The sequence below is a fragment of the Megalops cyprinoides genome, chromosome 10 (assembly GCF_013368585.1).
Source record: "Megalops cyprinoides isolate fMegCyp1 chromosome 10, fMegCyp1.pri, whole genome shotgun sequence".
NCBI lineage: Eukaryota > Metazoa > Chordata > Actinopteri > Elopiformes > Megalopidae > Megalops > Megalops cyprinoides.
In genome coordinates this window covers 28,908,941-28,978,969 of record NC_050592.1, presented here as the reverse complement: position 1 = coordinate 28,978,969, position 70,029 = coordinate 28,908,941, and the positions used below count along the sequence as shown (strand labels likewise).

The following is a 70,029-nucleotide window of genomic DNA, read 5'->3' as shown; positions in this document are numbered from 1 at the left end:
CTCCACTAACAGCTCCATGTCCCCCCTGCAGTTACACCTACACTTAAACCTGTTTTATTGCCCAAGTGTCGTTCATTACTCAATGGCTGGCCTCCTTTGTGCTCGTGCACACACGAACACACACACACACACACACACACACACACACACACACGCACACGCATGCACATTCTTCACAATGACAATTAACCAGCTTGAAACAGGTTTTTTTTTGTATCATTTCTATGCTGACCCTTTTTGTCGTTTCTGTACGACACACAGGTTTCTGCATGCTGCTCAGCTTGCTTGAAAGACATTTCACAGTGGTTGGTGGACCACCGCCTGAAGCTGAACCTGTCTAAAAGTGAGATGCTTTTCTTCCCATCCGAGTCCTCCCCATTTCAAGAGCTCTCCCTCAGCCTAGACTCTACAAACCTTACATCCAATGGCACTGTCAAAAGCCTTGGTGTAGTGCTTGGTAAGCAACTGTCCTTCTTCTCTCAGGTGGCAGCGGTGAGTTGGGTGTGCAGATTCTTCTTTTACAACATCTGAAGGATCTGCCCCTATCTCACTATGGATTCAACACAGCTCCTAGTTCAGGCCCTGGTCCTCTCATGCCTGGACTACTTTAACTCCCTCTTTGCTTGCTTTCCTGCCTGTGCAATCAAACCTCCTAAACTAATCCAGAATGCAGCTGCACGACTTGTCTACAATATCCATAAACTTAGTCAAGTTACTCCCCTCCTCACCTCACTTCACTGGCTTCCTGTTATTGCTCTCATCAAGTTCGAAACCTTGGTGCTGGCATACAGGACAGTGTATGGGACAGCCCCCTCATACCTACAACTGCTCTTCAAACCCTCACTGTGCTCTGCACCTTGTACTCTACCTCACCTAAAAAAAATGTAACCTGCATTTTTTGAAGCCATGGAGCTATAATTCAATAGGATGTGAATGGGAACAAGGTGTATATGTACCTGTCAGAGTCTTCGATTCGCAGGAAACAGCAATTACATAACACTACAGCATTTAGTTGATGGGCTGATATGATGCTGTCGGCAGGACCGGTTGTGTGCATCCAATCAGACCGCATTTTGTGTGGCGACCAAAAATAAACACGTAAAATGGGTTCTGACAAACGCCAAGAATCTTGCAAAGAAATCTGCGAAAACAGTCCCCATTCACCGTGTGCAAATCAATGAGCAGTCAATAGGGAGGCTTGGCTAATACCGGCAGCCGGGGAAGGTCAAGGTATCGGTGATGCCACTCATTCCTTGGGGCTATTCAGAAATGAATACGCTTTTAAGGGAGGGAGGACAATGGCGCCCCTGCTGTGGGATGAATGGAGCTTGTAATCAGCCTGCCTTTAGGAGTCCCTGCTGTCGCTGTCATGATAATTTGTGCTCACCTCCTCCAGCCTGCCTGTGGGATACGACAATGGAGCAGCCCTCTATCTGAATTGGACATCTTAAATGGATCCGGTCCAAAAAAAAAAAGGAATTAATATGAATAGGTTTCAATCGTTCATCACATTCTTGAGTTTGACCTGGAACTGCTAGTTATTAATATAAACTTTTCTCTGAAGGGGGAATCTTTTGAATTGTGCAGACAGACATAATACAAATGCATTGGCATATCTTTACAATCAGACTTTGTCTGCAGTATTAAATAATTAAATAAAGCTGTTTGATTCAAAAGCAGAAGGTGGAGTGACCATTGTCTGTTCGCATTGAGTGAATTCTGAGGTCAAAGTGGCATCATGGCATTGTGAAAAGAAAAGTCAAAAACACACTTAAGGCCCACTTTACTTTAAGTGGCCCTAATATCTGTGTGTTTGCATCACACCTACGTAGTTACTGCAACGTGCAGACTTTGTGGTTTTACATCAGTGTAATTACACAAGCTGCAAACATGTTTAACAGCACTGAGCAGTGTTTCAATGTGTATATACACTGTACCTAAGCAGGTTAATCTGTAACATTTATAATTACAAGTAATGCTTAAACTTGATGGCTGTATGGGATTGGATTCTTTACATAGCTCTGTGTTATTTGAAACATATGAATATTGGCAAGGAAACATTCACTTGCAATCTCTGTATAGTAATTGCTTCACCCTTCTTGCGGCATGTGGAGACATGATTGATTGTGAAATAAAAATTTCCTAATCAATGTACTTTTGAATTCCACAAGCAGGAAGACCAAAGGAACTGTTTTTAATCATCTAATATGCACACCACTGCTTTGCCTCAAAGAAAAATAACAAGAACACACTGAGCTAAATCATGTTTAGTAATGTCTCGCCTACTGTAACACTTACAAAGAAAGCATTAAGATGCCATATTTCAGGCCACTCCCATCTTTTATGATATAATTTCTGCTGTATATGTGGAAAAGACTGTTGAGCCTGCCCCCCGCCTGCCACAACTTCTTCTGTTGACTCTGATCTGACAAACATGGATGTTATTGCTAGATAGAGAATAATCTTTTCTTAATAGTGTTGACTAACCAGTGTAACTGTCTGCTGTCAGATCAGTATGTAACCCTCAAACTGCTTATTTTTTTTGTACAGACATGGCTGAGAGCTGTTGGTTGGTTATTGTTTAATACAATGTATTCTGCTCTTTGCCAGCAGTGGGCGCAGTGCAATCAGTGCCACACACATCTGGACATCAACCTCACAGTTAATGAACCTTGAAAGGACGACAGCTATGGGCCTTTGCTAAAACATGAAAAATTGACAACTATACTCTTTACTTTTTAAAGAAATCTGTCACAGTGTGCCCCTCTATGGAATAAATGCACTAAAAATGTCATGTCCTGAAACAGCTGGGTGGTACTTTGACATCATTTGTCAGCTGTCTATTATGAATGGGAATATGATGACTCATTTAAACACATCAGTACAGAAAGCCATTGCTTAAAATGGCGCGCTTTTATGACTGCCAATCATTTGTAGAAAAATACATACATTTATGACCTCAAGGTATTAGAGTGCACTCAGTAATAATGACTACTGAATTGATATGTGAACTCATACAGATTTGTGGCCCAGACCAAATCAAAATGCATCCCACACCATTCATTGTTTATCTCCACCAGGGTTTAAAGTTCACAGAGTTCTTTCCATTAAACTATTTTAATGGAAAGGAATTCATTAAAATTTGAAGCACAGAGACCAAATTGCCTTCTCCCTCTGTAGAGCCATGTGTATCCTACTTCAAGAGTTCATGATATTTTCTTCCAGCCATGACTTCTATGGGGTTACCACAATCATACCTGCTATACTCTACAGTGGTGAGAGGACAAACCAATTTAATATTTAATGAAAGCAAGAGCTTTTATAAATCCTTTCTCTACAAACAGCTGCAGTGTTTACCTTTTTGGTTCCCAGACTATCAGTTTGGTGGAACTTTTCATGACTGGTCCTATGTAAGAACTACATAACACCTTGATAATTACTATGTAACCAAATAATAAAATCTTAAAATCATGTGCCATCCTACATAAGACTGTCCCTAAGTGTACACTGTTCCCATTCAGTGGGTATAATTACACCATGTAAGCCACACAGTATGAGTCACTTCACATTCTAACCTTTAACCTTTTTGGAAAAAAAAAAAAAAAAAAACAGCACATCACACTGCTGTTCACATTTCCTTGTCTGAAAAACCACAATACAAAAACAAAAGCAAAACAGATCCACAGCTGTTGAAATATAGCAGAACTCTACAAAACAGCTTCTGACCAGAACGTACTGAAATGTTATTTAGGTTGTGCACTGAGGCGATCAAATTATTTATTTTTAAAAGTGCATATCGGCAAATTATGGGCTCCTGAGTTTTGTAGCTGTTCTGTGAAGTCAAATTTTAGAGTTCATTGGGATGTGACGAAATGTCAGCAAGGCCTTATTAATATTCCCTTTCTACAATTTCTTTTTAGAACATGCCTTTGGGCTTTGAAAGAGAATTATGAAGGGCTTAAAACCATACAACGACAATTGCTTAGGTGAAAAAGAAAATGCTGGTACAGGAGCTGTTTGCATGGTAAACTAAATATCTTTTTTTTTTTTTTCGAGAGGTTGTCTTGTGCAATATATTGAAAATGCAAATCCCTTAAGTTTATTTTTTTCTAAAATAGCAGACATTTTAAAAGCATTTGATATGATTAACTTTTTGCCACTGGAAATTTACTTTCATAACAAAGAAGAAGAAATTTACAATCATAACAAAGCAGAATTGAAATACTTTTTTATGGTAGCAGGGAAATGTGTCATTGTTACAATTTTTATTTACAGAACACATTTAACTGCATCATTTAGAAAGCAAACAACCCCCTACACATATTTACTGCACTAATTACATTTGTTTTCGAAAAGTCCTGCATTTTTATTACCACCTTTTGTTACCTTTTATCCTCAGCCGTATTTATTGTAATGTTTCTCTTACCGAAAAAACTTTTATTTCACTTGTATTAAACTTTTCTCATTTTCCCATAACGACGTAATAGAAGTGAAAATGGAAAACCGATTCTGTTTACCCCACTACCCCAAAGTCACTACCGCTGTTGCACCGCTTTGGAGGCATGTTTGTTATGTGTGTCATATCATTTGAAGTGACTGAAACACGAACGTCGAAAGACTCAATAAATCCTCTCTTTTATTCTCACTGCTATTTTTCACCCAACTCATCTCGCTGTTTCCTGTAATTCCAGATTCAGACGCTCGAGACGTAAACCGAAACCGGTTCAGCAAATCTGCAGCTTTACACAGAGCAACGAATGCTGCAGATACAGAACCGCTCAATTCCGTTGCATGCAGAGGGATAACGCACACAGGCACAGGTATAGTGTGAGCGGGTTACAGGAAATTGTACAGTATGGTTTTGGAGCATTACTAAGTCTGAGAAAACTGCAAAGGTGCTGCAAAGTGATCAAGTTCTCCAAATAAGCTCCACACAGCCCTGCTAAAAGCAGAGTATAGGCAGATTATTCCCAACGGTGATGGACAGACTGATGGACAAAAGATCTCCTTTTGAAACTGTTGTACCAGTGATTTAAAATACGCATCTGTACAAGGGTAACGCTGATGCATTTCATGTATAAGCCTAGATAGGAAGGTTTTTATTTTGTATTAAAAGTGTTCTTCATACAAATATGACATTCTTCCATGTAAAGCCATGGACAGGACAAAACCCTTTGAAACTTACCAGTGTAAGGGGTGAGACTTTCCTCATTTATTGCCTTCTGGTATTGTACTGAAAATAGTCTTAGAGGCTTGGCATACTTTATTTATTCAGCAGGTTCACTATATATGTGAGGAACAGTTATGGGAATTTTCTTCAATGAAACAATACCATTCGGCTATAAAAGCTGCAGAATGCCTTCAGTCAACTCTATTGCATAAGTTATGGAAATATACTGTGAATGGCTGTGATGAAAGTAAAATGATTGCTTCAATTCAGATATACCTAGCACACAACAACACAATTTGCAATCAGCAATACACAGTAAGCAATACGCTTATTCTAAGTATTTGTTTTGCTACCACTTGTTCCTTAGCATATGCCCTTAATCTACTGTCATCTCTAAAGAACCTATGGTGGTAATTATTATATAGTTAGTAAAGCCCCACTGAAGGTAACAGCCACTTCAGTAAGTAAGGACTAAGCTGTTTCGTTGGGGATTCTTATTTATTTCTGTCTACATCAAGGCGGAGAGCAAACTGTATAAAAAATGATGGGCACGTATAATACATTCTGTCTTACATAAATGGCTTAATGGCAAATGCCTTTCTCAAGATCTCTTGATGACAAAGCATGGTATTGGATTTGGGAATTGTATCTGTTTGATACCTGCACAAACAGTTATTTGTCTTCCCTTATATTTCACAGCTTTTTAAATTTTTTTTCTTTAACCTTTATTTGACCAGGTAAGTCCCTTGAGATAAAACGTTCTTTTCCAAAGGAGACCTGGCCAAGAAGACAACAGCACATAGAGTTCCAGACAAAAAACAAGACCACTCAACACAAAACATTACCAGGCAATATAATATACCACTAAAAGCCTTCAAGAAACAGCATACCCAAAAAAGAGAGCTATACCTGTGTGCGGACTATATACTAATGAAACTACAACACAACTTCTTTTCAAAAACAAGTTCATAGGCACTAAAGAGCATGTGGGTCAATTTTCTTTCTTTTTTCATCATTTTGTTGAGCACCTAGGCATAAAGGAATATGTGTAGGTTCATCTCTCATTGGCTTCAGTTTATTTAATTAAACACTAGAATAAGAAAAGCAGCTGGGTTTTTAAGCACTGCAAAAGTTATGTTTACTCTAATTATTATTCAAAGTATACGCTGTTTATCTTGGCAGTGTAACCACTGGGGTCACAGGCACAGAACAACAAAATCCTCACAGATTTGTTTAAGGTCCTGTAGGCATATACAGTAGCATGTACTGACAAGGACAGTGATGAGTGTCCAAACTTCATCTCACCACCATGGGCTGTGTGGTGTGCGGTTCCTGCAGTCATCTTTTCTTTTCTTTGACACGGTAGCTTCGATGGCTGCTTATAGCCCAAAGCTGATCTAACCAGCACTACTGCAGACGGCCTCATACCAAATTCTGGCATCTGCCCAGACAGAAAAACTAGACCCAATGTTACCTCTGTCTAGCTTAGGTTTGTTGTTGTGATCAACAATTTTGGCATGCTCTGGTGTCCTTACATTCTTTTAGCACCAAGCTGTCTCTTCAGCAGCTTGCTGACTCCCCCCATTGCTTGCTTGCAAGTTCTACCTATACCAGTAACACTCACAGGCTGAGCTGGCTTAATTCAGCAAGACTGCAAGGTTAAAAGAAACTGAATTAGCCGCCCAACCCACCTCACATTATAAAGGTTTGTAGCAAGTGAGATCTGGAGTATCATGCAAATAATGTTTATTTTGAAAAGTATAGGATTGAATAAGTGTGTCTGCTAAACAACAATAATAATGTAATGAATAAAGTTTCACAGTAATGGCAGATCTTTTACATAAAAAGAAATTGTTACACACAACACTGCACTGCACTGCACTGGACCACAGTCCTACATTGAAACTCCTTCAGAACTGATCCTCTGCACCTTCTCACACCAGTTTTATACCATGAGTAACCTGGTAGCATTAGCTGTATAACAGTAATCCAATTAATGCTGTCTGTTCTAAATTACTGACAGTGAGAAACAATTATTATTTCAGTTAAAGTGGATATGATGATTTGCTAGTAATTTTGCAGTTTTGAGTTGCATGTAAGTAAGCGGTAAGATATACACACATACACCGAAGTAAAAGTACAAGACGTTGCATTCATTCGGAAGATCAGTCCATTTCCACGAATATGGGGACTGAATGTTCTTGTAACTCTCCTCTTTCAATAGCTTGCAGAACATAAACAACCTGAGAACAGTAACTAAGCAGGCCAGCCAAGTTCCATTTCCACCATTGAAGAGGGGTATTGTTAATCCACAGAGGTTACAGAGTTGTCAGTGGTTTATCATTACACCTCACAAATGTAGATATAAAATGTAAATGTAGGTATCTAAACGGATGATTACCATCAATCAGAACTTTTCAGTGTTCTGAGCTTGTGTCAGTGGTCTGACATTGTGTTATATGTTCAACAGCACTGGCTGCTTATAACCTAACAAGAAGTCACATGCATTTTATGTGGATGGTACGGTACCACTTTAGCGTATCAAACAATAATATGAAATGTGAATGAATGAATGAAGTTCCACCTACAGGGAATCAGGTTTAAATGAACCTGTCACAATATTCTCCATTCTTTTTCAATTTTATTTAACCCAACACTAAAACAGTAGAATGCATTTTCTGCCCAAGTAAAAGAGGGGAATGTGATCAAACTAACTTTTAAGGTTGACTCAATGAAACAAACCCTTGGTGTTCCATGTACTAGTCATCCATTTGTATACCACATTTCACCTGACTGTGAGGGTCACATTATTTTCCTCAGTCTGACCCCTGTTTGCAACCCTTTAGCAAAGACTGAAAGTGTGAAGGCTTATATTTCTGTTATCTGGCTTTAAACAAGACATGTTTCTGTGCAATTTGGTATTTAAGAAAGATTAAAAATGTTTGATTTGGTTCTTTTTGAATGTGTGTAATCCAATCAAATCTTTCCTTGATTTTTTGCCTTAAATGTTGTAAGCTATGCATCTTGGGTTCATTGAGTGTTACAGTAGAACTGCAGCAGTTCTCCACTGCCTATCATAGAAGGGGCAGGCTTTCCCTACTTACACCTGTGTGGATGCAATACATCTGGAGGGTGAAGACGAGAGTCAGTTTAAATGTGAAATCTTATTCATTTGCACTATATCAAAGCAAGCTCCGGAAAAAAATATACCTGTTCAATTAAAAGTGTCAGCCATCTGTCAGCCTCACTCAGTCAGCCATCTCGATGTTTTCCCACGAAGGGGTTCATATCACTGTTGCCCTTTGCTCTCGGAACATGAGAGCACTCTCTTTAAGCGTTCACTTCAAATGTCAGGCACTTCATCTGCAGTGTTCCCGTCTCTCTCGCTCACGAGGAGGCCCTCTTTAATCGCAACCCTTTCCATTTCGCCATCTTGTTATTTCCCTCTGACGCCTCCACTCTGAGGCCGCCTTCACCTGCCGCTCTCGCAGACCGCCGAGGCCGCCCGTCCCCTCTGTTTCATCACCTGCTTCTGGTTTCGGTCACGCTCGGGTCGAGCGTGCAGCTAAGTCCTGACCACGCAGAGGTGGCAGATGACTTGCCCTCTGACCTTGGCAAGCGGGCAACAAAGATTCATGCTACCGCAAATACACACATCAGAGCTATGAAACAGGGAACTGGGACTTGACCATTAGTAAAATCCTAGAGGGAAAAAAAGAGATTCTTATTCCAGCAGAAGTTTAAACTTTACTCAGACCTACCTAGGCCCTGTCCTAGCTTCACAGATGTTTCAGCTGTCTGGGCCTGTCCAATGCCACCCTATTCCCCAGCACAGCAGGTGTCCCACCAGGCTATAGAACAACAAAGAACAGGCTATGTGTTCCAAACGTGATAGCTGGGGAGGTTGTTGATACATCTGTTCCTTCATGAACACATGCATTATGAAAGTGCTTCCACAGTGAGTTTACCCCTCTGTGGCAAGAGTCCAAATTGCATCATGCATGTGGTAAATATAAATAGTTCAATAAAACATCAAAGGCAAGGTGAAAGCCAAAAGGTGCATTAACTTCTGTCTCATTTGTGGGTTAACTCCCCACAAAGGCCAGATTTTTATGCATGTTTCTCTGCAATTTACAGGCAAATTCTCTCATTATATAACACAAGTATAGTTTGATATTTGATTAAGCACACCAGTCAGATTCTCCCCTTTCATATCAAATTTTGTAATGATGGCATATAAAGCCTTGAGTTCTCATTGAGTAGGGACCATGCAGCTGACAGAGGTAGATTCTCACGAGGATAAATTAGCATGCGACTGTATTTTCAACCGGAATTGACTGTTCTGAAAATGAATTTCACTTGTTCTTGTTTGTTTTTATTACATAAAATCATGACAACAGGTATAATTTGTCATAATTTGGGTGAGGGGGCATGGTTAAAAATTGGGTTTGCCAAAATTCCCCTACGTGTACAGTTTCCAGGTTAGATCAAAGGCTTGTTTTGACAAGGTATTATTATCATGATGAAAAAAAAAGAGGTCCAGGGAGGAAAGCATCAGACTCAGAAGCATCAGAAAAATGAGCCAATGGTACATGCAATGCAGTGACTTCACAAGAAGCGCGTGAAGTGCACACACCCGGCAGGGTAACAATAGGCGAGAGGAAACCACATGTTGCAGGCGTGCAAACAAACATAGAGGTGGTTGCCGGCTCATAGGCTGCATCTTTTGTGATTAAAGGTCGGATAAGCCAGAACGCCGCCTTTCTTTTTATGCCACCGTCTGCCTTTCAAACGTATTCTTTTACGAAGAAGACAAAAGAGCCCTATAGCCGGCACACTCGTCATGAGATGGAACTGCTGAGGTTGGCGATTGTTCTTCTAGCTGCAGTCCTCTGTCAAGGTAATGAGGAACCCCGCTCACCTTCACCTGTCACATCCAACGTGTATAAGGAGTGGTTGGATGCTTCTGTTCATGCTTGCTAAATTTCCATGTATAAAGAGAAATGCTAATTACTTTCACCGACTCATCTTACCTGAATGTGTACTTGGTGATGACCTCGGGGTCTGTCTTCCTGAAGGTAGGAAAATCAGCATTTCCTTTACAGTAACTACTTTACAAGTAATTATGTAGGTCTCCAGCCCTTCTGGTCGGACCAGGAATCTCTTGGAATGGGCACTGATCTACAGGGGACTATTGAAAGTATTCAAGCTAACTTAGCTAACCAGTTAAACTGGATGCAAATTTATGTTAATAATTTGCTGTTCAAACACAATAGTACCAGACTGCCCTGTCTAACTGCCCTGTGCTTTCCTTGACACAATTATGACAAATCTTTTAAATTGTAGCACTTCCAATGAGTTAATATGTAATGTCTGACTTTGTTAACATTCACTGTTTCGCCCCGATTACACAATTTCTCCTCTTCGGCTTTGACCCGTTTCATTGATAGCGCTGTATACAATGGGAATCCATATACACTGCTGCATCCAAAGCAATGCTAGACGTGTCCTTCTGATTATACACTGTGGTTACACTGTAACAATCCTCATTCATTTGTGTTTCAGGACTTTTAAATAACCAATCATTTTAAAGTGAGAAAGAGTGACAAAATACAGTGTAAAAAAATCATTCAGAAAAACTGGGCCTTGCTTACGTATGGAGTAAATGATCGACTGTTTTGAGCATGATCATGTTTGCTATCTTGTAAAATATTGTAGTCAAGAATATTCCTACAGTTGACAATGGAGCATAACAACCCAAGGTAAAATAGAACAGCACAGAGGTCACCTTTGAAGACTTGATATGAAGAGGTGAAAAGTGATTCTAAAATCTACCCATTGACCTTTTCTTTAATTCGCCTCTTTAAAGTTAACCTGAAGTTGGTTATTTCCTTCTAAACCTTAAACTTCCAACTCATTAAATTTTACTTCAATGAAATGATGAATGAGTTTTATTTATTAAAAGAAATAAATTTTGCAGTTCCTTCACATATATTGATTATACATTTTCACCAGAGCACTTGCAATTAAATAAATAAAAAGCTTTGATATTTAATGGCCCTGACAATGTTTCATGCATCTCTCAAATCACAAATAAACAATGCACACACTGGAGCAGCTGCATTGGAAAATATCAACCACTGAGGCTTTAGAAACTCATCAAATGATAATAAACCTATAGTATGGGGACATGCGCTGTTTTCACCTAAAATATTTTTATGAAAGCAAAAATATTGAGTACACCTAAATTATGGCAATGTTTGTCACTTTAAACTTTGATAAAATATAAAGAAAAACAGAACAAACCTTTCACTTCACACAAACAAATTGCAATGATCACATCGTGTCCAGAATTATTATATTTTGAGTGAGTGAGTACGTTCTGCTATTTCCCAGTTTTGCATAAAAGGTACATTGCGATCGACCCTATGTTTTGAAAGTGCTTGAACCTGAATGCTGACACTAACGGTTCCACCCGTTTGACTCTCGCCAAGACAGTGGTCTGTTTAATGTAAAAATGAATGTTGAATTAAACAGTAAGAAATTCATTTAATGTTGAGGGCTACAGAAAGATCAAGATGACACATTATTACAAAGGGTCGGCATAGATGGCAAAGCGAACGCTTGCTGAGTTTTCCGATGGCACTGAAATCACAAAAAAATAGCGATCAAAATGTGAGTGATAGACCAGAAAATAATATCGTCAGTTCCTGCCTCATAAAAAGTGCTACACACAGCACTCAGTGCTACAAAACATTGCATTTTCCCAGCTGGTGGCTGCCTGTGATCCAGAACATGCTGAAATATCAATCAAACTGCCCAAGGGGGTACATCACAAGACATTTTCCTGACAAATGGATGAGCTGGAATTAAAGATCTCCTTAAATTAAAGTGCTTGGACCATGAATTTCAGCTGATATTCATGTCATGTCTATTGTCATGCCTATTTTATGGTGAGACAGCTGTGCTTTTTAAAATTATATATGAGGGATGAGGGTCTACGGAGGCCATCTAAAGTTGCTGTAATGCTTCAAGATGTATGACACTAGCCAAGGAGGTATACATGCTACATTCCAAAAAGCATTGGTCCAAAATCAGGATGGGTGTGGTGCCGTAACTTCCTTTTCCCAGAGTGGATGAAACCTTGGGGGGAGTAGTACGTCAACAGTGCAAATTAGGTTACAATGACTTTATTCAACACTGTGGTAGCCATAATCCATAATTTCAAACAATAATAAAATAAAATAAATGAAACCTGAAAAGCATATTGCTCCTAAACTGCACAATGGATGTAATTTTACAGCAGACATTATGAAGCGGGGCCAGTGCCAGGTCAGGTTTAGCTGCAATATTAAACTGTGTTTTAGCAGCGCTTCTACGGGCGTCCACATACTTGGGCCAAACCTCATCAAACTCTAACCATGTTTGACCGATTCTCATTATAACGCTACTCAAATTAACACTACCTATAGCAGTATCACAATACTAACTCAAATAAATGCAACAAAAAGTATTTTGGAACTTTTGTTTTAAAAATGTTTTTTTTTTCTTTCTAGTACATGGTCAAAGTCAAACAGTTGATGTTGTCTTGGTTTGGTAACTGAGGACATGTCTGAGAGAAAACTCTTTTCTTTTGTGCCAAAAGCCAAAGAAACCAAGTTTGTACTTTCAAATGATTGAATTTTTTTCCTAAAATGTTAAATTGTTATTCTTGTTAGAGTCACATGGTTAAATTATTTTATATTGACTCAACGTACATAACCTGTGTGGAGTTTATCAGATAGCATTACAAGGGGATGCTTTTTTACCAGCTCAAAAGGAGAGAAAACAAAATACTAAATGGAAACTTTTTAAATTATCTCATGGACTGGAGCCAGATTGGTTCTCTGGGTTTTTATTCTGAATGTTTCTCTTACCCACGATTCTGGTCTCAGTTTAATCACGAAGCTGTCTGTGTTGATGCTTGCAGCTATTTATATTAATGAAAGTACAACACTTACAGTTTTAATTGTCTGTCCACGCATCTCACTAAAGATATAATTAGTCTGAAATGTAAATACATGTTAAAATTTAATGTGCTAAAACGATGCCAAACTCACACTAGTTGTAGAACATATAACTAATACAAACAAATAACAAGCACATCAACATGGCAACAGACAAAGTAATTGGCATAATCTGTCATTATCAAATACATGTGGACCAACTTGGAGGAGTCTTAATAAGCTGTTTACTGGCCAGTTTCCTTAGTGAGATCATACAGTATATCTGTCATACCGTAGTAAACAGTCTTTAGCCATAAAGACTTTCCCTATCAGCTGAACATAGAATGGCCACAATAAAGCCCCGCGTCAAAGCTATTGCCGATTTGATGAGACTTAGGTAGGGGATGGTATTGAGTTTGCCAACCTGTTGTGTAAATAAACCTTACACAACAGATGGACTGACAATTGTGTTTCATGAATTATCAGTCTTTAAAAGGGAAATTAACTCTCGAGCCATTTCAAACCGCGAGAGGGTACCCTTATGTATCTCCTCTTTTTTGAAGGGAAGTGTCTCATTAAACGTAACTGAGCATTAAGACAAATTCAGACTATATGGCCTTTGGAATGTGGCAGAACGAGCTTTTACTGCAGTCATTATGCCAGCTTATCTCCTGGCATTTTCATCTTGCCTTTGTTCTTATCTACAGGCCTTTGAAGCCGAATACAATTTTAAAAGAAAAGATTTCCTTTGCAGTGTCTGGAAAAATCACTTACGTTCATATTAGAATTCATTTTAGATATCAGATTGAATCTATTCACGCTCTCTTTTGGTTGGTAGCCATTATCACTCACTGTTTTCATTTTCTAAGGTTTTTCACAATGCTGTTTTTAAGCTCAAAGTGGCTCAGGTCATTCGGAAGGCACAACGATTGCACTGCAGACTTCAGACAGCTTTGTACTAGGTCAGGTTCACAGCTAATTAGACCATCTAATTATCCTTCTAAAATATTTCAAATGCATGAGCCAAGATTTTTAAACTTTTTTTTTTTTTACATAAAGCCTATCCTAAGTAGTTCTTGCATCCATAATAATGGCAAAGCCATCACATCTGTCCTTTGGTACTTTTAAAATGGGAAGGAAGGAGAAAATATGTTTAGAATGAAAGGGCCTAGTAAATATCTTGCATTCTGCCTTGAAGTATTTCAAATGTTATTTCAAAACCTGAGGCGACCTTTCAGTTCTATTCAATATAGATGGGTATTATCTTGCTTTATTTTTTTAGAAAATCTGGTGGTTGGTGTATTACACTTATTCAAGGTTCTTGCTGATTTTTATTGCTGGTATGCTTTAAAAGTGCAAAGCAGGGCTGTGCTTAAAAGGTTAAACAGAAACACAAAAGCCACTTAGCAACATGTTTTCTCTAATCTGAATGCTCCATAGTTTCTGATCCACAGTGACAGACAGAAACCTCAGAACGGCAGTGACTGAGTGATGTACATAATTATCCTATGGTTGAAACAAGGACAGCCAGAGAGCACTACTGAGCCAACCTGAGTAACACAGTACAAAAGCGAGAGAATGATAGTGCTGCTTCAATCTCCCTCCTACAGGCAGTCCTTCACAATTCCTCTAAAAGCCAGAACAGGGATGAGGAGATAGGAATCTACATCACCGAAACCTACGGTGTGTTCAAGTCACTGCGGCACACAATAGCTTGCTTGTGATCTCCTCCTGTGTCCCTCTTTTCAGAGGCATTTTAAGTGATGCCATCTGAACGTGAGTGACTGAAAATAAGATGGCTAAAACAGGTTGGGCCAACTCAGACATTGAGGCAAACTATCAGCTGCAATCTATTGGCTTAGTCATAGGAAGTCTGGGAGCTTCATGAACGCAGTGTCCAACAGCAATGTCCCACCAGGGTCAAAAACGTGTTTGGGAAGATGTTATCCTGCTCAGGTCTGATGTGTTTGCTCTAATGCTGTACTCTTCACCTCACAGCGTTTTCAGACATCACCCCGTCTTCGCCCAGGAACTCCTCAGAGCCGGGACAGACCGGCGGGCCGAATCACGGTGAGCCGACTTGTCGTTAAACTCCTGTTTAAATGCGCCACGCCTCGGCCATTGAACACTGCGGCACATCCGCGCTCGGCTCTGTTTGAACAAAAGCACTCGGCAATCATCTCCTCGCCGGGGCTTGGGGCACGCCGCAGAAATGAGAAAGGGCCCGGGGCCTAATCACAGCACTGGCAAGCTTAAGGTCTCATTAGGGCACTGATTGTGTGGAATTCATTATCTGGAGAGGGAAAAAGAGAAACGAAATGCAAATGTGTTTTTTTTACATCAGCTTTGGATGGCAGCGGTTCAAGTGAGCAGTAATTACATCTTAAGTGTTGCGGGTGTGATGAAGTGTGGAACGGTGCTGTTGAGGTACGTTAGACACATGTCTATGATTATGAATATTATCGCCACTCTTGAAGTCCTGTAACAGGAGAAAACTTGTATTCGCCCACCGTTCCCTAACGGAATAGTGTCTAATTGAATGCCCTAGAAAGAAGCAAAGGTTTCTTGCCGTCATGAACCAACTACTTTTCTTTACACGGTGCTGGTATCACGGGTCAGCCAGTCACTTTAAATTACCCGGCAATTTGAAGTAACCTTCCCGCGGTGAGAGGCAACCAGCCAGAGCTGTGACTGGCACAGAGAGGCTCACGGTTGTGAACCGCACTGGTATTTGGTGCAGGAGTTTCTAAAAAGGGCTCCTTAGCCCCGGGACCTCCACAGGCTGAGGCACGTTCTGACATTTCCACAGGAAATGAGTCACAGGATGTGGCAGCCCCGCAGTCTGCATCACTAAACTGGGCTTGCTGAACTCCTGCAAGACAAAAACACTACTACACAGGGCTTTCTCTGCGCGTTTCCCTAAACCCCCAGCAGACGAGAGGGTGCCTCTTATTTTAACTCCTTGTGTTCATCCCTCCTCTACAGCTCCTCCTCTCATACCACAGCTGTCTGGAAACTGTTCCGGGACTCTGGGGCTTCTGAACACATTGTGGACTCCAGTGCTGCTTACCCCTGAATCCACAGAGGGAGTGGCAACGCAAATCTGCAGACATCTGGGATGTGGAGAAGTGTTCTGGTTTGGCAACAGTACAGTTCACAACAGCTCCTGTCTCACAGACTGTATCTACAGTGACTTCAGCCTGAAGAACTGCACGAAGGAAGTACAGAATAATTGCACCAATGCAACAGAGATAGTTTGTGGTAAGTCTTCACTGAAAAGCAGCAGTGAGCACAACCCTCTGTTTTTGCCATGGAATATTCAGACACAGAGTTTGCTTCTTACTCTCAGTGTGGTGAATCCTGTGAGGTCTTGAGCTTATACCGTCTCATTGACTGAGGAATCTGTTACTCAGGGCACCAGGCCATTCGATTGGCCGGCAGCTTGGACCCCTGCGAGGGGCGGGTGGAGCTGTGGCAGGACGGGAGGTGGGGCACGGTGTGCGATGATGAGTGGGACCTGCAAGATGCAGACGTGGTCTGTGCTCAGGTTGGCTGTGGCTCCGCCCGCCGTGTGATGGGACAGGGCGGGGCCTTTGGAAAGGGGAGTGGCCCCATCTTCCTCGATGATGTGAATTGCACTGGCACGGAGAGGAACCTGTGGGACTGCCCTGCCATGAAAAACAGCTCGGACTGCGGACACAAGGAGGATGCAGGGGTCATATGTTCAGGTACCTCTAACATTCATTAGCTCCTTTTGAGCTGAGGGATTCTGGGGAGTTGTTCTTTCCATTTCTGGGGTATAATTCACTGGCACTCAAAGTCCTTGAACTAACATTAACTCAGAGAGCTTGACTTACAAACCATTTGTCAGTCAAGCTTTTAAGGTCCATCAGTGCAGCAGAGTGTCTGTTTGTATTTGCAACTCTCCTTGAGTTTAATTTCCAAAGTACTTTTTGGCTTGTTGCTAAGGTGTACTCTGAGCTCCAGAATACCAGACAAAGGCAAATACATTAAAAGGCACCCAGCAAAATTCAATGAAAAAATAAAATTCAGGGAATAGTGTTTGGTAAGCCATACTAAGGATGTACAAATCTACCAAAAACAGTCAATTTACTTGGGCTGTGCTCTATATGGTCAAAATGTTGTGCAGCATTTCCCAGACAGGCTCATGGGAGATGAAGTCCAAATGCAGGCCAAAGGAGGCTTCAGCTCCCATCAGCACAGCTACGAGACATAACACCATGTTCATGTGCTGAGCTCACCATCGGTCAGTACTTGGATGGTGGTTTATTTTGGAAAACAATTTGCAATTTTCCAGAAACATTCAAACACATTTCAAGCTCCAACATAGATGTACTGTATGTGTTATGGGCACAGTTAGGCAAACAACTGTGACCTTTAAACACAATCAGTTGTGGGGGTGCAGAGATCATATCAAGCAAACACCACTCTGCAAGGACTCTGATGTGCATAATCTCATGCAAGGGCTTTATCTTTGCCATCTTAAACCCTGTGTGCCAGTTTGTGCAAGCAATTATTTTTTGTGGTAATGGAGACTACAGCAATACCTCTGCCCATGTGTTGCCATTGTGTTTGATTGATGAACAGTTTACTGAGTATTAACTTAAGATTTCAGTTAAACCTGTAAAAGACATTTGCCTCTTGTGCTTGTTCCTCATGCAGGCGCACGTAGACAAGAAGAAACAACTGTCATAGCTGTGACCTCAGGTAAATACCACCCTCTTGGCAGATACGCTTATGAGTACATCACTCATTCATTGGCAAGATTATAAGTTATTTCTCTGCTTTGTGGATGCCAGAACTTACTATAGATCATTAGAGGAGTAAACAACACTTAAGGGTCCAACATCAGTGGCCTGATGCAAGACTGGAACCCACAAATCTCAGCTGCAGAGTTCCACATTTTAACATGGTGACTACGCATGCCTCTTTGCATTCCAGGGCCAATGAGCACCGCTGTCAGGGTCGAAGTTGTCCCCTCTGTCCTGTCCCCGGAGGGGGTGGGGTGCATCCTTCTGTCCTTGCTCCTCCTGACAGTGCTGATCACAAACGCCCTGTTCTGCTGGCATTTCAAGAAAAGAAGGAGTTGCTGTAAGACCTTGCACATAACCCCATGCTCTCTGCGTACGTCTCCTTAATGGCTGTAGGTCAAGGCCTGGCAAAAGCTTTCACAGACTCCACTGAGCGTCAGAACAGTGCCTCTTAACTGCACACAGCACAGGATTCGTGAATTATTCACCACAAACCATTCATTCGTATTAGCTCGTTATTTGCCTTTTACACAATGGGATGCACATCAGCTTAAAAGGAAAATGGTTTGTGCACCTAAATTGTACGAAAAAGCAGCTAGCTCGAACGTGCTATGAACACGGCTGCCCTTAAGTTCCCCACAAGAGAACAATTTGAAGGAAAAATAAAAATACAGCACAGAAAAACAAGGCCAGTAAGGACAAAAAGAACAGAACATTCCGGTCCGGTCTGAAAGCACCCAACGGGCAGAGATGAGCGGAGCATTGAGCTCTCCTGCGGCCTCCTCTCAGCTCAGCCGACACCGCTGGATCACGGCCTCGGTGCTCAACAAAGAGCCGCGAGTCCTCGCGATGTGCATATTTGTTTTATGAAGCCGTACCTGGTATTAACAGTAAGCGACTTTGTGTGTGATAATGAGTGGCCCTGCCAAGGTTATCATCTCCGCCGGATGTTTATACAAATCACCCTCCCGCTCTGCAGAAGGAGCGAGGCTTTGTCACCAAGAGCAACCTCTTTGAACTGCACAGCCATCTATTCATTCGTAGCTGTTCGCACTCTTCTCCTCACTTTGTGATGTCTTAAACTCTTCTTGTGAAATTGTGTCGTCCCTCCCTCTAAGAGAACAGGCAGGTTTAATGGCAGTTTGTTTAAGGTGGTCTGAGGTGTTTCCTGATTCTCTCCCCAGTCTCCGTAAATCTGGAGCAGAGTAAGGAAGAACTGGCAACACCTGCAGAACAAGGCAACGACTACCGGGATAAAGATAATGCCCCCAAGGTCCCCACCGACACCGTGGGAAACAACGGTCAGTGTGTGCCCCTTGTATCTGTGCCCCTATTTCTCTTCTGTGATCTTTTCAATCTCTTTTATAAACCATTTAGAATAGTGTGTACCTGACTGCAGAGAAACAGAGGGAAAAGTAGTCCTCCTTTTCTCAAGAGAGCGTACCACTGTTCTACCTTTCTTCACAGCCCCAAGTAACCCCAGACAACTGTGCGCCCAGTTGAGCACTGACGATGACTCGGACTACGAACACTACAACTTTGGCCTGGAGCCTGCTGCTGCCATGGCCACCTTTCAGAGTGGGTTGATGTCACTCGTCTGTCTTTGATTATGATTGACACTGTTTTTTTTATTTATTTAAACATTTTACTTACCAATCCAAGATATGTGAGGAACAGGTGTATCTAAACATCTATCTTAATTTAACATGATATAATATTACTGGATCAGCATCAGTTGGTAATACCTATCTGCCTATCTGAAACCAAATGGCCTCCATTTCCCCAGATTCCCTCCGGACCAGAGGAGAGAACAGTAGCCCCATGCTGAAGCCTTCAGCCCTGTCCTGTCTTCCTGAAGAAGGTGAGTCAACCATCTTCCTTAAAGAGCCCAAAGGGCCAGCTTCCTTCACACACAGTCTCACACACACACACTCACACACAAGCTCTAGACATACACAGCAATAGTTTACTGTAAAGTTTACTGTAAAGATAAATTACCCATTACTGATGATACACCATGCAAATTTCAGGCAACGCTCCAGTTGACATGGCAGCTTTGCCTGGCTCTCCTGAGAATGCGGGCAGCTTCAGAACGCTTCCTGGGGCAAACTTCGTCAATGGCTTCTGTGAGCGAGGCAACACTGCACCCCAAGCTAGTATGTGTCTCTCAAATCTCTTTTCTGGCTGTATGACCACAACCTTCAATGATGCATGAATTTGGGGACAGAGAGTTCAATAGTGATAACTGGGGGACACTACTTTGATCAGAGTGAAAGTCTAATTGTGTGCGCTACTCCTCCAGCAGACTCGGTCGAGACTTCCAGCACATCTTCCGGAGAATTCTATGAAAACACAGGAACGGACATAGAGCTGCAAATGCAAGGTCTGTGGCATCCTCAACGCGCTCCTCAAACTCAGCGGCAACGGTGGCCCTCGCTGAACACCGACAAAAGCTAAACACCAGTACCTGCCGTTTAGAATTAACCACATGTGCACGGCATGCGTATCAGCACAACCCCACCTGCCCCTGTCCTCAAGTGTTTTTTTGTGCTTCTCATGTTCGTCTTCAAGGTGTTGCGCTTCCTCCAGAAGAGGCAGGAAAAGATGAGACCGTCCAGCTGCAGACAGTACACTGTGAGCCCCCCCACAAAAGCTACCTCCCACCAGATCCTCAAGATCAGGGTAATATGCCGTTTCATTTTATCATTTCTTCCTGGCTGTACGTTTTGTATCTGCTTTGAAAGCGAATTAGAAAAAGGTATATATCTCCCTGCATCTTGATTGTTAAGTCAAAACAAGCCCTTGTACATGCTTATACAGACGCCACCTTGTAGTTTTGTGTACTGACCATTAGGAGGCTGGAGAGAGCCCCTCAGAGAGACATGGTGAGGCTGATGAATGTGAGAATCTAACTGCATGCGTCTCCTTTCAGAAGACTCGTTTGACTCCTCCAGCACATCCTCCGGAGAATGCTACGAAAACACAGGAAAAGAGGTGGAGCTGCAGATGCAAGGTCTGTGGCATCCTCAACACACTCCTTGAACTGGGCAGTATCAGTCGCCGTCACTGAACACCAACAAATCCAAACACCGGTACCAACGCTTTAGAGAGGGTCGGCTTGACTGTTCAGTGTGGGGAGCTGACCAAATCTGCCGGTTCAGCCTCTCTCGCTCCTGTTCCCGTAAGTGCCGTGACTTTTTTGTTCTTCTCACGATTGTCTGAAAGGTGAAGCACCTCCTGTGGAGATGACGGGAGCAGATGACTGTGACCAGCCACAGACTGAACACTGTGGCAACCCCTATCGCAGCTATCTACCACCAGCCTCTCACAACCAGGGTAATTCACTGGCTTGGCTTTTACCTCTCATTTCAGCCTCTGCATTTACATAGTGCGGAGCCCTGAGAGCAGCAGTGCAAAGCAAATGACACATTTTCTTTGTTTTCACTTGTGAATGCAAATGTCTGCACTGCCATCTATACAGATTTTAGTAGTGCTTGTCCACCGTTAAGACTTATGAAATACTTTTCTTAAGACAAAAAAGCACCTAAAGTACTTAAAACAGGAAATAGGATGGAAGCTGATGAGATAATCTTTGTTTTCTCTCTCGACTCTTCACAAGAATGGGTGTCGTGTGTGGGCTAATGGAAATTGTGTCACAATAGACAGAGAGTGACAGGTTTTTTTGTGCCCTCATCTGTTCCCCGAGTGACTTCGCCCTCCTCCGGCGGGATGTACGGAGGAATGTCACCTTAAAACTTCAATTAAAACTGTGTCAGATTTACAACAGATTTGTTCAACATGGTTTGGCTAGACTTGAAACGGACAGACCCACTTTTATTCCTTCACAAATAAGGAGAAACACTAGGCTTTTCACATTTGTAATAGATTTCCCAAAAGCCGGGTGTCACACTAAATAAGTATGAGACAAGACAAGACTTTTTTTCCATATAAATGGAAAACTCCTATTCATTTTTGTTGTTTTTTTTCACCACAATTCATTATTCATACCCCTATAGCTACAAAAATATATGAGAAAGTGGCCTGTACTATCTGGAAACAAGGGCTTACACACAAGGTTAAATTTGTCCTAACTGTGAGAAACCAAGCATGCCATTATCACCCGCGCGCTGATGAGCCCAGAGCGCCCGGGAGGAAATTGCCTGCTTTTTTCCACGGCAAATTCGCATTTACCTCTGGGGAATTAGACTGTGAAATGACAATGCTGCGACAAGCATTTGCACAAGACCAATAAATCAGCGCGCAGCCACGGCCCTGGCAGGTTTCCCACCGCTATGCAAAGTAATGCGTTACGGGTGTGCGAGCGCGCAGGTGAGACGGGTGGTCTGTTTTCCAGGGGACTCGTCCAGCACGTCGTCGGGAGAGTGGTACGCCAGCCCGCCGGCCGAGCACGAGCCCCTCTACTCGGCTCCCAAGGAGGACTCTGGCCAGTCGTCTTCAGACAGCGACTACGACGACGTCGCAAACTACATACAGTGAGGAGAACGGACGGGCCACCAAAGGCGATCAAGCGGGTTTCCCCTTATCATCCTGCTATGCAAGGCCTCACTGCTGTTACCACCAGGTGTGAGTGGTTCCCATCTCTGAATGTCTACGAATGTCTATGAATAGAAATTGATTAACTGAGAAAAAAAGGAGAGATGGTTTTAGACGGAGGTCCATCCTCTGTTATTACTTGTAGTCTGAAAGTATTCTCTCTGTCTCACACACACGCAAACACACAACAAAAAAAAAATGCCAGCATGTGAATAATTTATTTGATGCAATTTATACATGATGGTCTTTACAAGCCTGCTGATGTTTTGTAAATAAATATTGTACATTTTAAACACTGACATGGTTATTAATCAACACCTGATACAAACTCCTACTAAATGTCCTCTACTAATATACAATACAATTTACAGATACATTTAAAAAGGACATTTTACACATTTTCATCTGCAAATGGCAATCCATTCTGACTTAAGAGGAAAGAGTCATTCTCACCACTTTGTTCTGTGATTTAAAAACAATGAGGAATAGTCTGATGTTTTGCTGGAATACAAATATCTTTCACTCATCCCACCCCTGCTTTTCCACTATTGGTAAGCACAGATTTATGCTTGTAATGGAATGTCTGCAATATGTGCAACTGAAAAGAATTATTCAGCGTAACAGATTGGTTAACCTTCAGACAGAGGGACTCAGTGAGTCAGGACACAGTGTGGGATTCACAATGGGACAGGCTGATCGCTGTAGGGTAACGCTAGCAGAGCGAGCTATGCTCTGACCGATGGGGCAGCAGCGGGGATGGGATAAGAGAAAGGAGGAAGGTACTAGGTGAGTTGGTGGATCGATAAAAGTGCGTGCAGCAGATGGAAGCGATGTGCACTTACTGCATGCGGTGCCTGTCATCCGAGGAACCCGCAAGGCAGTGCTCAACACACATTCACTGCACTGGAGGAGTAAAAATTCCCCTTAGCTATACAGACTAGAGGATGACAACACAGCCAGGTTGAGAATACGGCATGTAAGCTGTGAAGACTGTATAGTGAAGAGCCAACAGACTGTCTGTCATTTACCTTCAGAACCCCAAAGAAAAGGCAGTCCCTTTCACATTAATCAACAGCACTTGTCTGCCACAGTATGAAGTCACTTCATTTCAGGTTGGCTCCCACTCCAGTCACATGTCTGCTGGATCTGTCCTGTTTAAGTACTGGGTCAAAGGTACCATGGGACTCTCACTAACAACACTGAGCCAGGATTTTGATTTCGCCTCTCTTTAACAAGCCACCTGTGTGCTAAGTGATAACTGGATGGTTTGGCTTCTGCCTGAACCAATGACACTCCCGTGATTCATTTCATCAGCGACGCCGATGCACAGCTCATCCAGCTGTGGCCAGTGATTTGATTTAAACACCAAAACCCACCGCCACCTGCTCCACGCTGCCACTGCATTTTCAGCGAAGGAAACACTGATTTGACATCCAGACGAAAAATGCAGGAGTGCTTTTGCTGAACGTGGGCGGTGTCACCAATGGTGAACGTACATCAGTATTTTAACCAAAGTGACATGATTTGTGATGTATACAAACACATTGGTGTTTCTGAGGTACTGAAAAAAAAAAAAAATCCTACAGACCCTCTAAATACGGTATGAAACTGTCAGGCCTCATGCTTAGCGCAGACCCACTTGAGGTCCTGGCGGTCTCGCAGGTCTGTGAGGGTGACGGCCGAGTACCAGCTGCACTGGCAGGCGTAGGCGCGGGAGCCCCTCTTCCTCTTCAGCTTGGCCTGCAGCCTCTCCCGGTCGGGCATGTTGTTCCTGCAGAACGAATCGGCAAGGAGTCGTTCATAACCCCCGCTGGACCGCACGGCTAACCCCCCCCCCCCACAAACAAAGGAATGCTCTGCCAGCTTTCCTGTATCTCCCAGGAGCACAGGAGCAGCGCCCTGGGAAAAACAGAGTTTATCTCCAACCCAAGGCCAAGTCATGACAAACGAATGTTCCATTACAGGCAGGTGGGTGGGGATGAAGAGGACTGCAGCATCGGTGCTCCAAATGCCAGTCCTCGGCCCCCGTCTTTTTATAGTCTTTGTCTGCACATTGTGAATTACCGAGGGCTAGCCGCTGTCACGGAGAGAGAGCGGACCCCCTTTCAGTGTCAGTGAGCGTTCCGAGGAAAGGGAAAAGAACAACAGTAATTATGAGGGACTAATTACATGGTACGCTTCAGCTCAATAAGCTGCCAACCTGTGCGATGTTACCCTCGTCTATGACAAGCTTGCCTCTCTCTCTAAGATCAAGGTAACGGCACATAATTGCAAACAGCAATCGAGATTTTCCTGGGAAGGCATTTTGTTTTATGAAATGGCTGAAAGACATTGTTACATTTCAGCACAGGTCAGATGAAAGTATTAATTGTGCAGATTGCTTGGGGTCACAAAAACTCTCAACATCCGCAGTATGAAGTTTTATGGTATACCGCCTCCGTTATTACTGATGCATATCAGCATAGCATTTATAGGAATGGTATGTATTATTTTTACTGATTAAAGGACTAAAGGACTAAACACGTGAAAGGGTTTTTCCCCCAAATGTTAACTTATATAAATACAAATTATACGTGGGCACACAAACTATTCAGTTATTGTGCACTATAGTTAGTAAACATTTTACATATGTATTCAGTCAGGGCTGTTGCTAATGTGAAAGGGTGAAATCATGCAAACTAATGAAAAATACTGAACGAATTTCTTTTGCCTTCATAGTTTGTATGCTGATGATTATGCAACTTCACAATGCTTTTCTATCATTAGATTTAATATACTACTGACCAAATTGGCTTTTCCAATTTTTTCCAATTCCAAATGCAAATTATACATACTCACTAATAAATGATTTTATTCAACCAATGTGTAACATCATTAGTAAAGTTTTTAATTTTCATTAGAACGATTTTACTTATGTGTTCAGCACAAATAGTTAAAAGAAATACTCTTCTAGCCTTTTAGGTTTATGTGCTGGAGGTAAGACAGCATAAAATACTTCTTGTCAGACCTAACATAAACAGAAAACAATGTTTTAAACTGTTAACACACAGAAGCAGCCTATTGCTTCACTAATGCCTCTGGGAGATGATGTAGTCCTGACAAGAGATATGACAGCACATTGTGATTTATACACAAAATGATCTAGAAGAAGGGTAACTCAGTGACAGAATAAATTGCAATACAACTTTCCCAAACAATAACTTGTCATCTGCAGATAGGAAATGACCTCCAAAATGGCGGCACTGTGGGGCAAACTTTCTCCTTGACACTTCTGCGCAGACTGTGACTAACATGTCCCACAGGTCAGTTCAACAAGTGTGCTCCAATTACTTTTCTTACTTTCGACACGCTAGCTGTACTGAAGGCTAACTCTGCACAGTTGCACTTTTTTTGGCTGTCTGCCTTGTGACTGACAGGTAGCACAAACTCTGCTCCAATAAGCCACCTGATAGGTGTTACCACAGGGACCCCCCCGGGGGGGAACAGAAAGGTCCGCACAGGCCAGCTCTGTGCTGACAGCTCCAAAAAGGCCTTCTGCCACGGTGACAGAATGATTGCCGTTCTGCAGTTAAACCTCCGCTGGTTGTCTCCGTATCCTCTGACCTGGCCAGCACGTTACATGTCTCAACGCACTAAATCATTTGCTTAAGAGCTACCATATCGCTGACTCTACAACGAAAAAAATTTTAAATAAAAAAAATAAATAAGGGTTCTACATTTCAGAAATCCGCCTTCTTCTGAGAACCATAACTGTACGGCAAACAGACGGAGCAGAACGGATTTGCTGAAAGGTAGCAATGAGCTTTTGACGATTTGCATCTGGTTCTTATTTTTGGATTCCCCATTCGGCTCCTGAACATGAGCAAACACTGCCCCCAGGTGGTGGAACACAAAACAGCTGGGAAAAGTTATACCTTCAACATTTTTCAATAGCACACAGAAAGCACACAGGTCATTGCTACATGAGCTGACCTGAAAAAGAGGTAATCACAGGAAGGGTCCCACTCTTGATCGTCGAACGTGGCCACGCAGAAGTCACAGGAAGTGCACCTCAGACGACTGCAAGCCCTGGAGGAAAAGACACATAGCATTGTATCCGCTGCAGAATTCCACAGACTTCACATTGAGTTTAAATGTACATAAAAAGTACCTTAAATTATCTGTACATTAAAACATACAGAAATAAAAAACCCACTGCATTCCTACTTAACCAAAGAAAATAATGTGAATATATGTGTGTATGTATGTATGTATAGTCAAAGCAAGGTAAAAAGAGCTTTATAGACTCCTGTCACAAGCTGCTTTAGACACAGAAAGAAACATGACTGCTTTAAAAAGTCTTGAAACAAATATCAGGAGCAGGGGACATGCATCAAAAGCAGAGCAGTGTGGGTAATTTAGAGCGGTGACCTCGCGCACATCGTGGAGGCGCGCTAAATGAAGCGGACTTTTCGCCCGCTGACACTTCCCCTGTGCGTGTACGTAAATACCGGGCCTCCCTTTATAACGGCCCTGCTGCTGCTTCTCGCTTCCTAAAATAACAGACCGCTCCTGACAGAAAGAGAGTGAGATTGTGAAAAGATAAACACAGGCGACCCCGCTTTGCGGGGACAGATATAATTCACATGTACGAGCCGGGGGGTGGGGGGTAGTGGTGGTGGGTGTGTGTGTATGTGTGTGTTAAACTTTGCAGAGTGAGTTTTCTGACTGCTCTCCTGTCCTACGAGTACTCTGTGCAGATGTGTTCAAATGTGGCACTCAGCTTGATTACCGAGCCTGGAAACGTCAGTCACAGTGCCTACAGATACAGTTACACCAGTCCGGGGGGTTAAACACGCCATGAAGCTTTCCGCAGGGTTAAAGCAGTGGTCCATCAGGTTAATGCCTGTTGGTGAAATCAGCTCTCAGATCCATAAAATTTGCTGTGCAGCTTATCAAAATTTGTTGATTCAGTAGCACCTTGTTTGATTAGTTCAAGCTACAAATCTTAAGTGTTGTTGATTTAACTGCAATCCGCTGCATAGCTGAGCTTCATGTCATATGCAATGGCGGTAATTCAGCTGCACTCCGCTCCATTTCTGAAAGGTCTTCAGCTCAACCACGCCCTGCTCCATAGCTTGAGCTGCGCATCCTACGGAATGTTGTTACTTCAACTGTGCTCTGCTCCGTTAGTTTGGCTGACTCAATGACAATTTTTTAGGCCGCTCCGATGACAGCCTGCAGATGTTTAATTGGCTATAGCTTGCATTTTAAAAGGCTGACGTCAAACACGCCGTCCACAGCCGCTGAGTGGGGATCGGGTGTGGGTCAGCGCCCGGTGCGGATGGGGTGTTTACTTAGCCAAAAAAACCTGGCGTGACATCAGCCAGGTGACAACACGCTGATATACAGCACTGCAGGGGAGTCTGTTACAGCCTCGGCCCTAGCGCTGGCCCTTTTTAATGGCCAACATCAATCCCCACGTTATCGGCAATCCAACCTCTGAGAACACACGCGTGTTGGGGGGGGGGGGGGGGGGGGGGGTGGTCGGTTCGACAGGCGTGGGCCGGCACTGTATAGGATTACCGGTGATGCAATTTATTATTGCGCCGTTTCATTTATTTTCTCTCCGCCTTCTCGGCTTTCCTTTAGCGCTCCGGACTCCCGAAGCCGAGGGGGCTGCTCCTTAATTATCATCACGGAGCAGCCAGGTGAAGAGGGCTCTTAGGTGAGACCCGAATGACACAGCTGAGCGCGCATGCGGTTCAAAGCCGCGGAAAGGTGGCTTGACCACATAATTAATGAGGGCAGGCGTGCCAAGGCAGCCAGCCGTCCCAGAGCCGGGCTTCATTCCTTGGTCCTAATTGGCGCTAACCCTGTGTGGCGCCCCGTGAGAAGACAATATAAAGTAGAGGGAAAACAAAAGCCTGGATGGGTTCCACGGTTCAGATGTTGACATCAACCAGTGCCAACAAGGTGTCCAGTCTCACACTGATGATATGCTTTTGCCTTTATAAGAAACAGAAAAAAAATTAAACAAATAACCCAGCGGCTTTTCCTCAGCGTCTAATATTCTCATATTCCTCAGCAGATATTTAATTGCTCTGGTGTGTGATGCTGGGGTTTCCAGATGTGTTCAGACATACAAGAATAGTGTCACTTCAGCATAATAACAGCTGTGTCAATAGCTCATATATGGAGCCAAAAGTGCAGTCTGCTGCATCGAGTCCCTGCAGTGTTATTGTAGCCTTTCCTTTTACTTGGCAACAAGTACAGTACCACAAGCACTTTTCATTAAAAACTGAACAAATACATATAAAGCAAAAATCAACACAGGGCAAATGTACACCACATATAATAATATCAGAAAAAAAACATATTTCATATTTTTAGTGAGGCCCCTTAAAATGATTTCGTCTAAAGGCAGTATGCATGCGCCCTGCAGAGAAGAAATGAAAGGCCAAAAAGCCAATATATTATCATTTTTTAAAATTACTGTTGTTATTATTATTGCAATGCTTGGCCTTATGAGACCATACACTGCATCATAGCATATGCTAATGTACTACTACCTAACCTACTGCGATACAAATGTGCAATAAGCGTTACATTTGGATCCTACAGTAACAGTGACTTCCACACAGCAATCATTTCACTATTTCACTGTACTTACCTTTGCGACGTACTTGTTCCAACACCAGTTGCTACAGAGCTCCCACCGAGAAAAACTGGAAAACATCTGTAAAGGTACAATAACATTAACTCATTTGTTGGATGATATTGAAAACACAGTTCCTATTTCTTTTATAAACCAATATTTGCATTTATATTATATTTAGCAGAGTGGAGAGGTGCCAAGGGGCCAGAGGATTACAAGTTTGAATCTGAGGATGCGGTTACCTTGAGGAAGGTACTTCAGTTGAAATGCTTTAGTGTATCCAGTTACATGAATTACTACAGAGTAAAATGTATGAGGCCCTTGACAGAGTTGTCTGCTGAGCAAATATATCATGTAACGTGAAATGTCAACTTACCTTCTACTTGCTGGTTGTGGCAATGAATTCTTAATGTGAGTCTGAGTGGCTTTGGGCATCTGTACACACAAGTTGACAATTATGAAATAGTAGAAATGAACAGATTTATGACACACAAACTTTTCTTCAGTATAACCCAGTTAATAAATTTCCTATATGACATACAGCTTTAAAAGGCTCATGGTTATGGTCTGTCCTTACGTTTTAAAAAAGATTTGGTTTACTGTTGTCGTCACTGTTTGTTACACAAGATACAACAGGATCAATCCATTTGGCTGTGCCATTACTTTGAAGAGACATAAATGAAACAAAACGAGAAATATTATACAATGTAAAATGTATAACACATGAGACAGTTAAATCAACGCTTACATTAATGTCGACAGAATCATGCTCATCGTCAAATATGTCCTCAAGAAGAGCATCAATATCTTCGTCCTCGGGGTTTTTATGTGGTTCTTGGCCAGCAGAACTGAAAAGAACAGGATGTTCAGATCACGCTCAATTAAATGCGCTCTGAAAAGTGTAAATCAAAAGGCAATTGTAAAGTTTCTTACAGTTCGTTAACTAACAGTCAATATCAGAGGTCACTGCTATTGTTGCAAAATATGAGGTTTAATGAAGTATAAATGTTAATATTTAAAAGCACAGCTCACTAAATCGCTGTAATACAGTTACATTGCAACTCAAGTCTCAGTAAGAGTATGGCCATATTGTAATGACAGCATGCTGTCTATGTATCTAACCATACCTATGTTATCTCTTAGACGGACATCTTGGGGTAAAAGCGAGAAAGCACTTGGCAAATGGCATTAGGCTTTGTGGAGTTTATTTCACTGGCTGGTTAACTAAGTACAATTCACCCCTTATTATTCTTTAACATAACTATTATGTTACATACAATGTCGGCACCACAGGGTCTGGTATGGTCGTAACCAATCTGACTGGCTAACTAGGCTAATTTAGCTCTACTGTCGTGTGGATTATTGATAGACGCTGGGAGAGCCAACATTAGCTAATTTACTTGCTTGAAGTCAGCAAGTCACCTATCTACCTAGCCACGGTTCCAACTTTGATTACGTTAAGTTAACATTAGAGAAGTTGCAGCGCTTGAAAAGTTCGCTGTTTAGCGAATAAAACCAAGTGCAGCTACCAGGAGCAGCCAGTGAGCTAACATTTACAAAATCAGGTTACTAGCTAGCAAGCTATGTTAGATAGCAAATGTAGCTAGAACAACCCATGGGCCAATAGCATTTTCTTGCTAACTATAGCTGATGAAGTTGAATTAGCGTTGGCTAATACCGGATAGCTTGCTTGACCTCAGCTTCTTTTGTATGATCATGTGAAATAAGAGCGTGCAAGCCTGCAAAATACCCGCGTGTCCCGCCTTTCCCCTCTGCTTTTCTTTTGGTCTGTGGCAACTGGCTTCCATCCTCTTTACAAGTGGAATGAGATGGTGATGACAGTGAAACACTGCGGCAGAACTTTGATTCCACCTCATCCAGCAGTTCATCCAAATCATCCGCCATATTGAAGCGGGTTCTTGTTGCTATCCCCACCGTTGCCAGGACTCAGCATGCACGCGCACGTCCTTTACGCACGGATCGTGCACGGTTGGCATTTTCGCATTTTCACTAAAATCTAAGGAAAGACCATCATGCGGTCTCGAGGCTTTGTTGAAAATACAATTTTTTTGTTTCAGTTTCGGAAGCAAACAAACACATTGACAAGCACATGGGAAACGTGTAGCTAGCTATGGTTCTAGTCTAAAATCTTAGTGTAGATTTAGGCAAAATTTTATCTTGGACGAGAACTTTAGCGGTAAATTTCATATTAAGATTACGTAGGTGAAGAGGGTAGCACGTTGTGTTTTTATTTATATGGTATTTCACATTACTTACAGTTTTATCATTGGCTAAACTTAATTAAAAACGTAGTCGGCAGGATTCGAACCTGCGCGGGGAGACCCCAATGGATTTCTAGTCCATCGCCTTAACCACTCGGCCACGACTACTTGTGAAAGCGTCGTATTCAACTTTTGGAGTCGTGTTTCAGAATAAAAGCTATTGTTACTCAGACTTTTGTAATCATTGATATAAAAGTCTTCGTTATTTTTGATGAAATATAAACATGTCTTAAATATACTTCCAGACATAACGACATGTCACTATAAAACTAGCCAGAAAATTATTAGTTGGGGATAACAATTAAATGTAATGTCAAAAGTGCGAGGAATCAATGTAATCCAGCACGTCATCCTCTGACAATAGAGATGCATTTTGTGACGGTGATGGTTTTTACTTGACGTACATTTTGAAAAAGTTTATAACTTCAACAAATCCATTACAAACTGAACGATTACTGGAGCTGTATGCATGCTAGATTCCGAACAGAGTACAAAACCAGATTAAAAAGGTTTAATGAAAGAACGCAACAGCGTTCTAGTAAATTGAATCGTCTCCAGGTATAATCGAGTATTATTGAGTTTTAAGATAGTTCTGTTCTATCGTAAATCAAACACTTAATGTGGCAGTAGGTTTCACAACCCGAGTTTCAATTCCTGCTCTGTTCAGAGACGCTTGGTAGCCTAATTCATCTTCGGGCACTGTCCCATCAACATCATATTAAGGCCTTGCATTTACACCAATAACTGCTAATTTAAATGAGCCCAATAATATTAAATCATGATACAAGATAAAGATTTGGTTATGACGAAATAATAATAAAAAAACAAAAAAGATTTTAAGGGAGCCCAAAACTTCAGTAATAATTGCATTAATTTCATCTCATATAAATTTCCTTGACTGCATCCTCAATTCTTCTCAAGTTCTCAAACAAAGCTAAATGTGTTCTGTAAGAGGCAATCACACGTGAAATAGCCAACATATTTATATACACATTGCGAAATGTGCCCTGGGATGATGGCAGGGAAAACAATGTACACAGAGGTGCTCTCTAAAAAGCGCCTCAAGGTCACGTATGTGTCACGAGTTTCTGCATTCTTTCCTTTTATTTACTTTCTTTGGTATTCGTATATGTATGTTACGCTCTGTGAAATTCACTTTGAATTCCTTGGCTAAATTTATGAGACATGCAACATGGGGTTACAACGCATTGGAGCCTCTGCTCTCGGGCCTTTGCCATTTTCTCACAAAAAAAAAAAAAAGTTGGCACGGGCCCGACTGCGGCCTGAAATGTTTTAAATGTATTTACACCCTGTCGTGCCCGCTGGGAACTGTTTTCCATAAGCTAATGAGGCACCAGTGCAAACTCTGCTCTGTTATTCCTGGCATGGCCCGGTCAGTCATAGGCATGCTTTTCCCGCTTTTTTTTCTTCAGTAGCCTAGTGCAAATAACAAATAAGGGGAAATACATCATCCCTTTTAATTTCGGAGCCAAGCCAGGGTCTGCCAAAGTTAACACAAAGCAATCTTAGGTAATGATCAGCAAATGTGTATAAAGTTTCATAGAGCATGACTGCACATTATTCTTGTTTAGCTCATGTTGGCTGCGCCCGAGCCCCGCTACAGCTACAGCTCGGCCTGTGTGCACGGAGGAGCAGGCAGCTGCATGTTTTTTTTAGGCTTCGGTAATGTCACATTACAGGCAAGTGCAGCTTTAATTTATCGATTCTGTTATTAGTAATTTAGTGCTTTTGTGGGATCCACGCACACTCTGGCCTTTGTATGGGTGCCATTGATGAGGACTGTAGCGCCTTCCGAGAATCAGTTTTGGCTCTCAGGGGGGTCAATGGATACGCCATTGCACAGCCATGGAGAGTAGGAGTTTCCATTGTTTTATTGTGTGCATGTGAGGGTTTTTGTTCTGTCTGAACTTAATTGATCTAATGATTTGCTCCATCTGCAATTTTCATTGGCTGATTTTTAAAGCGCAGTACCTACAGCACTAGGCCGACTGGTTGGAAAGCCCTCAAAGTCCCTGCATAACAAACAGGGAGTTATAAAAACCAGACGGCGTGTATACATTTGTTGGTATGCCGGAGCACTTTCCATCTTTCTCCAAGCCTCAGGTTAATTTGCTGCTCGGCGTTTGAAGTTTGTGTTCATTTATATTTCCGGACAGATTAGCCGCAGCTTTAGCTGCATGCAGACCAGCAGCCGGGTGGATGCCCGGTACGTAAGCATGTGAGCACGTCGATGATGGAAAACACAAGCAGGGAGGATTGCACTTCACAGTGATAAACAGAGGCCCTGTCTGCTCCAGGCTCTGCCACAGGGGATTATGGCACACCCGGGCTGCAGAATGGTTTCAGTTAAGAATTTCAGTAATCACTTTTAGGAGCGTAATATATAGCTGACCTTTGGCAGCGACACACGACCCCGCTCCCCGTCGATTTGATCAAAGGAAGTGGTGGTGACTGTGCAAACAGCACTATCAGTGGATTCAGTGGATTTACTGCCTGCTTCTCCTCTCTTGTCTGTGCTGGGTCGTGTGCTGATACCGCTCAGAGGAGGTGTCGTCTTACAGAATCCCCCCCTCCTCATTGATTTATGGCCTGCGGCGCAAGCAGGGGTGGTTCTGCTGGGCCCTCGTCGTGTGAATCTGCAACAGTGTCTAAAGGCTGAGGGCTTAGGTTCGTTTGGAACTCCTGTGTGCCAATCAAAAACCAGGGGTGGGAGCCTTCTGCCCTCAGAAACTGATCCTGGATCAGTGTTACGATTTGACACTGAATTGTTACTGTTTGGATTTGGGGGTGGGATGTGTTGTCAAGGACAAAAAACACCTGGATTGAGCAGCCACAAATACACAGCTCCCATCTGGGGGGTCAGCAAGGCAAGGCTGAAAAGTGTCTGAAAACTCAAAGTCCCCATATGCAAAACTGTAGTGTTAAACTGCTCCAACTGTGCAGCCACTAACATTACCATTTGCGGGACTGGAAGCATGTTTTGAGCCATATGCTATCCTGAATGTAATTTATGATCACATTGTCAGGAATGGTGTATTTTTACTGATCCTGGAACAAATGGAGTTTAAAAGGTCACAAATCAATTCAGAAATGCAGTTAAAACAGGAGTTAAAGAATCACTCATGTGTTCAATGAAACATTTTACATAAATGTGATCAGCGCCCCTCATTTGATTAGGGCTAACAAACTGGACAGTGCAGCAGGTATTCAATGAAAGCAGACAAGAAAAAGCAAGTTGTGTTTAGATACAGTCTTCTCAGTATACCTGAATGCAACTCCAGAATCCTCTGATATCCTCATTCGTGGGCCCTCTGATAGACACAAATTTACAGGAAACTGTCAGAACAATGCTTTATCCCTCCTTATCCACAAATACACATTTGAAGGGAAACTTAGGGCTTTCACAAAACTACATAATTCCGCTGCTTTGTATTAAATCCTGGGTGTAGCAATTGGCCTCTACAAAACACTATTGATAAGTGAACTTTTTTTCCCTGCTTCAACAGGAATTGCATTCAAGTGTTGAATAAAACTGAAAGTTATTTGAAATATGTATAAATAACTTTAGTAATTAGTAATCTTTCTTTCTGAAAGATTACTAACCACATTAGCATATTTTATATTAGATTTATCATACATTCATATCTGGAGACAAACGCTGTGCTCAAGCTACAAACAGAAATTTCCGGTAATAGTGCATGCATAGTGTGCTGTGACTTCGCATTTTGATGAAATGTAACCATAAGGCAGAACAGAAAGTTCTTTCCTACAATTCATATTGTCTCATTAAATGTATTCCATGTTTTGTGGGCTAGTTTATTGTCATATTCCTATAAAAGCAACTTGACATTTGAACTAATTATAAATGGGCAATTAAACGTTGCTCAACGAGGACCAGGCATATTATTGCAATTCGCTGCTGACAATGAATGACTTTTTTTTCGTCTCGCTTTGGAAATGTTTTATTACAATTCTGAATATTTGGCAGGGGTCTCTGAGATCTCTCTAGGGTGTATGTGACTTTGTTTATACTGTTCTTTGTTTGCAGTCTGCAGTTTTTGAATTTTAATGGTGCTGTCTGCCTGATGTCTGAATGTTATTAGATTCAGCAGTAGTCTGTAGCCAATGAATAGTAGATTTTATTGAAATCATCCACAAAGAAGTTATTTCACAATTGTCACAACACATACCTTTCAGTTTCAATGGATGTATGGCATGTCACCCATAACAAGATACTCTTCAATCTGTGCTGCAGTTGCAGGCTTCCCCCACCTGATGGTGCTGTATGACAGTTTACAGGAAGAAAGGAGTTTTATGAACATGCAGCGTGCGAGTACCCTCACCCTTGTCCAGGCAACATCCTCAATCTTCCCCAGTAGATCATTTATTTTGGAAGACGAGACCAGCAGCACCTCCATTTGGCGTGTGACTCTGACAGAATCGGTAACCCGCAGTAAGGCCGCTTTATTGGATGGCATGACTAAGAGTGTTTATTTGACTCATTTGATTAGAATTTGCACTGTGTCATTAAATGGCCACAGGATGTCCTGTGCTTTTTACGAGGTTCTCAGGCCAGCTACAAAAAACACTTCCTGATTCTATGTGAGAACGACCACAAAGTGAAGCAAAACAACCAACGAACTACTCACAGTCACATTACAAACAGCAAAAGAGTGCAAATGTGTTCTTGCACATATGCTTTCATTATAGAATCATTTCAGCATGTGGTGTAGTGAGTAAGTGAATAAACTGTCTGCCTGAATTCATTGTAAAGCCAAACTGTACGTATTGGATTGTACTTTTAGACACTACATGCAAGCTCATAGTAATGACCAGGTTTTGAAATAAGTTATTTCAGTTTTTGTATGAGGTAATCCACTATTGTTAGAGATCTCGTGACAGGACATTTTAAACATGTACATAATTTTATGCTGTTCAGAAGAACAATTATCTTTATACCCATTGCACTTTTTAATGTGCTCGTGGGACACCTTTTTTTTGTTACAATTCAAAGCTGAACAACAGTCGCGTCAGGTGGGTTACTTAAAGCCTGCCCTAGAAAATTTGTATTAAAGGTTAAATTCTTTCCTCCTGAAATATTCCCAGTTCTACAGAACAGCTGATAAGCCCTCGTGTTCAGTTTGTAAACAGGAGAACATGTATCTGCAATAAATGCCTCACTCTCCAGTACGTATGAGCAAGCCTATAAAATTCATTAGATAAACTCCAGTTCTGCCCATATGCTTTGTCATTACAGTAACTCACCTGGCAGAGTGGCGTCTGGTGCCAGGTCAGAGATAAGAATTATTTATCTTCAACTTCCTGCAAAAGGACTTTGTTTTCTTACTGTTGCAGTTGTGTTGGAGGGGACACCTGTGAGAACATATGAGAAAGAGGGGCTTATTGTGCAGAGTTTACATTTCCTTACCCATGAACATGGATTGTGAGATTATTTTCTACTTCTGCAGAAAAGACAAGGAGGGAAATGGTCAATATCCAGGCACCAGCAAAAGGGGATGATTAGGTGGCTGGATTCGAGCTTCGGGCTACTTGATCTGTGGGGAATCTGTGGCTCCCCGCTGCAATGTAGCCTGGCTTTTCAACAGGTCAGTTGAGAAGTCCATTCACTTCAACGGCCACAGGGTAACTGATGTCTCTGCAAATGATGTCACTGACATATGTAGCTCTAAGAGAGTCATGCATCATACACAAGGATTCCTCAATGCCGGTATTTGTGAAATGTGCAATGTCAGTTCAGCTGAGGATAAATGTGGATTGACACGATGCCTAAAATGCTAAACCTCAGAGAGGGGTAAAAACAGTGAGGAGATGCCTTTTAGTGAAGCTGTATAGACCGTGGCTCAGGTGACTGATTGGAGAACACTGATTTGGCAAGCTTCAGTCTCAGTGACCATGCAGCCAGGCACGTGCTTGGCTTGACCCCACCGAACACCTGTCTGTCTTGACTGCCACCATTGCCGTCATCTTCAACACCACCATTGCTGCGGCCCTGATCCCCCCCTTTTAGTGAAGGCCCCCGTGCCGAGCAGCGGCCCCTGCGTCTGTCCCACCCAGTGCCTGAATCAGCTGAGTCTCATGTGGCTGGCCTGGCCCTGCTCCGCGCGACCCGCCAGGGCTCAGTCATTAGCCGCCTCGACCCGACACACATTCCTGCTTTATTCCGAAGTCCGCCTCTCAGGCATGCAAATGAGGCCAAAATGTATTACAGTTACCCCGCCCCCCCACCTCCAAACCCCCCGCCTCCTCACCAGCCCCTAGACCCTGATGCACACACACACATACACACACGCACACATTCATACACATACACTCACACACACCCTTTTCCTCCAGGCTCCAGCCCGCCGTTAGAACAATCTGAGCACAGCTGTCAAAACTCTGGCACTTCCCTTGCGATGACAGTGAGAACAAGAGAGAGAGTGAGAGAGAGAGAGAGAGAGAGAGAGAGAGAGAGAGGGAGTGGGAAAAGGCCGGCGGCGCGTCGGGAGGAGCGGGGTGTCTCGTCTGACTCGCGAAATGACACCCTCGACCCTTCAGCCTGTCTGGGGCGACCGCGTGGGGCTGGGTCTGGGACCGCCGACTTTCCCCATCCCTCCGCTGAGCCGTATTCCCTCCGCTCTCACATTAGCTCCTCCATGTGGGGAACGGCTCGCCGAACCTCCCCCAGCTCAGAGGCTCCGAGGCTGGGGCACACTCCTGCCGGGGCACACCGGACCTAAATCACATCACATCAAATCACATCAAACCACAGAATTCTCTACAGTACTCAATACAGACAGGTATGAACAAAATTAGTATCATTTATTCATTTTTAAATTTCCATGACCAAACAAAAAACTGATGAGGAATGCTGATTAAATATTAAAAATGATGAGATAACATCAACAGAAACAGCAGTGGAATAGCACAAGCATCTCTGAACCATAAGATCATAAACCAATGTTGAGATAAGGATGATTGCATTGCAAACTGGAAGTCAGGAGAAATAACTGGATAATACAAAAACGGAATGGTGCAAACAGCATAAGGTGATGAAACAGTGATGAAATACATAACAGTGATGAAATAAGACAAAAACAATTCTGATTCTGAAATGCAGTGCAACATTGTGTGAATTGCCTCAGACAACCCTTATGAACTTGTTCAGTTTTATCCAGGCTGGTGTCTTGTACAGGCAGGTTCAGTCAGTCCATATTCAGCCTCACATGCTTTTGTCACCAGTGTTCACTTACTTTAAAAGACATTTTCACTCCTTTACTGTTAATATGGTCATCAGCATTGCACCTGCAACCAATATAAGACTGCCAACTGGACTGATTTCTGTTGCAACACTTCTCAATCTCTGTCATACCTGTGTAGAAGTTAATCAGTATCCAACTCACAGACCCCCTCTATAGATTTCCCACACTATAGAATGAATTTTCACCAGCAGACTGTGATTTAGGAAATGTGTCTGTCCCTGTTTGAATGGGGACAGTCCAAGTAGATGGGAGATGATGTTTTGGTGACAAACACAATCAACTACAGTGATTAATCCCTAGCAAGGATGTATAAAAAAACAGAATAAGACACATGAGGAAAGAGAATTGGTGGCTTATATATAGAGCCCAAACTGCCACTACTCACTAAGTGCACAGCAGTGGGTAACCGCAGCAGTACATTGACTATGGAACCAAATGACACTTTGGGTACTGGTCAGGAGACTGAAGCCCACAGTCAAGAAACTGTCCAAGATGTCTTGGACCAGCAATAGCAGATTATCCACGCATGGCAGCCAGCCACCAATGGCAGGGACAGCACGTGCCACCCCAGAATCACAAGACATCGCCCCCCCACCGCCAGTTCTAGGGTTAGGCTAGGAAACAACCAAGGCAACAGTGAACAGACCACCAGCATCTCAAGGTTTCAGGGACATGGCACTATCTCCAAACAGATCATAGTCGTGTACAGTTTGTGGAACTCATATGAACAACTGTATATTTCTCTGCTTCCACTCGGAAACAATTTTTTTTAGCCCTGAGTATTGCTGTGAACATGCAGAGACCACAGATTGTGCAAAACAAACTCATAGTGGTTTCAGCTCATAGCATGTCACCTTTTTAGGGGTTGCTGACACAAGAGAAGAAAGAAATAGCTATTTACAACGTATTTACAAAGCTCAATGGACCATGGGAACAATGGCTGTTTACCTTCAGGTGACACCATATTGAGTTCAAATCTCTTCTTCCCGTGAGTGTTTTGCAAATGGTACTGTGCTGTTTGCAGAAGAGAGATTTGTCATAAGACAATGGTGACATGGAGCTGTTTTAGGTATGACTGGAAGCAGACACCTATTTCAGAGCAATTCTTTGAAAATGGTCATGTATTTTACAGGGAGTGAATGGAGCAATATTAGACTAATCAATAATGTGACCTAGAAGTTTGAGGTTAGTCAGCCTCTGTGCTATAATTTAGAGAAACATTTTAATATACCTGTGGCCTTCAGTGGGCAGTCAGGGAAGCAATACAAGAGCATGTTTAGTACAGTGCGGCCAAAGTTTTGGGCCTCAGTCTTTCCTGCAGCACTTTGGACTAACGTGTCTGGGTTACAGGAAGTTACACTCCGTACATTAATGTTGATAAGTAAAAAGTACTCACAGCACTAGCAATGGACGGGTATGTGGGCTTACTATGTGTTCCTCATTAGACTCTCACTATGAGACCAATTTAGTCATTGGTGAATCAGTACTGATAAGAGTTGGACTTCTGGCCAATCAATGAGAATTGTCCAGGAATTTAAAGGAAGCATGAGACACTGAGATACTGGTGTTTATTGACATACAACAGGTTGTAAAACACCTGAATTCTTAGATTTTGGCTGTTCTGGGCATATCTTATCAAGATAAGGGTCCAGGAAGTTGATGAGGAATCTGTTTACCTGAGAAAAGATCCTTAAATCCCCTTTTGGGAATTTCTGTTGTGTAAGAATTCAGGTCAGAGCTGTCTATCCTGGTTCACAGCAGGTTATTGTAATGAGGTGCATGCAATGGGTTGGGCATCACACTTAGTGTCCATGATACTATACATATACTTGGAAGTGGAAGTCAAAACTGGAATTTCGAGAGAGCAGGCAGATCAGTTGAAGGTGAAAGGGTATGACAGCAACAAGGCAAATGACATCACCGCAACATTACGTTCAGTGACCCCTCAAGCTCAAATCATACACAAAATCATTTTTATATCTCATTTCCTAAAGTGTCATGAGGCGACATAAAGCAGTCACAAAAAGACACAATGCTGTTGCCGGGCAATGGTGCACAATAGGTTCATCGGCCCTGAAGCCGCCGGGTTGCCTCTGGGACAGCTGGCACGGTGATGTTACACGCCAATTATTTGCGAAAGTGCACATTTCGTTACCCTGCTCAGGGAATCAAAAACAGTGTGGTTTCACAATTTCAGGATTATTATTGAAAACTTAAGTTCCCCCGCCACATTAAGTGGTTGTGGTGCACACACAAACCCAGAGAGACCATAGAAACACATACAGCGGTTTAGTGTTGGTCCCCGGCCAAGACAAATGACTGCTCCAGGTGAAAACAAACCCTGGCGTGGGCTTTTTCCATCCATAGGGCTTGTAGCAGGCCACGCATATGCTCAGCCTCAGCTCTTCGAGCATGAAGTGTTTGCCGGACGAGTGAATTAATCGAAATGAAGAATTAAGGTTGAGACGCTGCCCCACGGAATGAAACTGGACTTACAGGTGTTTCAGAGCTCTAGGAGAATGATCTCTTAAAGTCATTTACAGCCTCCCCAATGCAGATACATGGTACATAAAAGCTTTTTTCAAACCAGGAAAAAACTGAGGATTTGTCAACCATAAAGTGCGACTCAAAAAGAAGTGGAAACTTTCACACATTTCCTCTCCTCTGGCGTTCAGCTCGGCCTGATCGTAACTGGCGTAAGACCACAATAAAAGTATTGGTCATACTCTGAGCGACAGTAAATCTTTGAGAAGAAACTTAACCCCGGTTATTTCACGGGGTCACTTCCCAGTACGTCCTTTCACGTTCAAATATTTACGTTTATGAGTAGGCAATGCACATTACAGCATATTACGGTTACAGCGAACAAGATAAGGCCCTTATCATCTGTCAGTGTCTCAGCTGAGTGGTAGAGATGCGTTTTTTTTTTTTTTTTTTGCGTCACTCTGAGTACACACAAGAAAATAGTTTCATTTTAATTGCTACCCGTGTGTGTCAATCCAGTAAGGTCCTTTAGGTTATTGCTACATCTCCTGATTCTCTTCCATCCTGCCTAATTCCAGCACTCGGGGGCATGCGTTCAGCCGGTTTTATAGGAGTCTTTAAATCGTCACCTGCATTGCACCTGGGGGGGAAAGGGTTAATGGCTCCAATTAAGAGAACAATTGGTCTAATCACACCATTATGGGCTCAATGCGATTGAACGTGAAAAGACCCTGGAGTGGAACAGCTGAGGGTCTCTGGGATCCAGTTGGTCTACCTGCAGGCCCAATGATTATTAGGGCATCTCTATCATTCATTCATCATATCATATAATCTATTCCTGAACCACACAGAGCCAGGTGGACGTGACACAGAAGGGACACATCGCAGACGGATGGGGGACACACAGGGATTACTTCAGATTTTCAGGAACTTTGGGCCAAATTGTATTGCAATGTGAAAATGTGTTCGTAAATAACACGGGTACTTTCATATGAGAGTGGCAGAGGAGATTTGTTTTTGTCTGGGTTTTAAATGAGAGGGTAATTGTGGTGTTCTTTTTTCACCAGTGGAGGAGGTTATGACTGTTATAAGCTTTGTGTTGAACCCAACACATTCAGATTCAGTTGACACTGACCGCCTCCGCAGAAGCTCAGATCTTTAGCTCACAGAAAGCCTTCAGTGAATTTTCATAATCGTTTAAGATATGTATACAGTTTGTTGTGAGATTAACTGATGAATTAATGGTTCGATCCCCTTATGTAGCACAATCTCTGTCACATGCCAAAGAATCTCTTAGCCGACCAACCACACAGTGACATTCCACACGACCCTAGATTCTTGTGCTGTTAATTGCTATAGCTATGATCCATTTTTTAAAATACACAGCTCCTCAATTGCCTTGCACTCCATTGACAACAGTGCTGTTTTATGAGGGGAATAGAGCTGTAAATGAATTGCAGGTGGTCTTAATAACGGTTTCACCAAGTGCATTTTCCACATAATTAAATTGTTACAGAAGAAGAAAACAGTAACTAACATTAGCACACAAATACAGTGTGGAGATTTAAAAGCACGTTTCACTGCTCTCCAATGAGCTATAGAAATCAAAATACCATATTAATGCTACAATTTGTGCCAAAGTTATTTCACAGGAGATAAATGTATAACTTTTATATGCATTCTTCCATTCCCTTTAAAGATGCAAAATCAATTAGTATTCAAAACTTGCTTAGCCACAGAAGTAGCAGACACTAAGAAGAGATCTGGGGCTGTGCACTAAATGGTCGCAGTACCAATAGGCATGGTTTTGGCCAGGCTAATTACACCTACCACTATGTCGTGACGTACCAACCGATCAGCTGGAAAGACTGAAGGGGACCCTTTATTTCGTGGCGTCATCGCTGAGCTCAGGTCAGAGAACAGTATGTGCCCAGTGCTCTTGGAGACGGAGGCATGGAGGCATGGAGGCATACGGCGACCATGTGACGATACTCTGCTGGTCGTGCCATGCGACACCCTGCTCTAATGGGACACTGTCCCTTATTGGTCGCGGCATGGGCTTAACACCAATCACATATCCTACACACACCAACAAGGCTGGGAAAGTAAGTTCGTTTTCCTTAAGAATCCATGTTGGGAGTGCCAGTTAAGGGGACGCATCTTCATTACCCAATCCCTGTGTGGGGGCGGGCTCTTTTTTTTTTTTCCACTCTCACATGACAAGAAATAGTTTATGGCATCTGATACAGTTTACACTTATGTCCTCTCTGGAGTGCTTTTAGCTTGCTGTGGACATTATGGGTTTTTCAGGAAAGCCAATACAAATCAAGCTGTGTGTGACATCTATTGTTTTCAGCAGCAGCGCACAGGAACTGTAATGGTGTTGGGTTTCATTTCCCCCAAGTGCGCTCTCCGTAACTAACGGCTGCGGCCCGATCGACTCTGATGGGTTTTTTTACACGCCGCACGTGTTGTTCTGTGGCCTCGGCTCCTCTGCATCGTCCGTCTTTTCAACACGTGTTCTTTGGCCCCGCTTCCTCTCGGCCCCTCTCGAGGACGTTAGACAACTTTAAAAAAAAAAAAAAATCTGGCTCAGGCTCTCGCTGTGCATTTCACACGTTCTCTCCCACATTGTTTTTGCCTCATTTATGGATTAGGGTCTGAATAATTTCAAGAGAGGGACCAGAGATCATAAATGTGCTTCTGGTAGGGAAAAAAAACAACGAGAGAAAGAGTACATTTAAATCAAGATAATCTCGAAATGAATTTATATTCTGTTAGGGCAACACAGCACGTCTTTATTGCCTCATCATGCAGACAGGCAGATAGTACTAGGTTTTGGCTGGCACACATACCTGGAGCTGCCTAGGAGCACAGGGACTGCATTAGGCCCAAGAGCTCAGCTAGACCTTTAGGAACCAACAGATTGACATACTTGCAATGGTGAGGACATTGGAATAGCACTTAGGAAAATGTACAATTTCAAAACAACACAAATGACTTGAATTTTATATCGTAGGTCACTGTGGAGACTTAGAGAATGATACAAATTGAAGAATTCAAAAGAACAATTGGTAGTTCATGGTGCATTCGCAGGGTTCAAAAACAACCAAGGGCCAGTAAAGCATGGAGTGACAGGCACCAGCATGGTAAGCTCTGGTGCTCGTTTCTCCCTCGTATCTCTACGAGCATCGGCAGGGCGGCTTGAGCTGAGGGGAGCTGTGGCTCCCTCAGGGGACATTTGTTGGGGATTAACCCCGGTGCGCCCGCCGGTCTCGTGCGTCCTGGAGATAAGCCCGCCCAGGGGAAGCCGGGCCCCTCTTGGGCCTGCTAGCTCTTCGCACTCCATCACTGAGAGGCAAGGCTGCGGGAGGCCCCCAGCCAACAACAGGAGGACCTGACTGTAGAGGGCAGTGTTTGTTCTCCACACTGGCTCCCTCGACTCAGGTGAGGGACAGACAAAGGAGCCCAGCTCACTGCCTGCAGCATCACTCGCATAGTTTCCACTCTTTAATGTGGCACTTTACCGACAGGCAAGCTGTTAACCCCCTCCAATGAAGTCCCAGTTAAGATATTACATCGGAAGCCTGTAAAGTGCATAGAAATTCAGAACTGCGGTGCAAGGGGTAGACACTAATGCAGGGGCTAAGTCCCAGTATAAACAGCATTTTTCACATGAAAGGTCAGCCTGTGCCATTTAGCAGACTTGAAGAGGTGGTACTCATGATTCCATGCTCTAATGGGTACTTTTTATTTTGTTGTTTAAACTTTCGGACTCGCGTTATCCTAACATAACAATTGACATCGCTGCATTTAAATGGAAGTGTTTTTTTCCCCTCCTGCCATACCAGCTGTTAAAATATGCTCTGCTCTGTTGTGAAATACCAGGCAGTGCGAGCGCTTTAAGCATGTAATTTACAACCACCCAGAGACTACTGCTGGCTTCAGGTTTGACTCAGTCAAAATTATTAATCACAGAGAAATTCTGGCCCACCATCAAACCAGAGAAAGTGGTGGTAGTCAGTTCCTCTGTTGTCCATACACTGAAACTGAACCCTGTCAACATTACAAGTCTATCGAGAAAGAGGCCATCGTGCTTTCAACCCTCTGTGTTTAAACAGAGAACAAAAGGTAAACATAAAAGTTAAGCAATTTATATTGGGAAAACTATGGAGCAGAAAACTGAGTGCACTGCTGAATAATTCATTTCTTATTGGCTTTGAAATTATTAATCCTCTCCATAGGAAATGAAACATGGAAAACAGCTTGTTTCACAATTTTGTTTCTGCAAGATAAATTGTGTTTGAAATTGTCATAGCCAATTAGAATCTAATGTTGCCTTTAATGTCTGGGTTCGATCAGTAAACTGTGCAATGGCCAAGCCAGAGTCAATGGGCAATGGGCTGTGCTCCTGGCTCTGAATTGGCGATCTGTCTTTTCAACGTGCTGATCAGCCTCCTGGAAGACGGAAAGCAGATAGATTAGAGCCTCGGCTGTTGTCAAGGCAACCTCCCAGGCCATGTTAATCACACATCGTGGAGAAACATGAGATAATGAGGCAGTTGCCATTTTTTAATTGGCTGTCAAGGTTGGGGTCTTTTCCACATCGATGGCGGCGTAGTTAAGGGTTGTTGCACAGTCAAGACCACGGCTGAAGACCTCATTTTATTTACCCTCCCCCCACCAAAAGTTGCCCCTCTGATCCTTTTACATAGGTACCCTTCAACTCTCACATTCGCGGCTGCTTCCATTACATTATGTGCATTTAGCAGACATTCTTATCCAAAGCATGCAGCACAAGAGAACAGAAGTGTATCCATCCAAGCTACATGAGAAACAGTGCCAGACCTGGTTATCAACACTCCCAGACCATCAAGCATCATCACAACCACAACATAAACGTCCTAAAACCAACACAGCCACTGCTACTTTCATTACATTCATACATAATTAATTCCATTGGTAGATTGTAATCTGGTAATTTGTTCAACAAAACCTTTTCAAGTTACTTTTCCAACAATGAAAAAAACAGATTAAAACAAACACTTAAATCTGCCCAGTCTTTGTTTCAACTGTAATGCCGTGGTATTCCTCAATTAAAGTAATCATATAGGACCATTTTTTGGCACGGAATGAAGGGTGGGCATGAGGGGAGCTGCTTGTGGCATTTGTGAGTGAGTGACACAATACTACATAGGATTTACATGAACCATTCAATCAGTTAGGTTAAATCCCCCAGTACCACTCTGTGACCTCTACTGTGGGCAGTCAAATCAGGGATTAAAGGTGAACACAAGGGCAAATCAGTTATCGGGTCAGAAACACTGATCATCAGCTTTGAGCCTTTGCTGTTTGCCTCCTCTGCCCTACCCTCCGGGGTCATGGCACGGCCATGAGCTGGGCGAGAGAGGGTGCATGACTTTTAAAACTATTGCAGTTTTTTAGACTGTGTATGCCTTTCTTTCCCAAGGACTTTTGTCAGATGCCGAGTCGTATGCTTTTGCCCTCGAGTTGGTTTCATGAGAAACGAATGAGATTGCACTCCCAGAAATCTGTGCTGCATGGGTGGGCCTTGGCGGACTAACCTGCAGAGACGTTGTCATTGGAGGAAAACCTATAACACATTGTCTTCTGATTAATAAAGGTGTTATAGTTGCAGCTGCTTCTCTGTGGTAAAGCTGCTCTCATTTAAAATGTAATTTATATCCACATTATACATGTAATTTGTTAACAAAGGCTGTTGTGCATTTGTAAGTTGCTATATTACAACACTTTGGTGAACTCGTGGCTAGCGTGGATGGCGTGTGCTGTCACAGTTTTGAAAAACAACATTTTTTGGTACCTGAGGAAACCCTTTAGATGGCCAGTTAACATACTAATCTCTGGCTGTCTCCATTAAAACCATGTCATAAGTGCTAAACGTGTGAGGGGGAGCGTTCATGCTAATAATCTGTTTGCACGATGATGCAAAGTAAAGGAACTACCCACTCTGAAAACCCCTTCCAAAAGCACAACAGGAAGCAGTGCATTTTCAGATGATAAGTTCAGCTTGGCCTCAACAGAAGTTGAAGTCTTTGAAGTCTTGTGGCAAGGAATGAATGAGAGCGCAGAATATTTCTAGAATTTTTGATTTGGTTTCAACATGCCCCTATTTACTGTCTCTACGAAATATGGCCCTTTAAACTGGACTATAAAACTTTTACGGCTATATTACCTGAACCCTCGCTGTGACAATGTTGCATTTATTTGCCAAATGAAGCACTTTGGAATATTTCCTAAGCTTGCTGACTCAGAAAAATACATTGTATTAATCAAAACGAATACAAGAGCTATTGGGCCTTGTTAGTGTTTTCCTGTGAACGGGTGGGATGATATTTGTATGTTGTAAACAGGCATGTTGTTTATGAACAGGCATGCAGGAGAGCTCTTTTATGCAAGTGGGGGGGGGGGGGGCCTGTGTGCTTGTGTGTGTGTTGGGAGGGTCACCATATTTCAGGATTTAGAATGAGAAGGCACGGTGTTAATGTGAAGACTTCTGAACAGCACAGATACATCAAAGATCAGATCAGAACCACCAGTCATCTCTAAACCACTTTGTTCAACAACAACACAGCAACACTTCAGCAGCTATAAATAATGGTGACGTTAATAAATGAAATGATTTACAACCATGCATGTGCTCAAGAATTCAAATGTAGTTGGGAGTATCACCTTAACCAAGTATATCTTGCAAATTACTTAAAGGTACTAAAAGCACTTTGGTTCTAAAGGTACTTACAGACGCTACAGTAATTTTTATGACACGGAATAAGCTGAGAAGCTGCTGGGGTGAGACCTGCGTGGGGAGCACCATGTCCCCTGTGAAAGAGCAGCAGAAGGGGAGGGAACAGGATCTCAGCCCAGGTGATTAAACGGATTGTGTTGCGCTGGCCGGGCCAGCGGTGACAAGGCCGGGCGTCCTGGCCGCGGGGGGACAGACCGGTGCGCCTGACCTGAAAAGGAATCTCCCCTTTGCGAAAGGGCAGCCGGGGAGCAATAAGATCCGGTTGTCGCCGGAGGGGGAAATTCACACGTCTGCTAACAGACGCTCCAGGTACCCTTTGACGCCCGGCGCCCGCTGTAGCCTGTGCTGGGTTGGGGTGGGGGAGGGTAAGGAACACATTTAACTCCCTCGGAATCAGGGATATGTGAATAGTGGAGACATGGCCTACAGAGTGTAATGCATAGAAGGGTACGATCATTGCATTTTACTTTGAACCACACTGTGCCTAAACTAGTGTTAATGACTGATAGACAGACAGAGAAATAGACAGACAGACAGATCACAGACAGATCATTTAAATGAAGAATTCACTTTGGCGAGTCTTTTGACTGGTTCACCCAAGCTGGTGATTCACCTGTTCAGCCCATCCAAGCCCATTGCTATAGGGAGGTTACTGAACATTTTTGCACTAGTTTATGCTACAACAAATAGGATTGCTCTGACCAGCTCATAGTAGAATTAAGTACTGTATCATAGTCCCATTCTGTATAGCAGTGGTGGTCCACCACTGACTTCACCACTTTTTCACTTGTGTACAAAAATTGCAGGCATCAACAATTCTTTCCTATATCAGACCACGCTACCTATGCGCTATTCATCAATTTACTCACTGCTCACAAACCCAGTCTAATGCATTTGTGGATAACTTTACTGTGTAGTTAAATTTGGCAGATATGCTGTTTTCATAGTTATTCCTGGTAGGTTTCTTCCCATATTGTGAAAAATTGTCTTAGTTCTCCGATTTGAGAGACAAAGAATCCCCCCCAAAAAAAGAGTCAGCAGTATCTGTGGAAGGCAGTCACAATGACAATCAAACGCTGGCAGAAAAATCATGCCTCCTCTTCTAAAAATTGTTTGTGACCCTCTGGCCACCATCCAAATCTAGGCCCTGGGAGCAGGGAGCACATGCTAACAGCTCTTAATAAACCAAATCGATGAAACTGTAACTACCTCAGTTTAACCTTTAACACTGACAGAGAGGGAATCTGGCTGAAGACCCAAATTCAGGGAAACTGGATTACCAGCTATTAGTGTCACTGTTTCCTCTACTGTGAAAACAGTGGCTGTGTTATACAGATCTAATCAAGCATTAGCCACACTTATTATACCGGTAACTCTTCCAAAAGCTTTGCGATGGTGAGTTTGGAGGGGGGGGGGGTGAACTGCTTTATTGAGAAGAGGATGGGAAGGGAGGCAAGAGAGAGGAGCCTGACATGACTGTGGCTAGTCTGTAAGCTTTGTGACAAATTCACTTTTGCCCCCTGCTTTTCTGTCTGACGGATATCTCTAGCATTGTTTGTAAACACTCATGAACTGCTCCCCAAGCCTCCCCCCCCCCCACCATCACCCCCACCTCCAAAACAATGGGCTTCCTCCTGCTAATCCCGGCTACCGCGCCGAGCGTTCCCCCACCGGCCCAGCGAAGATGGGACGATGTGATAAGCCGGAGTGGAATTCCAGTCTGGGTGTTCTCTGTGTGACCTGGGTGGCAGTGAGAGTCAATGAACATCACTCAACACTTGACTCAATAATGCACCCACTCAGTTTTTTTTTTCTTTCTCTCCCCTTTCAGTTTTTTTGTTTTGTAGGATACAGACAAAAAAAGAGAAAGAGCCAGACAGAAAAAAAACTGAACTTTTTACCTCCCGCGATAGACGTCGTTGGAACAGGTTACCCAGCCATAACATGCCTAATTCGGTGCTAATCAAGGACTAAGATTAGAATTAAAATGGCATAAAATGTAAGAGAAGAATGTGATCTCAGACATAAATCCTATTTCTTGGAAACATTAAAAGTGATTATCTTGCGTTTGGTTTTTCTTCATATTTCGGCTCTATACAAAATGCTTAATTGTTATGAATGAGACATTTTTCCCCATATTACTTGGCGAAGAATCCTAATCGTTTTATTTGTGTTGCAAGTGTGGTTGATTTCAGAGCAAGGGATAAACAAACAGTCTTTTAAAATTGGTCATTGACCAAGTACGGCTTTTCACGGCGTGTTTGGCTTTGAAGACACTGGGGATGTGGAGGATTCCCTGAGACTCACTCTGAGTGGGAGAGAATGGGACAATTTAGAGTGAGTGTGGTGTATTGTCAAGCAGAGTTTTGTGCCCCGGGAGAAGTTAATTAGGAAGTGAAACCTTGACCACATGACAGCGAGCTTTGTTGGGAGCTAGTGCTCTCAGACAAATGCCATTGAAAGGTACTTCACTTTCCTCTGTAAACAGAGAGGCCAGGAATTCTCACAAAAATGGATTTGTGAAGCTTTGTCTTTCAGCAGACATTGGCCCCCTGGTGAACACCAAAAATGATTTGTTTTAATGAAATATGCCACCATGACATCTGGAAAAAAGAAGGATTCTGGGTATGATTGCTACAAATACTTAGAAGAATCAATTCTTTTTAGTTGCTTTTTACTGAATAGTACTCCTAAAACTGTTAAACTGTTTTATGTATGTGTAATTTTATTACTGAAATTTTATTTTTCAACCCAGGTAGACAGATACATTTATACAGAAATATTAATAGTGGGAACAGATGTATTCAAATAATGTACCACACTATATGTTGGAAAATGTGTTCAATTTCTATTTGATTTATGATGAACATTACTTAAACTATGTATTAGCCATTTATTCATTTTCACTTTTTTTGCATTTACAGAGCAGGTACATTCAACTGCTGAGAGAAGAAAGGAGGAATGAAACAGACCATTGCAGTATTCTTAATGGACTGCTGATTACAGTGTTGCTGGATTCTTTAACACAACCAGACCCTAACTTTCTTTTTTTTGAGTATTAAGATTGTGAGAAAAGAAAAATCCCATAGATTTGTACTGTGATTCCACATTTTGAAATAAAATCTGTTGAATCACAATACATATCTATGGGATTTTTCTTCTGTGGAGACAGCTAAGGAGTTCAGTTATGAGAACTTGCTAAGCAATTAGGACAATTACAATTTTCTCACAAGAGCAAAAGCAACAGTGATGACATGTCGGACTACTCCTCTGGCACTAGATCCAAAAGGGTTTAAGAAGAGTCTCACTTTCTGAGTATAAAAAAACAGCATCACTGTTTGCGCAGAATGGGTGAGGCGATGAGATGTTTTTCTTATTACAAGCGCGGACGATTACTGAAACTTGGGTTTGAGTCACCGGGTTGCGTATTCCCGCTAACGCCGTAAGCCCCTGCTTAATGTTGTGAAGCAGCTGACAGCTTTAATGAACTTACACAAACTGCAGCTGCATCCGCCAGCCCATAATCAAGCATAAGTGTTTCGGTTCACACGTTGGCCCCGCGGACGGGCTAATAACGGCGCGGCGTGCCGGCTCTCGGCCTCGGCCCCCGCCACAAACGTGCTGGGAGAAGTGTGAATCGCCACCGCTGGGGTAACAAACGCCGCAAGTCACATAAACCCAGAGTTATGGCTGCAGTTACAAGCGCGCACATGTGTTGGGAGACAATTAAGTTTGCAGAGTTCTACTGCGAGGGAACAATGCGGAGGAAACTGTGGACCAACAAAATTCACACAGTGCCAGAGGGACTGTGTGAGAGGAGGCGGCTTCTTTGCAGAATGGTTCGGATCGGTCTGCCAGCTCAGAGCAGAGGTCCACTGGACATCCAAGGAGAGATGGTTCACGGGGTCAGCGCTTATCCTGGGCTTGAAATTGGCTGACATGCCAGTATGCCCCCTGGACAGGACACCATTAACCCAATTTGTTTCCGCAAGACAGGCAGCAGACTCCACTTTTTAAAAACCTGTGGTCTGAATTTAGGGATTAAACCAACAACCTTTTGGTGTTAGGGCCGTGCATCCTGGACACAAGGCCACTGCTATGGCGGCACACTCTGAGAGTGCCTGTGGGCTTTGCTACGAAGCTGCTGTTGGGCTTGCTGTGCGTTTGTGCGTGGGTGATTCTCCTCTGACCGCCGTTAAAGCTGTCTAATCCATCAAAGTTGGCCTCAGAGACCGGCTCCACTCCCCCTGCTTCAGCTGCCCAACCCTGTCTCTCCAGAGGATTCCGCTCTGCTGTTGCGTGTCATTATTTCACCATTATCAGTTGTATTGCTTGCGATCCCCACCCTGCAGGCTAATGCTCACATCAGCGCTGACCACTGAGGTTTGTGTTATGGCCTAAGCCTCCCTAGTGGCCTTAACATCCCTGAAGTACACAATGATGAAAGATGCTATACAACAACATTGAATTGTCCATAGTGATATTTAACATGATGGTTTTGTTCTTGCCGAACAGCACAGCAAATGTGGAAATGTGACATTTACAGAATCTGTGCGAACAGCGACATGTGTGTGTACGTGCACGTGTTTCTGTGTGTGTGTGTGTGTGTGTGTGAGAGAGAGAGAGAGTCCTGGTGATGAGCGAAAGCGTGCAGAGAGATCTAGCAAAGACAAAGCCCTCTGATTAGGCCTCGTATAACCTGAGTGCGCCACCACAACAAACGCATTTTTTTCTGCATTAGCCTCGCAGCCAGTCTATAAAGAGCCGGCCGGGAAGCACAGACGCCCTGCTCTGCCAGACCTCACTTTTCCCTCTGTTGTCTCTCATTAGAAAGAGGTCACTTAGGTCTGCTGCGTAGCGCCGGCATTTTCTCCTGCAAAACGTGCCTCACCCCCCCCCCCCCCCCCCCACCCCAACTTGCATTACTCACATAAACACAGTGGCACGCTCAGATGTGCCACTTTCATACATTTACACTGATGGTATACAGTCTGACCTGTCTATTTGTTAGTTTAGTGTATGGTGCATGTAGCTCCTGAATGTCACCGTACACCACTCTTTGGTGGTTCAGGTCTCATGAAGCCTACAGTGGCTGCTGAGTTTACTCTGTTAATGGGAAGGCTTTCAAGAAGATATTGGGTTGTTTGGGGAAAAAATGAAATGGATGCTCAAAGAAAAAAACCGTAACAAAGGAGAGCTTGGTTTGTAGTGCCCCCAGCTAAAAGGACTTTGACAAAAACTTAAGTGTGACTGATAGTGAAGCTCTTCTCTAATGTCTTTACCATACAGACACTGTGCACCACTCTAAATACCAGTTTAAAAAGTTTCTAGTGTGGCAAAACAAATGCCAGAAAGTTCTCGGATCGCAAATTTGTACATACACATGCACTCACCCCACAAATGCGTACATGTTGTTCCAAGCATAAGATGTCCCTAAAACAGCCAGCCCTACCCCCTCCACACCCCTTGCCCATTCTCAAAAATTAAGAGAACAACAGCATGAAGAGACACCAGAGGGGATTATGTCCCTCAAGAAGAAGGTATATAAGATTTCCAATTGTGAGTCCTCTCACTCCTAAAGTAGTGTCTTCCCTTACTCTGTGTCAACATATCACTTTGAGTCAGGGCCAGTGACAGGCCCTCGACACCATTCATCCCGAGAGTGTACGTTTGACGAGGCCTTTGATAACGAGAGGCAGGGGCTGGTCGCACGGACCTGCCTTCCTGGCACACAGCCACAATAATGACACTTGCAGCACCACGACAGGCCTGGGGGCCGGCCCGCTGAAACCACCCCATTATAGGAGACAGGAAATGCCCCCCCCCCCCCCCCCCGCCCCCAAAACATGCCGGGGTTTATGACAAGCGCAGCGTTCACCAATGTGCCATTATCTTTTCTCTCCTCCGCCTCCTCCTCCTCCTCCCCCCTTCTCTTTTTCATTCCTTCTCTCATATTCTCCTCCTATGACACATTCACTCATTCATTCAATGGCCCTGTAATGACCGCGGAGGCCCGGGTGCAAGGTGAGACACAGACCGCATTCATACCTGCAATTTAAGGAAACCTACCTGTTTTCAGCATATCCCCCCTCCTTCCCTGTGACAGACATTTTCTGGGCCTTGTGACTGTATTGAGACACTGAAACTGTCTGACATGTTAAACTGATCTCAGCAAAATCTGTAAGCTCCAAGTATTTTTTTTACTTCAAGTTGTTTAAGTCAAAACAAATAGATTTGGTCGCCCTGATTGTTTCCTCTTTCCTTAGCCTCCACTTTGCAGGTACCGCCGAGGGAGGTTCTAAATAAACAGCCAATTAATGCCCTCACATTTCAACGAGGAGTCCCCCGGCAGCTCCCTGTGTGGAACCCGCATTAGTCGTGGATGCTTTGTAGCCTAAATATTTTGGAGAGTGGAGTGAAAAACGTCAGCGGGCGCGTGAGGTAATGATGGATTTCTTACTCCAATATTACATCACCAAAGGATAGGTGAAAGACAACATGTTTGCTGCCAGGTTCTGCCCTGCCTTATACCAGAGAGGTCTCCAATTGCAAAAGCTCTTATATGTTTCCATATGCGCACTTACACACGCGCTGCCGGGAGATTTCGGGACCTAATTTCTACATCTTGTTATCCCGGGGCCCTCCATTCCAGCCCCCCCCCCCTCTTCAGTGGGTCGCTGGACCACCCCCTTCTAGGGGTATGTGCCATAGCTGAACAGGAGGCTGATGTTTGATTATGAAGTCATTGGTTTAAGTAAACTCCAGATGGCTGAACAGAAACTAAAACAGTACCATCTGCTTTAATTCAACTATTAAAACCTTTTTTTGTTGTTTTGATTTTGGCAGCGCTTGAGGCAAAGTACTCAGGCCCCTTAATGTCATTAGCGACTTTTTTTCAAAAGTCATCGCCAAGTGCAGTGCATTTTCCTTACACATCACTAACCTCAGGTTTTTTTTAACAGCACTGTATTTCCAGGGTTGCAGGACTGGTAAAGAGTATTACTATAATTATTGTTTTATTAATCCAATATATAGCATAATCCTTGTAACACTACACAGCTGCAACTTCAAACATGTTAGGTTACAGTGTTCACATGATCCTCAACAGCAGCAGAGGATAAATTTATTGTAAAATAAAATAAAATGCAGGATACCCTCACCATTTACAGATTTGCCACCTGCAGTCTTGAATGTTCATGCCAGGCAGCACTACCTCTGCCTGGCTTCACTCTCTGATCCAAAGCTGCACAAACACCTCGTATTTATCACACCTATTTATTTCACCTCTTACACACTTATTGTATTACTGCATAAATATATGTATTAATCACTGAAACAATGGTGAGCGACCACTCTACGTGTAAATCAAAGATAGTACATAATGAATAGACAGCTAAATTAAAGAAAGCTTATTCTCTCTGGAACAAACTAAACAGACCACCTGGAGATGTAGCTGTCACAGTTCAACATGGAGTTCAACATGGGAGTAATAGTCAAGTCTAATTGGATCTAACCATTGTGCTGAAGCTGTACAACAGGCAAACAACATGCTGAAATAAAAAAATTGATCACAAATTTCAGGACACAATTTGGAATTGTGTCCACTACTGTGGGACACACACACACACACACATGTATATATATATACATATGTTTTTTTTTATTTTATTTAAAAGACCATATCAGATGTGTACATGTGTTAGTGTGATCCTACTGTTTTCTGGAAAGAAGTACATTTTCTCTGTGTAATTATTCACCGTATACTATAATTATATACTTTTAAGGAATAACAATTTCAATTAATATTATTAATCATATTATTTTAATGATTTTTTTCAATAGTGTGAAAAAAACACTGTATGGGTCCCATGGAAAACACAGAATCAAAAAACTGAGATGTGTCATTTATGCATATCATATGCATATTTCAATATTCTATGATGTAGGTCATTTTGCAACACCAATCTCCAGTCTAACCATATTGGGAATTATAACATGGATTGTTAATTACAGGGGGAACATGCCAATGCAAAATAATGCCATTTTACAGCTTTATTCTCCATGCAATTCAAGGACTGACAAAGTCTGACAAATTGAAGGCAAAGAATTACAGTAATTATACTCCAGGCCTAACTCCTTTTATCAGTGGAAGCAGGTGCCTTCACTATTTTAAAATACAATTTCATTCTTCTGCTCTGAAGAAATGAGATAACTGAAAACTAGTTTCTGGGTTCACTTTAACATGTGGATTAAAACCAGTTTGCACTGTGGCTCTGAAGCTCTAAATAAATTACAGAGGCTGTCTGCAATCCATGTTACACCAGCAAAGCTATGCCCAGGCGAGTGGCATAACGCCTTTTGGCCCCAGAGACAGCACCTGTGTGCTTTAATGACAACATTTGGGCCCAATATTCACTGGCTGAAAGTAGAGTTTAGTTTGTTGCAGGAAAACATTTGGGACAACACATCATCTGCAGGCCTGGGGATATTTTTTTCCTTTTCTTCCTTTGATTTTGGCCTCTGAAGACTCAGCTGGTGGAGGGACGCCCAAGAGTTGTTTCATGTTCCATAAAATTCACACCATCCCTGTAATACGGCTAACTCCAAAACTAGCACCCTAGCATCCAGCAGTGCTCTATTAAACGACAGACTCCAGGCCTGGCAGTGTGCTGCTCTCACAGCTCTTGATCTGGGAGAAATACAGCTTTGGCCCAAAAACACAGCCACCCCACAGCCTTCCCACCCAGGTGAGCTCTGTCTGATGGCTTCACAGCAAAAGCAAGTTTACAAGAGCGCTTACACACTAGCACAAAATGAAACCCTGATGGTAGGTGAATAACTATATTCAAAGGAAAAATATTAAGCTACTTCTTTTTTACACAAATAATGTGTTTAATGTATTGTTTTGCACTCTGAACAAAGGGAGGTCCTTCCTCTTTGCAGTTTTTTGATGGACTGCCCCCCCCCCTCCCCCCACATTTCCATACCTTATCACTTCATGCACACTGCCTGGATGTAGAACACACATTTTATCAGTGAGTGAGACTGAGGGCAAAACTGCTGTAACACGGGCAAATTGTGATTCATGATTTTTCATATCTACCTAAATATAAGTGCTCTACATATAGCTAGAAATGCTGAATACTGTGAAATACTTTGCAATTTAAATGGCTTGTGCACTGGTTATGACCAGTTCATATGAATGCCTGTAGCTGGATATATCACACTTACAGAGAGGAAGATGATATTGGAGGTTGTCTATCTGTTGTCTTATCTCTACTTGACACTTTCTGACGCAGGGCACTTCCCTGGGCACATACAGGGTGGGTTCCTGAAAAAACAGAACACATCGAAAGTGTATGAATGGACACACCAAAGATGTATAACTAAGGCAAGTAGAGACTCTGACTTGGAGTCCAATGAGAGTGAACACTATCTGGGGTTCATTTTCCAAAGCCTCCTGACCTTTTCCAGTAAATTTTGAATTCATTTAATTCTGGCCTTACTCAGGCATTTTTGAGCTATTTACAAGTACAGCATTGAACAATAAATGTAAGGTGAACTACGGGTTATTTTTCAAAGAATAACCTCAAACAATTTGGCAGACTGCACAGCATTGCTAAACAGTAAGAATATAACGGTAGCAGTATGATTGGAATGCTACCCCGATAACAATAACTCAAGTAAGGCAGTGTTACCCATTTATTTCCAAGGCAATCAACACGTATGGGGAAAAATAGCTATGGGAGGGTCCTCGTAACCATCTGGTAAATGACGAAATTAATTCCATGCACTGTTGGAATGTAGGTAAATTCCGACCTGGTTCCCAATTAGTCTGACGTAGTTTTAGCTTATGCACACAACACAGCTGGTTAAACACAAAGCCTTTTAATATCATTACTTAAATTATTACCCGGTTATTGGCTGTAAAAACGTAATCATTGATTTGATTCAGTCACAGGTGCTGCTCGTACGATGACATCACTAGCAAGAAAAAAAAAAATTAAAGACAAAAAAGTGCAAAAAAACAAGGTTGCAGTTGTTTTTGTTCCAAGCGACTCTGTCAAACATAAAAATGACCATGCTTTGTGTTGGACTCTCTCTCTTTGTGGTGTATGTTTATGTAAGAATTTCTGTCAAAACATGGAAAAAAAGATGAATGTGGCTAATTAAAAGAACATTTCTTTGGTAGTCGATGTAATAGATACCCCATTGTGAGGTCTGGGGGCATGGCTTGCTTTAAAAATCAGAGCCACTTCAGAGATTGAATCTGACTCCTGCAAAAGCTGTTGATTTTTTAAATTTCATGAACCAACTGACTTACTTTCTGTCCCCCACCCCCCACCCAGTTCTACAAAAACAAGTCATTTATTATGTATAAAATAAATGTCATAGATGTTTTATGATGTATCCGCTTGCTGGCCCTGAATAATTTGTGTACGTACTGGGAGTTAAAAGGCCAGGCTTGATGGAAAGTATGAGCTAGATAATGCACTTGAATCACTGCACTGAAAGGTACTCCATAGCAGAACACACCTGTTGCAAAAGTGTGCACTGAGCGCATGAATATGTTTTTCCCAGTGTCAAAAGCAATAGATTCCAGCTCACTGCAATTAAACAGTAAACTGGAAATAATTACCACTGAGTTTGTGGTGCATAAATTGTTTGAACATTGTTCCAGGGAGGAGCTCATTACCTCATTATCCTGCAAGTGGGCATTAATTTATCTAAACGGATTTGTCCATTAAGTGTAACATGTTGTTCCCCTGCTTACATTTCAGAGCTGCACTGTAAGGGCCAAACCTCTTCTGGAAAACTGCTAAATTCTTGTAACCCGCAAGCTTCACAATTAATCAAGAGAGCTGTGAACTGTGCTCGCTGGAGACAGCTCTAGAGGAATTCTGAAAGGCATAATTTCATAAATTGCTTTTAATTCGACTCTGCTTAACATCATAAATAACATGGCTCAACGGAGGAGAGTGGTGGGGACTACACAGGGCTATTTTTTCAGGTTTTTTTTTGCTAGCTGGGAATCCTGCAGTCCTTTCCAAAATGTCCCGGAAATCATCTATGGTGTTGCCACTGTGGGAAAATGAACAGAGAGTGGCTGGAATTCATGACAAGCCAGAGAGCCACAATCTAAAGCACTTTGACCCCCCAGCCCCCTCCCACCTCAGGACATGTGGACTGTTGCCATGCTGTACCATCCTCCTCTGCAGCCCGTAAAGTGTGAGACTCATTTAAGCAGCCCATACGATGCACTGAATTAAGAACAGGACAATTTCTGTGAGAACAGCCTCACAATGGAACCACGGTTTAGCTTAAAAGTTTGCCCCTCAAAAAAGCCTTCAAAATCATTAACCTCACCCAAAGCCAGCTATCCATAAATGATAAAATGAGAGTCAGAAACATTGATAAAGAAACCTCTTTAACCTTATTAAAGAAAACTCCAAAGCATGAAGAACAGTTCAAAAGGCAAATGCCACTACAAAGGTGTTTGCTCTACATCAAAGACTGAGGCCATTAATGTTTGCTTTGTCACTGACACTTGGTGTCCTTGTTCCAAACCAGGATATGCATACACTGAATTTACAGTAATCAAAGGCTTACTGAAATCATCAACAGGAAGAGTCCATGTGATATAATGGTTTAGGTTCCGGGCTCACCAGATCATCTCCCTAATCGATCCAGGTCTGACCTTCAACAAATTTTAAAATAACTACAAACAGCTGCAAATGTTAAGCACTTTATGTTTTCTGATATGAACCTGGTGTAATAATGCTGATGCATTAGGATTGAGAGGAATTACCCTTAGTGAACCTATCCAACTTTACAATTTCATTACAGAATAAACAACAAAATAAACAACATTTTGGTTCTTCACACTTCACACCCCTCTGGGCTCACAGATAACACTTGATAAACATTGGGTGAAGGAAAAAGGACTGCAATGTTTCCAGGGCAATACTCAATCACAGGGTACTTTACCTTAAATGACACTGCAACAAATGTGTTAGCGGGCTAATGTGTAGGATCTAAACGGAGTAGCACCGTAAGTTGCCCAGAATGAAGCCAACTGTTAAGCAAATAATTAAAAGGAACAAAATACCATTCATCATTAGTCTAAAATGTATGCATGTCTCTTACTTATTGCTGTACCTGTGTGTATGTGATCATATGTTTGTTTAGCTATTATCATTCACCCCCTGAGGGAGGGCCACATGCATTAATTAGAAATGCATTTATTTACATGATTAATCATAACTCTTCCAGCTTGGTCCAGTCGTTACCCTACATTTACTTCTGGCAAATGATCATGGACCCGAGACTGAGAAGAAATTGTTGCAAACCAAATCCTCTTTGCTGCTACGCAACTGCAAAACAAAACCCGGGGAAAAAATAACAAGAGAGAAATGCCAGTAATATCAAAAAATCACATTATGAGGGCATTATCTTACTCTGCTCTTAAAACACAGGAGGTGGACATGACAACTATTTCTGTGAGAGAGAGAGGTATTCCCTTGTTACTTTCTGGTACCCGAGAGTCAAAAATATATTAGACGGTTACACACTGGCTAACTGGCTTCTGTTCAAGACATGGAAGAATGTCTGATGACTCATCGGAGCAATTACAAAGAGCGCCTCTGATTCAAGAGATAAGGAGAAACGTATTTCTGCACTCCGAGCTTCACAGAGTCAGACGGGAGAGGTAGAGCAGGCCGGAGTGTTCGCTCTGCCCACAACTAAGAGAGCCCATGGCATGAATGCGCCTTCTGGAGTAAACTGAAATCTGCGCTCCTCTCTCTCTGTGCAATACAAGTCAGCACGAGAGGTTTTGGGGCTCGCACGACTAAATCCTTCTCAAAACAACCAGAGTGCCGGAGAATATCCCAGAGAATAGACTCTCCCGCAAAGAAAATAAATGGGAACGTTTGTTTGGGTTTGATCTGGAAGAAAAAATAAAGACTCGCATGGTTTGACAAAACCACGGTATCTTGAAGGGCTTAAAGTGTCACTGGAATTTTGTCTTGCTTCACATTGAAAACACTGCCAAAATTTTAACAATGCCAAGAATAAGGATGAGGTTGTGGCCTCTGACTGCTTTCGCTGATAGCTGATAGTTACAGTACGAGCATAACATGCCGTACCTTCTAAATGTAATGAAGCATCAAAATAAAAACTTGTGCTGTACCAAGAACAGAGAGCTCCCTAAGCCTTTGCACCCCACTGCACTCAACCCATGGAGCAAAGCTTAAGGTTTGAAATTGATTATGATTATGAATGCGAGAGAAACTGAACACAGCACCATAGGCCTGACGGGTGAATTTTAAAAAATTGTGTGTAACCTAGGACAGCCCTTTCTGCACTCTTCCTCTGTGCCAGGATACCTGGGTAGGCTTTATACCTTTGAGGAAACTCTGACCTGCTGTTGTTCTTCAGCAGCATTGGCAGCTCAGCATTCTGTTGTTAATTTCACCACTTTTATTGGTGAGCCGATAATTAGACCTGGTGTGTCTCTCTATACCACCACCCTCTGCCTTCCTACTCTATCACTAAATAGAATAAGGGGTGTTCCAGCTTCTCTCTCATCGTGTAATTAGTTTCTCTGGGGACATGATATCTGTTACACGGTTTTGGTTTGCTCATTTGAATGACCAGTCACAAGTCGTGTTGCATCTGAATTTTGGCCTTGCATTTAGTTCACAACCTGACTTGACCTTCATTTTTAAGTTTTGAATCTTTTTCTTTCCTCCTCCCCTTTACCCCTGTTCACCTACTTTATGTTCTTTATTGACCAGAGCATTGATGGACCTCTCACAGACCTATCATTTGGTCACTGGCTACTTTAGTTCAATCTTATCAATGGAGTGCATGCCAGTGGAGACCAAATTTGGGTGGTGAGTATGGCTAAAAATTAAAAGTATGGAGCTATGCCTGTCCTTTTAGATATATTGTTGTGGATATTCTTAGCTCATCTTATATATATCTATCCAGTGGAGAGATTGGGCTGTAATTACAGGCTGTAGAGGCAGCTCCATTTGCACCAGACCTCTGTGCCCCTGCTGAGCCTTTATTAGTCATTATCGCCCCAGGGCTGCCCATTTTTCAGCGCCCCCAGCACCCTGCCCCGGGAATACTGCTTCCCGCTCCCTCACAAGAGGACTCCTGGGGCAACCACCCCCGAAGGAACGGCTCACAGTCACAGCACACAATGGAGTAAGTCGAGGGATGCCAGTGTGGTCCACTGTTAAGGTGGCAAGGCCATAAAAAAGGATGTCTGTGTGTCACCCTGGCATGATTTGTGCTGTCTTTAATGCGCCTATTTTTAGTTTGTTTATAGTACTATTCAGGTAAATCATATGTGTGTTTATACGTTTATATGTGTCACCGACACACTGTTTGTAGCACAAGCTTTTTTTTTTTTTTTTTACAAAAATCATTCTGGTCACAGCCATAAATCACTGTCAAACAAACATCTGCAGTTTGATTCATCATAATTTCATCAACAGGGCAGACTTGCCCCGTGGCAGGGGATAAGGTAAAGTAGGGAAGTGGGGATATAGGGCTTTAGCCTATATGAGGATGGAGGGATGGGGTGAACAGCCAGATTTACTTGATGTTGTAATGCCACTATGAAAGCATGGCATTCAAACTGTACTAAGTGCTAAATCAATAAATTACCTCCCACACACAATATGGAGAATTTAACACTTGAAAGAGCTGAGGCCCCTTGTCTTTCCATTACAACTCCTTATCACCTTTACAATCCTTGCTGTGATGCAAATCACTCATTTTATTGTCATAAACCATGTGCAAAACATTGCAAAGCATTTTTTCAAATCCTTTGTTGAGGTCCAAAAAGTTGTAAAGCACAATTGCTAAACTTATCAATGGAATAGATCATGACATTGGTCTTGGTATCAATGCTGACTTTCATTTTTAAAAAGATAACATTTATTTTAAAATGAATTCATTTTAAATGAATAAATCGATTAATTTATTGACTTTCTGGCATGTTTTCCCACAACATCTCATTCTATGCCGCGTTGTTCTTAATGCAGATCCAATGCCTGATTATGGGTCTTTACAAAAAAAAAAGTAGAATTGGGATCCTTCCAGTTTGGCAGCTATTCACAGATTTTCATAAATGCTTTAAGTGCGTGCATCATTTATGTTTGAGGACCTCAGGTCTGACCCTGCATAATATACTGCAGAAAGGATTGTCTGAATTGCGTTGGATCCTTAGTGAATTGCTTAAATCATAACAAAAGCGCCAGCTGTGTCACACATCCAGGCAATCTGATGTTTTTCAAGATTTAGTTCTTATATTAGGGAAAGCATAAACGATGAATGACTTCTTTTTCTTAATTACTGTTTGTAAACCATAAGTTCTCAGTACCGTCATTTGATCCTCCGCTTTTCAGAAATTCTAACTTGCAATTCTCTATGGGGGATGTCTTTAGTATTTGAAATCACAGAGCCTACACAATATATCATGTTTTGCTGAAATATACACAGGATGTGTTTTAATTCAGAATATGGGATATGAAATTCGTGGAAGGATAGCAAAGGCTTTCTCCAGAGATGTACATTTTTGCATCTTCATTCTTAACTCAGCTGCAAAACTGAGTTTGCCTATAACCATTTGTTTATGATAACAGCAAATTGTCTGTCCATACCAAAATGACATAAATGTAAGCAATTTCTGGGCAGGTCCTTGGTTTAGTCGATGACTAATGACACATTTCTAGAGGAAATTGGCAAGGCATTCAACAAAATCAAAGCAAGCTGGATGATCACGTAGAAGGGAGAATGTTGTATGTCTACAGTTGAGATGGTGTGGAAAGAAAGGGTTTTTTCAAACCCAGATAACAGATTACTTTGTTTCCAAACTCAGCAAAATCACCCATTGTTTGATTGATGTTGATTCCACCTACAATAGCTACCACTATTGCAATACATTTTAAGTGGAATCCAATGCAAATCTGAAAAAGTAAATGTAAAAAAGAGATAAAAATTCATGTATGATGTGAGCTGCTGGCTGTTGATTGTTATACACAAACAGCATAAACAGTACAGTCAGTAATGCCATCAGCTGAAAGTTGGCTAATTTAAAATAAGCCAGTTCCGTCTGAAAGAGTATCGTCCCTTTTTTTAGTGTAGGCATTTCAAGCATGGCCACTGGGTACCTTAAAAGAACACAGACCTGATGTTAAATGAGGCATGGTCGGGTTGCTTGAAAGCCTTGCCTGGAGGCCTGATGGGTGAGGTCTGTGGCCGGGGTACAGCCAAGTAGCGGGAGGCCGCAGTGTCGCCCCAATCCATCTTAGGAAGCCCAGCCCCGCCGTGACTCTCATTAAGGGAACAGCATGCCGTCTATGGGAAGTTTACTGCAGTGTAATACCGAATGCCCTCAAACTACACATCCTCGAGGCACGCTCACTGTAACCTGTCAGGGCGCTGGAATCCAGGGCAGTTAATAAGGAAAGGGATATTTCCCAGCCTCCCGGATGGTAAATGTCCTCTACCCTACAGGATTTCTGCATTCAGATGTTATTGCTTTTCCCGGGCTTACATTCTGACTGGGCCTCCCTGCCATTAGGAATGCACTACCGCTAAACCCTGTCACTTTCTCAGGGTTAATGTAAGGAATTCAACCTTACATCAGTTGCGAAACAAAATCCCCAAGTGATCTACAAAAGGGAAACTGACTGAGAAAGGATTAAAAATAGTGTGAAGAAGCAGAAAATGTTTTAACTCTGTAGACCAAGTGATCTACAGTGCCTACTCATCAGTGGTAGACCAATGATCATTGAATGCATACATGTAATTGGAACTGATTTGGAGTTTTCTGAAAAAAAAAAAAAAAAACAGCATTTGAAAATTGTATAAGAGCATTTTTAATTATGTAGGGAAAGTGTTTAATTTCACACACCAAATATATAGCCCTTTCGAGGCACATTGATGCTTTGCATGTCCAACCAAACACTTTCCAGTGGTTTTGCTTCCACATAGAACAACTCTAGGGTGCCTTTTAATTAAACTAAGACGAACAAGCTATATTCATTCCTCAAGAACCCCGTCTGCTGTTTGGAGTGTGATCACAACATTTTTGTTTCATTACTGCTGGAAACGGTTTCTGTCAAAGCGTCTTGAGATGAGAATAAATTCAGTATATTTTAAGGACATGCGTAATTACAGAATGTTACTGCTATTCTGCCCTTAAGCCCACAACAGCAAATTTACAGAAGGGCAACAATTTAGAGGAAGCCGAATAGCTGGTACTGGGAGGACTATAATTGAATTTACTGCCTATCTGAAAGACGTTTATTATTTTTACCACAACCAGTTGAGCTATGCAAAATATTCTATTTTCTTTAGACTAAGTAGGCACTCTGACTGCCTCCATTTTTGTGAGAACTTTTTTCCTTCACTTTTACGTAACTGATGTCCCGTTGGCACAAAAAAAAAAAAAAATACAACAATATGCAGGTGATGTCAGTAAAAAACAGTGTGTACAATTAATGGTTCAACACATTGTATGGTAAAAAAATGGTTTGGGTATCTACATTTTTAACCAAGACTAACCAGGTTAGGGATTCTTGTGACAGACTGAACAATGCTAGCTGTAGCATTCATAGTATTGACCTGCTGACTTATGAAAGCCTTGAAACTATCTAAAGAATTTCAATCAAATCAGACTTTTATTACTAGGTCCAGGACTCCTGTGTGCCAACAATCCCTGTGTCCCACTGACTGGTGCTGTGAGCAAGACACTCACTTTTCATTGATGAATTTGTTATTGCAGTAATTTGCTAACAATACTCTGATGACTATGCACAAGTACTGGCTTTAGAAAACTGATTACATTGACTTAACCCCTGTAAGGGACTTTGCCCAAATGTGCAATGTGCACTATTTCAACAAAGAAATTAAACCCCACAAGGCTGGGGGCCTTGCCAGAAATGACCCCAGATGGTTCATGTAAAGACCATGAAAATTACATTGTGTTTTTTGAATGTTTCATAAAATCACCCTTGCACATACGCACACACTTTCTCTTTTTTCCTGGATTCATGAAACAGTTCTCCTTAACACTAACTCACTATTAATTACAAGTATTTGGTAAATTCAGTGCTCACCAATATTCACAAAAAATCTGTTCTGTTACCTGTTTTGGCATGGATCATATGAATGTAGGCTTTCATTGGTATTCACAAATTTAGATGTTTTTTTCTCCTGTGTGAACATCTGTCCCCATGTCACCACTGAGATGTTTGGAGACGTACCTGTGAGCCCGCACACACACACACACACATATACATACATATGCGCACACACACACACACACACCTCGTTGCTGTTTCGATCTCTCCTCTTTTGGAGGTGTGGTGAAATCAACCAATTACCTGACCCAAAAGTGAAGCTTAAAGCAGACAAAACAAAATGTGAGAGAGCTGAATTAGGGAGGTGACCACTCTCTGCTCTCGGGGGCACAAATCGCTTCTCCTGGGAGAATTATCTGTCTGTCCGCTTCAACAGGCTAAGTAGCATTTGCGAGCGCACCCGATTTCTCACAATGAGGTCCTTCCTGTGCGTTAGGAGGGCCGCGGGGGAGATCAGCTCAGACGGGCTCCGTGGCAGGTGCAGAGCTCCCAGACCCGTCCGCCAGCCTGCCGACGCCCTCCCCACCCAGCGGCATGGACCCCGTCCCCCACCTCCCGCTCCGGCTCGTCAGCCTGCCCGGGCCCCCTGGCCCTCTCCTCAGAAACACAGGAAGAAGCCTGCAAAAAGGGAAATGAGTGTCGGGGAAGTGCTGAAGTTTAATAAAGGCTGAATGGATGGGGTGTCCCCGGGACTGCCCAAGCATTCCGAGGAGGCGGGTGGGGTGGGGCTTTTGGAGAAGGGGAAGGAAACGAGAAACTGGACCATCACGGCGTGGTTGCCACGGTGGGTCAGGCAAAGCAGAACCAGCTGTCTCACAGCTTTTCTGCGCGAGAATGCTGTGATCTATTGGCTCGCTAATCATTTCAAATAATAATCTGTCCTCCTAATGATTGATCAGTGGGCATGGGCTCTTGAATACACCCTCCGACTGGGCAGCTCAGTGAGGCTGTCCCGGGACAAGCACATAGATCTTCCCCTTTCTCAGACACAATGGCTCTCACATGTTTAAGGGCTTGCAAATATTCCAGGCATGCCATATGTTGAGGCTCCTAGCAAATCGTTAAACTGGAAGAAAAACTACGGGATACCTTCAGTTTCCTCATGTCTTCTGTAATTAACATAATACCTTTAATTGGTGTTAAACATGAAACAAGAATCAACCCAGTATTAACCCTCCCCAGCACAAAAACAAAACCTTTGCTGGGTGCGTTTGTCCTTCCGAGCACACAGAAGTGAGGTAAGTAAAATCAAGAGAAGAATTCAGTTCACAATTAGAGCCAGATCCAATCTAACCACAATGAGCTTTGTCCTTAAAATGAAAAAATTGGTTACATTTTTCAATTCTTGCACAATATTATGAGCTCAGCTGTTGCAGGAAAAAAAAAATCTGACAAAAAGCAAAACAAAACAAAACAAAAACATTACACTTGCTTAATTTAATTTGTTGAAGTGAGACAAAGAGCGCTTGGACAGATAGGAATTTATGTACTAGACCTTGAAGATAGATAGATAGATAATCCGGGAAAACAAAAATAAAACTAAGCGAAACATCAAGGCAATCAACAAAACCGCCTTAATGGGGCGCGTGAGAACGCCCCTGTGACTCTAAACGCGGCCGCTCAGCCGGTTGAAAGGGAGGCGGAGCGGCCGCGTTTGTAGAGGGGGTATATTCTCACCGCTCGCACCGCCTCGGGGTGCAGCTTGGCTTTTAAGTGTGGACACCGGTGCCTGAAGTGTAACGCTAAGCAATCTATTTAGAGGCAGGTGAGGCCGAGAACAAAGGCCAATTCAGGACCCCCGTGACACGGTGGGAAGGATGACTAGTCATTAGCCGCCGATGCGATTTGACGGACTACTTAAAGTCAGTTTCCTTTGATTGTGACAGTGTAATTGTTTCACAGATAGCATCTTGTTCTGCGTTACCTGGGGCAGGGGAAACTGGACTTTCATTAAAGCAGCATCTTGACTGAGGGCTGTTTTTAATTGCCTGTTGTCTTTTTTTTCTCGGTGTTCCCGGTTGGACTCATCTCTCAGATCCGCTGTCGTGCGGCACGCAGTACCAGTGACTTCAACTGTGACGCACAGCACTAAACCGCATTTCCTTAATGACCACCAAGGGCCTACTGATGCAGAGAAATGTTAATTAATTTAAGCGTATGAGTATACATTTTGATGATTTAAAGGGCTATGACCTGCATGTGCATGTGAGCATTTTCCCTGTAAATATTACCACTGATTAGCGATTTACTGCACAGAGAGATAAACTTAGAAACAACATGGGCAGAGGTATTTCAGAATCCCCTGTAATTACTGAATAGACAATTGTATTAGCTCAGTAGGTAAACACACCTACCTTTAGAATGTAAGAATGTCTATTTACTTCTTTGCTTTTGTTTCTAGCAACACCAGCCCACCTGAAGTGGCCCCTCTAATCTCTTCCCTGTTTGAAAGGTTAAACTAGGAGATTATCACCTGGGAGGAAGCTAAGTCTGTGAATGAACACCCCATTAAAACCACAGCCTGAACTGCCCAGTAAAACAGCCTCGACCTTTGGCGGGACCTGTTTTCCCTGGAATCTGATTGTTTCTGGACAGACCCTTTGCTGATGCTCACTTCATCCCTGTCTGCGCTAAAACAGTATTGAGACGTACTCCACGACATGGGGCATTTAGAAGCAGCATGGGCAGATAGAATGTCTTCCAAAATGTCATTCCAAAAAAAAAAAAAAAGAAGAAGGGGAGGGAGGCTTTTGACGGTGTGAGAGCTGTCGGCCTGGTTGAGTAGCGTCTGCAGCGGGAGCTGATTCTTGTAAGACGCGTGACGCATTTCCAGCTGGTAATAAACAACAAGTTGCAGCAATCTGTTGCTGGTTGCTGCGAGAGACATGCACTTGCACGACACAGCCGATTCTCAGGGCTCACCAAGCATGTGGTTAAACATGGCCCTGGCCAGGCTGTCTCTCTCTGCTCTGTGGAGCTGTCAATAAAGGAAACAAGGAAAGGAACAAACAATAAAAAACAAGGCCCCCTAATTAAAGACACATTTTTTTACTGACTTTTCTGGAAAGGTCCCCCCCAGCTCATCCTCTGTAACCTGGAATAATGAGACTGGAAAGATAAAGAAAAAACACCGAGGCTGAAAACACTGAACGGGATGGGTGGGCATGTCCTCTGAGGCGCACCCGACTGTTAGCTATGCAGAAAGCAAACCTCACCGTCAGATCAAGTGTTTGGATACGTTAGTATCGGCAGGTGAGCTTCACCCACACCCCAGTCCAGTGTATCTACTCCAAAAAGAGGACCCCCAGCAAAAGAGGTCTTTTTTCATGTAGCGCGTGGGTTAAAGGCTTGTTGCTCAAACAGCCTTGTGATCTCCCTCAAAAGGTGAAGGGCATCGCAAGGTTTGGCCTTTAAAGAGTTAAAATGTCACTCGCTGTTCCCCCCCTCTCAGGAGGCCAGCCACACAAAGACGGAGCGCTGCACAGCGGACAAGCCACACTGCGCTCCGCTTGAAAGTCCCATGTCATGGTTTCCACCAACCCACCTAAAGAGTACGACCTAACAATTGCAATGTTTGTTTTCCAATCGGGCAAAAAGACACAGCTCTCTGGGTACTCCATGGACCATGGAGGACTTTTCAAAGGCCCCATGAATAGACAGAAAACTGCAGGGAACGGTTGAAAGATATGACCTTTTGTGGTCCTTAAATTGAGAACCCCACCCACAATAATGGTCTTTTTTTTCAGTTATTACAAAAGTATTTTACTCAAGATGCAGAAGAGGCTGATGTCTGATACGAACCAGAGACGAACATTTTAACAACCGAAAAACGAGCTTTGTAATATGTCATCGTGCGGTACATCTTCAGAGAGCGAAGCATTAGGCATTATGTCAACGAGCAGGCCGTGCTG

General features: G+C 42.7%; 2 protein-coding genes, 1 long non-coding RNA gene and 1 other non-coding gene across 4 annotated transcripts; 2 read left to right on the top strand and 2 right to left on the bottom strand.

Moving 5' to 3' along the window:
* The first annotated feature begins 9,918 nt into the window (after positions 1-9,918).
* On the top strand, positions 9,919-16,201 carry LOC118784249. The gene is made up of 3 exons (XR_005005242.1): positions 9,919-10,070; positions 15,154-15,225; positions 16,141-16,201. It is a non-coding gene; the product is annotated as an uncharacterized LOC118784249 (long non-coding RNA).
* A 102-nt stretch (positions 16,202-16,303) lies between these two features.
* Positions 16,304-22,434, top strand: LOC118783955 (T-cell differentiation antigen CD6-like). Its single transcript, XM_036537895.1, has 13 exons — positions 16,304-16,416; positions 16,569-16,883; positions 17,839-17,883; positions 18,118-18,267; positions 19,112-19,228; positions 19,395-19,505; positions 19,714-19,788; positions 19,958-20,083; positions 20,230-20,310; positions 20,499-20,609; positions 20,860-20,940; positions 21,153-21,263; positions 22,282-22,434. Exons 2-13 carry the CDS (start codon positions 16,730-16,732, stop codon positions 22,422-22,424), a joined length of 1,305 nt encoding a protein of 434 aa, XP_036393788.1. The 5' UTR covers positions 16,304-16,416; positions 16,569-16,729; the 3' UTR covers positions 22,425-22,434.
* A 1,626-nt stretch (positions 22,435-24,060) lies between these two features.
* Positions 24,061-31,034, bottom strand: c10h8orf37 (chromosome 10 C8orf37 homolog). The gene is made up of 6 exons (XM_036537896.1): positions 30,869-31,034; positions 29,867-29,966; positions 29,495-29,553; positions 29,134-29,199; positions 26,454-26,549; positions 24,061-24,252 (listed from the first exon to the last, which is right to left on the bottom strand). The coding sequence occupies exons 1-6, from the start codon at positions 31,021-31,023 to the stop codon at positions 24,093-24,095; spliced, it is 636 nt and encodes a 211-aa protein (XP_036393789.1). The 5' UTR covers positions 31,024-31,034; the 3' UTR covers positions 24,061-24,092.
* A 392-nt stretch (positions 31,035-31,426) lies between these two features.
* trnas-aga lies at positions 31,427-31,508 on the bottom strand. The gene has a single exon. It is a non-coding gene; the product is annotated as a tRNA-Ser (tRNA).
* Between the last annotated feature and the right edge of the window lie 38,521 nt (positions 31,509-70,029).

Bases quoted from the DNA above. Each gene is read 5' to 3' on its own strand.
- c10h8orf37 (XM_036537896.1), bottom strand. From the start codon at position 31,023: ATGGCGGATGATTTGGATGAACTGCTGGATGAGGTGGAATCAAAGTTC. The intron at 29,967-30,868 runs GTATTTTGCAGG...TGTTCTTTTCAG, and splicing joins GGGAAAGGCGGGACACGCGG to TTCTGCTGGCCAAGAACCAC. The intron at 24,253-26,453 runs GTCAGCTCATGT...TTCGTTCTGCAG, and splicing joins TGTGATTACCTCTTTTTCAG to GAACAACATGCCCGACCGGG.
- LOC118783955 (XM_036537895.1), top strand. From the start codon at position 16,730: ATGGGACAGGGCGGGGCCTTTGGAAAGGGGAGTGGCCCCATCTTCCTC. The intron at 16,884-17,838 runs GTACCTCTAACA...TTCCTCATGCAG, and splicing joins TGCAGGGGTCATATGTTCAG to GCGCACGTAGACAAGAAGAA. The intron at 20,311-20,498 runs GTCTGTGGCATC...TTCGTCTTCAAG, and splicing joins CATAGAGCTGCAAATGCAAG to GTGTTGCGCTTCCTCCAGAA.